The sequence below is a fragment of the Clinocottus analis genome, unplaced genomic scaffold (assembly GCF_023055335.1).
Source record: "Clinocottus analis isolate CAN_PGR_092001 unplaced genomic scaffold, fCliAna1.0.p SCAF_24, whole genome shotgun sequence".
NCBI classification, from domain to species: domain Eukaryota; kingdom Metazoa; phylum Chordata; class Actinopteri; order Perciformes; family Cottidae; genus Clinocottus; species Clinocottus analis.
The window spans coordinates 1,810,255-1,882,343 of record NW_027175976.1 but is presented as its reverse complement, the minus strand read 5'-3'; the positions used below and the strand labels follow the sequence as shown (position 1 = coordinate 1,882,343).

At 47.0% G+C, this 72,089-nt stretch overlaps 1 protein-coding gene across 2 annotated transcripts; it reads left to right on the top strand.

Annotated features, from left to right (window-relative positions):
* The first annotated feature begins 14,194 nt into the window (after positions 1-14,194).
* LOC137794278 (fidgetin-like) lies at positions 14,195-53,693 on the top strand. Of its 2 annotated transcripts, none has more exons than XM_068591008.1 (3): positions 14,195-14,253; positions 24,546-24,576; positions 47,714-53,693. In XM_068591008.1, exons 2-3 carry the CDS (start codon positions 24,552-24,554, stop codon positions 49,981-49,983), a joined length of 2,295 nt encoding a protein of 764 aa, XP_068447109.1. In that variant the 5' UTR covers positions 14,195-14,253; positions 24,546-24,551; the 3' UTR covers positions 49,984-53,693. The 2 variants fall into 2 exon arrangements, with proteins under 2 accessions (XP_068447109.1, XP_068447108.1); XM_068591007.1 differs by lacking the exon at positions 14,195-14,253 and adding an exon at positions 23,387-23,651.
* The last annotated feature ends 18,396 nt before the right edge of the window (positions 53,694-72,089 follow it).

The window sequence follows — 72,089 nt, the reverse complement described above, 5'->3', positions numbered from 1 at the left end:
TGAAAACAACTGCAACTAATGAAAAGTGACTGTATACCAATGCCTGGCTGTATGATCAATATTTTAATTACATCTTTGTGGAAAGCCCCATGATGCTGCTCTTTTACCAATAATGTGTTATCCAAGCACAAGTGGAAGGTAAATAAGTTAGATTTCCTCTTGGACTGGCGTTACTCCAATACAGGAGGCCAAAAAAAGGACAAGTTTCATTGTATACTCAACACAACATTACTTGAAATGTTCTACCTACTCACATGTTACACTTTCTGTATTTAACGTGTGGAATAATAAATGGACAAGCTATAGTTTGGAGGTATTGACCGGCCATTAACAGCTAGCTTAGTCCTGGTGATTAGCTCACAGCTGTTAAGGACATTTAACCTTCTGTAACTTTAGCAAGTCTGCTAATCAAACCTGGTCAGTTAACTTGCTATCGTTAGCAAGTTTGCTAATGCGACACAACACAATAGATCATTTTGACAGGTCGGAAAAACAACACACGTGTCACAAAGAACATGAATGCTGACTTTGTTAGCCATAAAATCGAGTGGGGGGGAGGAGAGGCTGACTAATTCAAGATGAAAAAGGCTTCAAAGACAGCTTTAAATGCAGGATGGCTGGCTTTCTAATGGTTAATCAGCTGTTAAACCAGTTTGCTAACATTAAGCTAGTTTGCTAACATTCAAATAGTTTGCTAACATTCAGCTAGTTTCCTAACATTCAGCTAGTTTGCTAACATTCAGCTAGTTTGCTAACATTCAGCTAGTTTCCTAACATTCAGCTAGTTTCCTAACATTCAGCAAGTTTGCTGACGTTCAGCTAGTTTGCTAACGTTTAGCTGGTTTGCTAACACTTAGCTAGTTTCCTAACATTCAAATAGTTTGCTAACGTTCAGCTACTTTGCTAACATCAAGCCAAATAACTGAGTAATTCATCTGCTGATGAGATGTGTTTTTTGTTAAACAAGTTGTACTTTGAGTTTTATTTTTTATCAAAGGGCTATATTTTAAAGTTTTCTCAGCATCTTTTCATATACATTAGCTTCGTCGTAAGGATTTTAATCCAAAGTGCATACAAAAGGACCTGCCTTGAGACCTTCAGTCATTTGTGACACTCTTTCATATGATTAATGAAAAGATACCAAACTGTAAATTGGGGTGAAATGTTAATGCTGAAATCCTTGCTGAAAGGAATCCACCTGTACATTACTTTAAAAAAATCTTATTTGTATGTCTTTTTTTTGGCTCAAGCTGGTTTCATAACCAATTAAGTGACAACTTTGATGACCCATGATCACCTGAGAAATGTTCATTATTCTGAATAAATGCAAAACTTGGCTTCAACTATTATTTTTAATCACTTTGCAAACAGTTGTGTGGTTTATCAAAAGACAAAAATCTCTTCAGGTAGACGGTATTTATCGCACAAAAAATCCATCTAGCCATGTATATTTTACTTGTTGACGGGCTTTTGTGACCACGGCTGGAAGTATGGGGGGAAAATAGAGAGAGGGATTTATTATCCTGTATTGAAGTTCACCCCAAAAGAGCTAGCATTTCACAGGAGCTGCACGCTGACCTTTCCGACAGCCAAAAATGTCATTGAAGGTTTAAGGCAAAGAAATCCAGTTGTATTTAACCAAGCCTTCAAAATCTTTGACATTTCTTCTGATGTTGCCACAGGATGGCACCCTGAAGACTGGGAGCTGGCCTTCTCATAGAGCGCTATAGCTTTCTACTCATACAGGCTTCACATGGAAGCAAACACCAGTCTTCACTATGAAAAGAAGGGATTTAGAGATATGGCACCGCAGCAGATAATAGATATGATTTGATCCTTGTTTTTCCTCAAAAGGCCCTTTTTTGTCTTCTTTTTTTTGCCTCTCACATGAATGGGTTATTAATTAGAAGAGACGCGCGCAGGTTATGCGGCAACTGATAATTTTAGTTTGACCACAGAGGTGAAATCAAGATATTGTTCAGCTGCTAATGCGCCCTTTTCTGCCTGACACACACATTCCTTATTTACATCTTCATTTTATTTCCCTCTCTCACTCTTTGCAGTTTGTTCCCTCTTCCATTAACCCACACATAATGGCTCACACATCCCCAAACAAACACACACACACACACACACTTCACTGAATCAGTATGGTGTCAGACTGCATCTTCCCTGCCACTCACTAAATTGGAGAGAGAGCAGGGCTGCGCTCAGGCAGAACAAAACTAGGAAGTGCTAAAGCTGGAGGCAGAAACAAGGGACAAGGATTGGGGAGGAAGGGAGGGAGGGATTGTGAAAGAGAACACAAGGGTGGTGTGGGTTGAGGGGGGTCGAGGACACACACACACACTCACACACACCACTGGATACCACCGCGGTGGTCCTCACATTCCCCTAATGCCAGTTGGCAACCTCTCGGACAGGCACACGCTCTCCACGCACACACCGACACGCTCGCTTCCCCCGCTGTGAAGGGAAACGGACACAATGGCGGCGGGTAGGCCGGGCTTTGGACGCCGCCGCGGCCGCAGATCGAAAGCCTCGCGCGGTCGTCTCGGCGGATCGAACGAGGCTACTGGAAGGCTAACCCTCCGTAGCGCTAAGTACAACGGAGGACACGGCTTTCATCACAAAAGCAAGAGCAAATGTTGATGCGTTTTCATTTTCTCAAGACAAGATTATTACAGATTCTCTCTGTTTTTGTCAGATATCTAAAATGGGAGGCTGTGAAAATGAATGTGAGCACGGCCCAGAGACGCTGAAATGGTGTTTTATGGATGACTGACAGCTAATAGAACACAAGTCTCAAGACAAACTGCAACTCTATTCCTCTGAAGTTGTTTAAAGAAGCGAGTCTCTCCAGAGGGAGAGAGCTGTGTGAAGTCTTGATAAATGTCCCAATATGTGGCTCTTAAAGAGTACGTTGACGCACACGAGGGTGGCGCATCTTCCCCTGGATGGCGGTCGCAGTGTTGAACAGGTGGGCAACGCTGGGGATTGAAACAAATACCTGGTGAGGTTTCACACGGGACTCAAACGAAGGTCTCCTGGTTAAATGGACCACTGTGACACATTCCCCAACAGCTCTTTCTTCCCTTTTTTTTCAATACACAAAACGGTACAAGCGTCTTTGCGGTCTATAAATAACTTCACAGGCTGTAATATGAAAGCGGCGCCGCCTATCGCGCCGTTTCAGGTGACCGGCGTTTTGTTTTTTGCTCCGGATCAAAACCGGGAAAACCTGAAAGTCCCGAACCAAAGAAGGCGAAGCCGCTCTGGTGAGCTCCTCACAGATATCGGTGAAGACGCTCATCCAGATGGCTGTTATCGTCTCAAGGTTGATGCGCATGTTCCTGGGAAAACAGGCACTAAGAGGAAAAAAAAATTCTATGCAAAGGCAATTTGTTCAGGCAATGTGACGGCCTGCCTCGTGTTTAAGTATTGACTATTATTTATCTTTCACCACCAAACCAAACCGAAGAAATATATTCATATGTTTCCCGTGAAGCAGGGAAGGCAGAATGAAAACACACAATGCATATGTATGGATATATATATATAGTGGGTGTATGTGGTACTTAAACACTTGTTATGTGAAAGGAATCACTTTCCTCTCTCATCCTGGCTCGCTGCCAGGAGTTGTGACACGCAGACGGACTAAAGTTTAGTCCATCTGGCTGCGTTTCTCCCTCCACAACCTTTACACAAGCGTCTTTATTCACACTGAAGCCGTGCGCTTGTACTCAGGGCCCGCGAGTGCTTACCTTGAATCGTGAACACTCTCTATGTTTGGAAGATTTTTCCTGGTTGGCATGAAAAGAAGAAAACATGATTTGTGTCCTTTCCTGTGTAGTTTCATACGTGTGTTGCACTGTTTTGGTTCGTGTCCGGTGTCCTTTCACAGAAACAATAGCGGTTACCTTTTGGACCGGTCGGAGCCAGTCATTTAGAAAGAAAGAGAGGGGGCGGGGGGGAGATTTTCTATATGAATTAATTACAAATGCTTCGAAATGTCAAGTATAGATAAAGCTTAATACCCTGTCTCCTCCCTTCTGCAACAGAGAAGCTTTTAAATGGCTCTCTGCCAGCCCCTATCTGCCAAACGACACCAAGGTTACTGGGGGAAGCTGAAATATTCATAATATATGCAAAACCACCGCTGTCCATGGACAGTGTTCATTGGAATTCAAGAGCGAGCTTCAAACCTTTGACAACTGCTTAAGTAATTAGTTGCAGGGAGAGCGACGCCCCCCTCCTCCAGCACCTCGGCCCAGCAGCTGAAACTGGCGAGTAAATATTAGAGCATTTTATCTTTTCAGCTTGATGGTGTAATTGAATGTGTTGAGGAACGCTCGTTGGGTTCTGTGCAATCGCATTTCATCTGAAGATCGTTTGATATCAAATAATCCGCTGTTTCCATTCAGACGGCTAAACGTCTCACTCGGAGGATTCGGAGGACTCCAAAACCAGATTCGCTTTTTTAAAAAAAAAAATCTTCCTCTTTTAGTCATTTGAGGAAATTGCACCGAAGGCCTTCACCGCATCCCAAGGCCGCATGCACGAGAAGAAGAAGAAGAAGAAGAAGAAGAAGAAGAAGAAGAAGAAGGTTCATTCCCATCATGCATCTCCAATCAGGAATCTTGAATTCTGCGTGACAGAAAAGTTGTGCGGCGCTCAGAGTTTCAGGCGCCTCGTTCTGCTGCGTGTGACTTACAGATCGTGGCGGATGTATTATTAATATAGGACAACAAAGAACAACATGTTTTGTGTCGGGACAATAGTATTCGGTGTCCGACACGGACTAATATCCCCTCCTCCTCCTCTTCCTCCTCCTCCTCCTCGTCACCGGTCAGTCCATCAAGCCTGGGCGCCGCGGCACAATGAGAATCATGGCCGAGTTGGAGCGGCGCCAAAGCCCATTCAGAGCAACTCCTCGCGCCTCCCGCGTTACCCCGGCCTGTTAATCTGAAGAGAGCGTGTTTTTGTGTTTACTAAGCATGATTCGCTTCTAATTAAAGTGAAATAATTATACTTCAAAGGCGCGGGGAGGCAGGGGAAACTGTTCAAAGGCGGGAGCGCCTCTCTCGTCACGTGGAGCCGCACGCCCCCCCCAAAAAAATTAATCAAATGGATTGCAGAGATATTAAAAGTCTCTTTTTTTTATTGCACAAGAAGTGTGACGTAAATCACAGTCGAGCTCACGGACGCGGCAGCGGCGCACATTAATTACCATTTCTGAACACATCACTAAATGATTTGATTTCCTCGGTGTTCGTTAATTTACAACGTCATGAACGCTTAGATATGAATTCTACTCAGCACTTATGTTTGATAATTTATAGATGCAGTGTTCACATGGAGTGTTGCAGCTAATCGATTCACACAAAGGAAGAAACGTCCGGAAAACAGAAGAGTCGGCGGCGTCTCCGAGCTCACAAATCAGAGCCGTGCAGGCTAAGTGAGTGTAATGTGAACATGTGAGTCTGACTCAAGGCTCCACGCAGCCACGGCTGGTGTGAACAACTGGCCCGCCCCTTTTTACGAGCACAAGTGTCCTTGTCCTTGGTAAGGCGAAGGTCGATGCCCACCTCCCCCCCCCCTTCTCTCTCCCGCTGTGGCGCCTCCACCGGCCGTTCATTTGGGCCCGTGATGGCTCTAATAACATCTCCATCACATTAAAAGTGAACCAGGCTGAGATGTTAATACTCCCCTGCACTCGCTGCGGGGAAATTGGTCATGTATTACAACAAGTGCTTTTTAAGGGCCTCTGCGGCCACGTCGGCGGACACGGCGGGATGTTCACGGCTGCCTGCATGTGAAGCTCTTAACACGGCGGATTTTCAAGTTGTGACAGTTCAAGGGAAGCGGCGCTGTTAACATATTCACAACGGTCCTGGAAGCAAGGCCGTTCCTCCAATTCCTCTTTGCATCTCCGGCGCTCGGCTGACAAGGCTGCCTTTTATTTATTTATTTTTTTAAACATGGAGATTAGAGAGGGGGAACGCCGCAAACACTTGACTCCAAGGCGCCGTCTGCTAAAAGGACGACGGAGGATTCAAACCGGCGTGCGAGAATCAGAACAGTGTGGATGCCGACAATCAGTTTATTTAAAAATGTCTTCATTAAGTGGTTTCTAATAGTCTAGACAGCCGTCTAGACTTCTGGCATCTTCACTCCTTTATCATACCTATAAATTTATGATTTTTGCATCCGGTCTTTCTAAAAATGAAGAAGTGTAAACAGAGAGGACTTCATCGAGCTGATTTTTCTGCTCTTATCTGCCGTGTCTTTAAATTTCCTCAAAGAAACATCCATCCTTGTGTAACTGTTTTCCAATTTGACCTGAAGTGTGCGTGGAAACAAATCGGATCCTTTTCCCGGAGCTCTATTATCTGCTGATATGCGACTAACGTGTTTACATGAGGGATCGATAAAGAGAAGGTGGAGGCGTCGGTCCTCGGCTAACGGCCACGGCGAGGCGGGGATTGATGGCGCCCGTTGGCTAGTGAAGATGTATACATCATGAGGGTCCAGGGCTGCTGCGTCCAGATGGACCCGGGCCATCCATTGTGTGTCAGGGACACAGCTGTCTGAAGCGCCGGCCTCCCCTCTCCTCCTTTCTTTACCCTAACGAGTGTTTGGTAGGATCACGTCGTCCACGCAGGGGGGAGGGGCTCTTTCTGCTTCTTCTTCTTCTTCTTTTTTTCTTCCCAGAGTGGCGTGATGAAGATGTGCATACACGGTTTCCTGACACCGCGTCGGAGCAACAGCGCTCTCGGTGATTTGTCATTCCTGTTTTTTTTTCTGTCTGAGCGGAAGAAGGAGAAGCAAAAAAAAAAGAAAAGAAAGATTTTCATTGTAAGATTTTGAAGTGCGGGGACTTCTCAAGGGAGTCTTGTGAGGAGGTGAAGGATGCGGTTATTAGCGCTGTTTATTTTCAAAGTCAGGGAAAATGGCGAAGCTTGTTTACTTTATTCTTACAAGGACGAGGTGCTGAATCAGTTATCGATCCGGACTAAACGGGTTCCTTCACATGGGGCCTCAAAGAGTACGAGTGCGTTAAGAAATACTCGCTTTCATGAAGAAAAACATCAGTAGGTGTTTCTTTAAAGTCGTTCTGTCGCTGGCAGTTAAACCATCTGAGTATTTTAAAACCTGTTCACGTGCTCATGGTTACGTTATTATAACAACCTCTGAAAGCTTTCAGTCTGACTTGAATTGAGCACAGCTGGCATTAGCATTCCCCTGTTAGCGGTCGTGGCTAGCTCCATACTTATGCTGCAATATGCCAGCTAACGGGATTAGCCACATGCTAGTTTGCTTGCAGGAGTGTGCTGTTGATGTAGCATGTGTAGCATGTGTAGCATGTAGACAGGATATATTTATACACCTCTCGAATCTGCACACTTAATATGAAGCGGCAGCCAGTTAGTTTAGGATGAATAAAGGTGCCATAAAGACGACACTCTGAACATAAACGCATGTTAAACCACAATGTTTGTCTCAAATAGAAAATGTTGGCCTATTAATAAATAAATAAATAAATATATATATATATATATAGGATTTGGATGGGGCAATTGGTTGGGGAAAACAAATACAAAATAAATGTACTTAAATGTATTTACTGTATATAGTGGGTATTTGCTGAAAGAAAACAATGATTAACAAATAATTAGATGTGTTTGCTTTAATTAAACATATTTGGGGGGCATTAGCAGTTTTAATAATGTATAATAAGCAGCTTTGAGCCAGTGTTTGGAAGTTAAACAGGTCATAATTTAATCTCTATTATCTATTTTAACGCCAAGTTTTCTCTCCCAGGGAAAGTGTGAATGTGGAGCGCTGTGAGATATTCCTGAATGAGCTTCACTACTCTTAAACTGTCCGAATAATCCCCAAAAAGCTTGACCTGGACCCCAGTTTGAGTCCATCGTGTGCACCGAACAAGCCTCTGCAGTGTAGGTGAGAACATAGCGAGCGTACCACGGTGGCGTGAAAGAGCCGCGACTCCAGCCAAGAAAGCGTTTAGAAGCATATTTTCCCACCAAACTATTCCTTTTAACTACACCGGAATCAGGTGTGAAACACACACACACACACACACACACACACACACACACACACACATTCCAGCCAGCCAGCCGGCAGGTTCACCCCTCCCCCCCGTGGTGCGAGGTGAGCCCAGAGAGGCATGGAGTTATTCACTGTCTGCCTACTTGGTTCTAATAGTCTGGCACAGCGTGACTGACGCTGCCCCTCTCAGCCGCGATTGAGTGTATTGATCCCGAGCCGCCGCCGCCGCCGGCGCGCTCCCTGGACACCGGGCGGGAGAAGACCAACAATCAGATTCTTCACTGGGGGAAAAAGCCCTCCTCATCTGCCTTAATCATCCGATCGATGATTAGCGCGCCGGCCCACTCATGTCTTTCTCTCGCCGACAAAAACATCTCCTCCATCTCTGCTTGTTTTTGTGTGTTTTTTCTCCACCTCCTCCCCTTTTGTTGCTTCCTTCACTTGCTCTGACGGCTTCTCTATATGTCAGCGCCGCGTCGCATTCGGTGAAATACTCCTCGGCGTGAAAAAAGGCCTTCTGCTGACCGTCCATTTTTATTATTTTTTTTTTGAGCGAGAGAGAGAGAGAAGAAGAAAGGGAAGGAATTTGATTAGGAGGGGAATAGGAGAGGCAGGGTGAGGAGGAGAGAAAAGAAACCCAAAGACGGGGGATGTGATGGAATCTGACAAAGGGATCTGTTGAATCCAGCTGCTTTTTGGGGTTTGGGACGACTCCAGCCCCCGAAGCTCCTCCCCCTTCTGCCTCAGCAGCCAATGGCGCGCCTCCTCCCTCCTTCCTTCCTTCCTTTCCGCGTTGATTGGACGGCAAATTGCTCCCCTCACCTGGCATCGCTCCAAGTCTCACCAGTCGGAGCTTTTAATCTGATCATTACCCCCCCGGCCGCACGCTAAGCGGCGGCGCCGCAGCTTCTGTTTGCCGGAGCGAGATATTGCGGCGGTTCGAGCGAAGGCGGGCGGCGGAGGAAGCGCCAGTTCCTGTCGCTCCTCGACCCGTTTGGATCGTCGGCGCCGGATCACGTGGCCTCCGAGATCGTCTCGCTGTCTCTGTGCTCCGCCCCCTTTTGTTTTCCTCCTCCTCCTCTTCTTCTACTCTTCTTAATGAAGTTGTTTTCGCTCCCGAGGTCGGACGGAGGCAAATAGCTTTCATTCAGCAACACATCCTCCCCGTCAACCTTCAGCTAGGTGGCCATGCCTCGTACGCAACATTGAAAGAGTTGATTTTTGCCTTTGCAGAAGTGAAACAAGGCCTCATTCTGCGTCCACTGAAAGCCGGTCGCACACATCTAAAGTTGGCAAGAGCAGCCGAGGGTCCCAGGAGAAAGACAGAAAGAGACAAAAAGTCCTAATCGATTTTGTATTATTTTTGTGTCACGTTTCAGTAGATTTCGTTTCAGCTTCTCTGCACACCGGCGACAAGAGCTTCAGCGCGAAAGCTGCAAAAAAAGTTGTGCAAGCGAGCACATGATTCTTTCTTCTTCTTTTGTGTGTGTGTGTGTGTGTGTGTGTGTGTGTTTGGCATAGCATCCGCTAATGAGCCCCTCCATTGCGCGTTGAGTACAACAGAGTCTAGCACATGATTGCGGCGGCCCTTCATCGTGCATGAGGAAAATAGCAGCCAGCGCGCTTCTAAGTGCTCATTTTCAATTACCTCCTATTAGGAATCCCAGCATCTCCTGCCCCGCGCAGAGAACCCACTCCTGCTGCCCACCCACTAACCTACGCCCACTCAGCGCGCCGCCCGAACGGGCCCAGAGCCCGCCAAACACGCCGGCCTGGCGGGAAACAATGCATGATGTAAGTTTTGGAGAGGCACTCCACGCCGAGAGCATCAGCGGGCGCCGTCTCTCGAGGTGCGAGGGTGGGCGATGGGGGACGGGGGGGAAGACGCGGGAGCGAAATGACTGTTTTTAGAAGATCCACTTCTTCCTGATGGAGCGCAAATCATGGAAATGGCTCTTGTGGACACAGAGGATAACCAACACTAGAGATGGGTAGTTATCGTTCGAGTGGCGTCCTCTAACTTGCAAATAGCCACTCAAATCTCCGTGGAGGGCTTAGCTTTCATTTAAACGCTGGAGTGTTCCCTCAAGGTAAATGAAATAAAAGAAATTAGAAGCTGCGTTGGACAATCGGAGAGATGGGGAGGGGGGGGGGGGTTGAGCGTGTGAGAAGTTAATCCGACACTTGCGTGAGGCGTCGACAAAGAACTCGTGATTCTTTTTGTTTCAGGATAATTAAACAAGTTTGTCGTCTCAAACCCAAACAAAGGAGAGGAGGCAGAGCAGGCGATGGACGCTTCCCAGTAAGTGACTAATGCGCGACATCAGTCTTCACTAATGCCCGACCGACTGTCAAGTGTATTTGGCGTGACTCGAGACAACCGCCCTGTTGCTTCGCTCTCGGGCTCCAGAGGAGTTGATGGAGGGCGTCGATCGCCGCGTCGTCCGCGTGACAAACAGGAGGCAGGGGAACCAATTAGTTTCCGCCGGCTTTTAACATTCTCCTCCAACCTGGAAGGAGGCGCGGAGGTTTGCGCCATTGCTTTGCTGGAGTCTGCCAGTGGCTTAATTATAAAGAGGGGATGTTTTCCCAAGGCCGGCGCATGCAGACATATTACTAATTCATTCTCCTGGCTTTGCATGCCAAGTGCTTCGGACACATATATATATGGCTTTCTTCCCTTTTTTTTTTACTGGTGACCACGCATTTTGTGCACGCAACCACTCAGGATACGACAACAAGGATTGTTGATCTGATAATCCCCAAAAAGACATGAATGATGGATGTAAAAGCGACATCTTTCTCTTCATAATCCTCTGCAGGGTCACGCTCGGCTGAGCCCGGCAGCAGCAGACTGTGTGCTCAGCTCGCCAACCTGTCACAAGGTCAATGACAGCTCCATTAATTTCAGTGATCTATTTCAATTAAATCCAAAGATATTGAAAGTAATCTAACCATCCCTGGCACTATTTCCAGGTCCGTACGTGATGTTGCCTTGAACGCCGTTATTTATTACAATTCCAAGAAACCACTTTCTTTCCAATGTGCTGTACTTAGTTCTTCCTAGATAGATCTTTCCAAAGAGCCAGCAGAACTGGATTCATTGGAGGTTTAATTGTTGTGGTAAGTGTCCTCGATCAAAACTTAGACGCAGATATATTCATTAACTTCCTATAAAAAGTAGCCAAACCTTTAAAAACTGTAAAAGTGAAAGTGTTGAAAAAGTCATATTCAGTGACCTGTATGCATCACTTTTTGTGCTAGCTAGCAAGCTAACTTGTGGTAAAGTTAGTTAGCATCTCTGGCAGGCAATGTATGCTAATGCTAGCGGTTCCTTGAAGGAAAAATTCAACATATTTAAACAATAAACACGCTCAATCTCCTGTATGAATACCAGCAACAGTGGCAAGAAAAGAGCTGTGTGCAAACACGAGGACGGCAAGCTAACGTGGCTGGAGGCTATTCATGAGTGCAGGATTAAGTCCAGTACACAAAGCTTCAAATACTGTGTTAATGCATTTCTGCTGCTTGTTTTGAGCAAAACTCAGACAGCAAATAGTTTTAAGATGGACCCTCAGAACACTAAGAAAGGCAAACATTTCACTGATGAAATGTGGCTAAATCTCACACACATTTCCGAGATAAAGCTGCATGAAAACATCCGGCGCCAGACTCGACGCTGGCTGAGCTCTTTGGGGTCGGGGCTTCGACGTGACTGCAGAACAACGCTGCCATAATGGTGCTTTCAAGAATCCCACTCGCTCTTTGATTCGCTGCAAAAATGTCTCTCTTTCAATCTCTCCAGCGCCGAAAAAAACCCCACAACAACACGACATGACCTTGTGCGCGTTTTTGGCACACTCTTCCACATCTATAAAAATTCAACACATACCGCCAATCAACAAAAAAAAAAAATGTCCCGGCAATGTGAGCGCCATTAGCTGTCTTTCTGACGCCGTCCAGCCGGATTCTTTGCTTCCTTTTCCTCTCGAAAAACAAACGCCGGGCTGCTGCTGACTTGTTGGACTTCGCTGTGTAAATGGCTCAGCGCATATGGCAGCTGCAAGCTTCGGGGCCGACTTGTTGAACTTGATGGATAGTGAAAAGGCCTTCGGGCATGCATGCGTTGGCCCTCCCTACCCAACGTTGTCTTGCCTTCTCTCCGTCTTTGTTTCCTCCGCTCTCGACTTCCTCTCTGCGCCTATTGATTATCAGAACTTCCTCGGCTACGTTAGCTCGTCTCCTCGGCGTGCCTTTGCTGCTCCGACTGTTGGAGGTTCTCCAGTAGACGCTCTCCAAGCAGGTCTGATCCTTCGCGAGAGGTGAGGGGGGTTTGGAGCTCGTTGTGTTCCAGCACAGCAGAGGTGAACGGAGAGAGGTCGGTGTTCCTGGCACACGATTCCTTCAGCGCGCTGTCACGTCTCTTCAGCTCTCCCCCTCTCTGATGTTACCTGACAGGTGAGGGTGTGTGTGTGTGTGTGTGTTGTTTCATGCGTTTTGCAGCTCGGGTGGAGGGGAGGAAGAGGGTGGGGGCAGACGAGGAGGTGAGAGAGGAGGACAAACAACAGGATACGGATAGGGTCGAATTGGAGGGGGCGCCAGGGAAAGGATGCAAGGAAGAAAAAGAGGTGGGAGGTAAAGTAAGTGGGAGACGAGGGGAGCAGGGTGTATATGTGCATTGTGGATTTATGTGTGTCTGTAAGTATGTGTCTATCGATTTATGTATTTTTGTGTGTGTGTGTGTGTGTGTGTGTGCCATGGACAGGGAGGGTGTGTGATGGCAGTGCCCTCAGGCTCCTCCAGGCGTAAGAATCAGTGAGCAGGTGGAGCGCACCGGCATCGCTGTCTTCTGACGAGTCCCCGCCGTCTCCTGTTTTGTCAGGACCCCTGGAGCGAAGACCGGCGAGAGAGAGCGTGTGTGTGTGTGTGTGTGTGTGTGTGTGTGTGGACCAGTTGCGATGCACTGTGATCATTAGGATTCACAATGGCTTTGACAGCGAGGCTCTGGAGCAGCGGACGCAGCATCTGCCCAGGGAGATAACCGGTCGGATGACTGGTTATCTTACCGGCTAGCCCGGGCGCTAAAACTGCGTCCGCCCTGCTAATAAAAATAATAAAAATAACTTGTCTTTTTAATTCAAACAGACTCGGGATACAAGGCCCCGGTCTGTGTAGCCCACTTGTCTGTGTTGCGTCAGGCAAGACCACGAGTCTGAATTATTTGTTCGCTTGCAAAGTTGTGATTAATTTTGCAGCAGTCTCGCCTCCGTTCAAGTGAATTCGACGCGCCAGAGAGACAGAGAGAGAGAGAGAGAGAGAGAGAGAGAGAGACAGAGAGAGAGACAGAGAGACAGAGAGACAGAGAGAGAGACAGAGAGACAGAGAGACAGAGAGTGTGTTAGTTTTGTTACGTGAATATTTAGGACGGCGTCGACTAAGATGTTGTAATAATGAGGATAAATAACAAGCCCATTCGTTCTCACGTGCGAGCGCTTCTGACCGAAGAGGAGTCGAGTGTGTGTGTGTGTGTGTGTGTGTGTGTGACTCTCCTAAGTGTGTAAGTGGCTCAGGTGGTAAAGAAAGGACGTCCTAATAATAGCCTCCTGTCTCCACGCTGGGTCCACAGGCTGTAGCCGTATCGATTCTGCCTCTCCGTTCTCGGCGTTGCCCGGCATCGTTATAGACCAGATACCGAGGGTTTAGTTTGGAGTCTTGTGCAGCGCACGGCAGCGATTTCCCCGACCCGAGCTGGATAAAGCCGAACGCCCCCCGAGGGTGGTGGAGGAGGTGGGGGGGAAGAGGCAGCAGTGTTTTTTAATTGTTTGTAGTGTTAGTCGGCCACGCCGGAGGCGACCTCTCCGGGGACGGGCCTCCAGCCCGGGTCCTGACCTCGCTCCCTCGCACACAAACACCAGCGACAGAGCCAACGCGCTAATGCACACAGGTGAGCAGCCGTGCACACAAACACCACCGCCACGCGCGTCCACGGGAGGTTTTATAATGAGAAACCCAATCAGAGTTTGTTCTGCCCCCTTCTCAAGGATTCACGCTTCCAGGACGCATCGGAAACACTCGTCTCGCTCACTTGAGGTCCGCCGCTGACTGTCTCACACTTTAGTTGAGGGTCTTTGTTACGCTGAAAACGTTACCTTCTGCCTCGGCACATGCAGCAACACGGTGAGTTATTTTCTTTACATTGAGCATGCATTAACTCCATGCACAAAAAAGTGTCTGGTTTAGAATAAATGTGCTCTGATTTTTTTGCTTTTTTAAGTGCCTTTTTAATCGTTGGCCAGACTATAATCGTTCGTGACGGCGAGAAACCAAATGGACTTCCCATAAAGAAAAATCTAAAATCTTCCCCGCACTTCACATCCCCCTCCCTCGTCTGCACAAGTGGTTGTTTTATCCTTTGATCTGCAGTACATTAAAGTAATACTGTGGGTTTGAAAAACCATTAGGCGGCCTTTTGCGGGGCAGTAGGTCTCCTTTAAAAGCACGACGAACCTCCATGCAGATCGGGTTAGAAACTTAGTTAAAGGCACAATAACACACAGTCTCAAATTAGTCTTAAATGGTGTTAGCCCTCAAATAAGACCGTTGACTCCTGACCCGCGCCGCCGCGCTCCAATTACACCTACGGCTTCTTCCTGTTCTTCGGCTGTTCGCCGCTCAGTCCCGAGTTAAAATATTCGCACGCCGTGTCTTTTGTCTCTCCGCCCGGCTGTCTTGCCGTCCGTCATGCTCCCGCTCGGTCTCTCTGTCCGTCCGTCAGGGTGGCAGGTCTTGTTGAATAGAGAGTGGGTCATCTCCCTGACAGAGCTCAACTGGTAGTTATGGCAGCCTCGCCACGGCTGGCTGGCTCCACACAGTCACCAGGAGACGGGGGATCATCAAGTCTGTCCTCCTGCTGCCACCACACACACACACACACACACACACACACACGCTCTCACACTGTGTTGCACACGATCATGCGCTCCTCTCGTAGACAAACACCAATAATGATAATAATGGCTGCACATTTGTTCATTTCCTGACATTATTCGAAGCCTAAAAATTAAATATATTTGCGTCAACTGATGCTCTTATTTCACCAAAATTGTAATGTTCTTTTTCATTCATGCAAATTCTGCATCACCACATATATAAATGTCCTTTAATTGGTTCAATACATGTCTGTAATGTTACTTCAGGTCCAGCTGGGTCAGAACTGAGAAACTAATTTTCATTTGAACATTTGTGATTGTGCTTCGGGATGTTTTCTTCTACGATACAAGACACATCAGGAAATATCCCTCTTGTGAATTTCAAAGCTTAATTTCGTGTTTTGAAAACAGTTGTTTGCTAACAAGTCTACTAAACATTGTCGCGCCAAACTAATCTGCCTTTACAGCCTCGTTGTAAACTGGCGCTAAAGTTAAGTGGTTTGTTTCTAAACTAACATCTTGTGAGGATTAGTGTGCAAGCAGCATGAACGTATTTGTTGCAGTTATCCAAAGATTGTGGCGGGAACAGCTGTGATGCTAATTTACTGGATTAGCCGCAGCGCTGGCTACTAGCTAGCTTAACCGGCTTCCAGTTTGGGATTGGAATACAATGTTAACAGGCCAATGTTAAAGTTTTTAAACTGTTTATTAATTTGCTGGTGGCTTTTAGTCAATGTTGAGGCTTGTTGAAAAGAAGCAAACGTCCCTTAATCGATGTTCAGGCTAAACGGCGAGGCGTTCCCCCGTTAGCGGCGCACCACTGGACCGGACAGAGCCGGATCCTGCTGACAGACAACCGCTGCCATGGGACGAGTCTGCAAGCCGAGACGTCGCTTCCCCACAAACAAGAATATAACCAGTAGCCGCGGCACGGTCATAATTAATATTCCCTTGCATAAAAATGAGTAAATAGCTAAAATTCCCCTTCTAAATACACATTTTTACTGCTTGGAGCGCACACGGTTATCTGTACCAGTGGACGTCCCAGTCATTCCACAAAGCCAACAGTGTTTTAATCTTCTACGCCACTTAATGTCCCATTTAAATGTTCTGCAGCCTTCACATATGAATCATGAATATGTGCACCCGGGGGCCGGCCGGCGCAGTCTATTAGAATACATCACTCCTGCACCGGGGGACCACTTTGCGCATCCCTCTAAAATGTATCATATCTCTACTATAGAGAGGGAGACATGACTTCATGTGTCTTGTGATGTAAGTATTATTACAATTCATGAAATTCAAACACTTATGGCAGGGCCATTAATTTGAACCATAAGCCGTTGGGGAGAGATTTACAGTTGAGTTAAGGGCGATCACGCCATTAAAGGACTTGGGAGGAAGACAGAGAGAGATAACTGGTTGCAGCTGGAGCTCAGCAGCCGCAACCGCCGTTATAATTTCTCCATGTGTAAGTGCAGCAATTAATATTTCTCATTCACGCTCTCGGGTCAAACGCGCAAACATTTCCGCCAGAATTAGAGAGGGAATAGTGAAGTTCTGAAGGTTCACCGGTTAAAACATAACCCCTCGCCTTCCTGCTCGGCTCCGTCTCGGTCTACATACAAAGTGCTGAATTTTGCATGAGCGCCTGAGCGTATAGCAACAGGAACCCTATAGCGTTGTTTACTGATACTTCCTGGAGGCGTCTCGCAGCCCATCCTGATACGAGCGCGAGCAGCTGAGACCTGTCTCCCGTCGGTGCTGTGTGATGGTCTTGTTATACAGCCGAGCATGAAGCAACCACGGGCAGAGGTCAGGACATGCAGACGCACTTCTCCGGTTCAAAATGACCAATCAGGAAGTCTGCTCCCAGCCAATGTTCACTTCTCAGATAGAACGAGTACAAATTGACGTGTGGCTCACTGCAGAAATAGTCTGGGTAGTCAACAACATTTATTTCCCTTTTCCAAGGAAATCAATATTAGGATTTTACTCTATGGTCTGACATATGGGAACTTTGAATACCCTTAGTCTTACAGTAAATCTCTCTTACTGAATATACATTAAATATGACACTTACAGCTCAGAGTTTGTTAGCATAAATACTGTTAGCAGCTAACCTGCATTCATCCAAAGGTTAAATAATACAATTGTTTTGACACCCAGATATAACATCTTAAAGGGTGAGTAGCATCTCTGCGTCTCTATAAGCAGGAGAATGATATTTATAACTGTGACGTGTTGCATTTTTATGAGCTTTTTGTGAACTTTTGAGGTGCTGGAAGACATATTTATTTTGTAGAGAGCCAGGCTAGCCGTGTGCTAAACTAAGCTAGCGGCTCCAGGCTCGCGGCTTTCAGACATGAGAGTGGTTTCCGTCTTCTCATCTAACTATTCCCTCGAGGTAACGTGACAGCTTGTTGCGGAAATACAAATTGGTTCTTGTCAACTGAAGTGAGCAAACTAATAATCACAAAGGTAACATGAGCGGTAAAAAACCTCTCACCAGAAGAAGAAGAAGAAAAAACCCTGCACCTTCAGTTTGAACTCCGCTGACTGTAATCTTCTCCGAGGGACTCGGGGCTCCATGTTTGCTATCATTTGTCACATGGCCACAGTGTTATGGGTTCAAACAGAAATGTGCGATGGCTCAGTGCACTCCAACAGCACAGTTTTCCATCGCCGCTTCTCCCCCGGCCCAGTTTCATTATCCTCAAGGTATTCAAGGAGTAATGGCTTCTGGGGCCAGGAACCCCGGTCGGCCATTTCAAGTTCTTTGCTCCTCGTTATTGTCCGGGGGAAGTGCATCGCAAGTGTTTGGAGAAACCAAAACGATCCTGAAAAGATGTGCAGGTGGAACTGCAGCCGTCTCCGCTGACGTCCCCCCGATCCTTTTCAAGCTGTACATCTGTTCTAAATCTGATTCCAGGATAAGTACGCGACGTGATCTCTGCACCCGCGTCTCTGATGGTTTCAATACACGCTCCAATCTTTTTGATTCAAAATTGATTTGACAAGTTGAAAAAAGCAAAACAAAAAAGAATTTATTTTAAGTGTATGTGCTCGTGCTCCCGTGCAAGAAATCTTCCACAACCGCTGACAGCCAGCGGCCGCATGAAGTAGAAGGCTGCAAACATTAAACACCTTTCCGGGCCAGCGACAACAATTAAGCAATTTGGCTGGCGCCGCTACGTGTCGGCAAGTCAGAAACGTCTTTGTTTACGCGGCTAAAAAAAAAAGAAAGAACCAGGATCTCTGCGGTTTCCACAGGGGTAAGAAGTGTCTCTGCATGTAAACATCGTCTGAGAACCAGGCCGTCTTTTTTTTTTTTTTTTTTTTTTTGTTCCTCCGAGGAGCTTGCTGCAGTGTAACTTCGGCTCCATTGAACATCACCCTCCACTGGGTTTGAGGTATCTGATTGAGTCCATCCATGTGGAGCGCCATTGAATCAAAAGAGTAAACCTCAAGGACACGGTCCAGCACACACACATTCTCCTGCGCAGGAAAGCCGAGAGGAACGGCACACACACACTTAACAGTCATTGTAATAAAAGAAGAAGAAGAAGAAGAAGAAGAAGAAGAAGAAGAAGAAGAAGGAATAGGTCCGGGGTCGCGTATAAGTACCGGGTTTTAAATGATCACTTACAATCAAGTCAATTCACTTATTTTCCCTCGGCAATGTAAACCTGCAGTGTGAGATTCAACCTGAGGAAACGGACCGGTCGGCACCGCCGACCCGCCCGCCGGAGCCTCGGCTCCGCCTCTCGAGTGGTTAATTAAACGAGTCCGCGCGCACAACGCTCGGTTTACCATAAACAATGTGATTGAAGCGGCCGAGGGCCAGCCGGGTGGAGTAGAGAGAGAGAGGAGAAAAAAATACTCAGATCACCATGGAGATGTGTGAGGGAGAAAGAAGAGGTCTGAATACAGACAGGGATGTCATTATTACTTTTTTTATTCATTATTTTCATAATGACTGTCATTATGCGCGGCCTCTGATTGAATTCCATTTTGTTAGTCAGGTTTGTGGCGGGCAGAATAATTATCACTTAAGCGGTATTAGCGCTCATGCTAAACATTTTCATGGTCGGAGCCTCCACATGTTCCTGCAAATAAAGAAACCTGGGGGGGGGGGGGGGGGGCGTCTTTTGATTATGAAAGAAAAAGAAGAAACAGAAATGTTTTACAGTTCGGACTGATGGGAAGAAAGAGGCGGTAATATTGCAGAAATACTCTTTCACGAGCTTCGCTCCGTCCATTTGTTTTGGCTTGATCACTTTTATTCACAATCAGCAGCTTCATTTGGTCCAAATCCCAAATTCAAACGCAGTCATCAACTGGTATATAAAAGCGGTGATGACATCATGAGTGTAATCGCCAGCGGACTCGTTCACTTACAGCTTGTGAAGTGTGAGAATTGATTAAATCTGTGCGGCCATTAAAACGTGTCTTTTTCTTTTAAAGCAAGATGGAGGATGATGTGGACGTTGAGCGGCGAGGAGACTCGTCTGTGGTGCCGGTGCTTCCTCTCTGGCTCTAATTGAAGGGAAGCTGCAGGCTCCAATGAGGTTTAGAGATATAATCATATCAATCCTTACACGTGTTTCAGTCTGGTGACACCACCTTTCATCACACGCTTCTACAGCGCTCTGCTCGCTCCCTGCGGCTGCTGCTGGACGAAATGTATAGAAATACTTACTGTAAACACATCAGACAATTATAAACATATGTAAAATATGACTGAACAGTATTAAATATTGCATTAAAATTGATTGCATTTTACAATATATATAAAAATATATGAACGACAGGAGACACCCACAATGAACTCTCTCACACTTGAATGCACTCTGACTTGTAATATAGTATTTCTATATCGAGGTATTAATTATTTTACTTATGTATATATATATATACTTTTGTGCACGACCACCATAAACTACAAAGCCTCATATTTGGTCGACCTCTTGTGGATCTAATCGACCCCGGACGCCGGCGCAGTTACTTTTGTACGGGAAACATATTTTAATATTTATATTTCCCGACGTGATCCACCCGGTTGTGATTGTATCTTTGCTATATTTCTCTAGGATTGATCCAGAGTGACTTATTGGTAAACTTGCTGCAGCGTCAATGTGGCGACACGCATGCACTCCCACACGGAAGAACCCTGCTCCTCTCCTCCTCTCCTCGTCTCCTCTCCTCTCTCCTCTCTTCTCATTGGCCGGCCTGCAGCCTACCAATGCGTTCAGCGAGGGGGGATTTGGCCGCGGCTCTAATCAATCACTGACAGATTACCTCCAAAGCCACTTCCACAGCCATTAAAGCAGGACAAATGCAGAATTGCAACTGAACAAGTTGGAGTTTTTAAGCCAACAGCAGGACTTCCTGGTTATTTGTCAAAGTCACTGCCGCTGAGCCGCATGAGTGGCTGTGCGAGTGTGTGTGTGGGGGCTCGGCGACAATGTGTGTGTGTGTGTGTGTGTGTGTGTGTCGGGGAGACGGAGGGAGAGAGCAAGAGACAGTAACAGAGTGAGTGAGTTATTGTTAGTGTGTGTGTTTTTATGCTCTCAGGTGCGTGTGTGTGTGTGTGTGAGCGTACACACACACGCACACACGCACACACACACACACGCGCCGCCGGCTGCGTCGCTCTCGGCCCACTGGAGCTTACAGTAAATCACATTCCCCTTTATTGCCAAATTTAGCAGCTTATGCTCAATAGGCTCGGCTCAAATCTGCGGCGTGTCCCATCGGGGCGTCAGCCCGGGCGTCTTCGTGAAAGTGGATCGGCCACACACACACACACACACACACACACACACACACACACACACACACACACGGCTCACCCTCTCCTCTATTTTCCTACGTTTTCGTCCCCTCTTCTTTATCTCGGGCGGCTGGAAACACTATCTGGGCTTTTCTAATCTCCCGTTCTCCTCCCTCTGGACTCCCCGCCATTGTCCCCGTCCACTGGGGCTTTGTTTATGCCGGGGCACATTTGATAGAAGACACTAAGAAATTGGTTATCATCATTTTAAACGCCTGTATCGCCAAGGGAACATAATCTCTCTCTAAATGCACAGTTTATAAAGATTTTTTGTATTTTTTTTTATCCTATAAGCTTTTCTTCTTCATCCAAATTGATTTTGACACCGTTACGTCGTGGCAGACGCGGCGGGGTTAAGTGCTGATAATTATTTGGGAGAGATGAATCAAAAGTATGAGATGTGTCTCGAGGAGGTGGCATCAAAGCGCCGAGGGGTTGTGTTGCATGTTTTCCCTCTCACACGCCGGTGTGGAGCATTCGCAGTGGAGGTTTGATTAGTGTGACGTTCAGTGGAAGTCCTTTGATTGGGCTGATTGTGGAGAAAAAACACACAAAAAGCCTTTGTTTTTACCTCGTGTTAAAGAGTATATCAATTATAGCCCTGATTTGATAAATAACGCATGAGGAATATTTATTTGATTGAGTGTGTGTGTGTGTGTGTGTGTGTGTGTGTGTGGGGAGGGCTGGAAAAGTGCAGCGGGGAAGGAAGGGGTGAGGGCCGACACTGACGTCCTGCAGGCACCGGAGTTGAAATTCAGCTGGTCATGTGACTACGACCCCCCCTCTCGCACACACACACACACACACACACACACACGCACACACACACACACGACCCCGAAGAGAGAAAGGAGGGAGAAAACACACACACCATACCAACAGAGGAGGCGGGATTGTATTTGTAGGTGTGTGTGTGGATTCTTTGTGCTTTTCTGCTTGTGTGGTGCCGATGTGTAGTGTATGCCCCCCCCCCTCCCCTTTACACACACACACACACTCACACACTCCCATTCAATTAAGAGCTTAAGCTCATTAGTGGCAGACTTACATCATTACCTCTCCAATGGCTAATGAGTTAAAAATCTATTTAGATTTATGTCGCCGTTAAATCTCCCCCACCACACACACACACACACACACACACACACACACACACACACACACACACACACACACACACACACACACACACACATACACACTGTTTGTCACAAATCAGAAAATATGTCTCACACGCATTCAATCTGAGTGTTGAGATTAGCCACATCACCGCGTGGCCTTTTAAGAGCAACGTGCATATTCAACACACTGGAGTTCTACCTTGGGCTCCGGTATGCAAATGAGAGGAGCGCCCGAGCTAATAAACCGCTAAAGCTGCGTTTCCCCTCTCTTGCACATTAAAAGACGATAATTTAAGGCTTTCGTCTAATTACTAACCAATAATTAGCACTGCGTGGCGAAACACAAGCAGAGACTTCTTTACACGGCGATTAGTGGAGTTTTCAATCCATTTCTTCCGTCCCGCTAACGAAACCTTGATTTGCACTGCGGGGCGTGACGCGCTCTTAATGAATTTGACGAAATTGTAAGAAAAGACAATTAATTACAGATGGTGTGCGTGTGTGTGTGTGTGTGTGCGCCTAGTGATGGAGCGCATCAGCATGTGTGGATGATACAAACAACACACCTTTCTACGCGGGATTGACCCTCTAGACGTGTGTGACTTTTACTTTTTACACCCTTTTATTAACCCCTTAAATGTCCTTTGACCACATTAAGGGGTATATTTTTTGGGGGGGGGGGGCACCATGAACTTGTGTGACGAGGAACAACGGACTGGTGGTCTTTGATGTCTTGTTTGAGGCTCTGGTCTCCCCCCGCTGACGCTTTGATAACCGGCTAACTGGGACATTTTCATTCTAATTAGGGCTTCCAATTGCTAATTCCATATTGCTGCTATAATTATCACGGGGAGGCGCGGGCGCGTTTCGCGGTCACATTTCGGGCAGACAGGGAGGCGGCCCCCCCCCCCCCCTCCCCTTACACTTCAGTGGGTTCCCAAACGGCGGCCTGGGGGCTTCAGGGGGCCTCTTGTGAGCTATATATGGGCCCGTTGTCCCACTCTGGGGGCTTTTAGAGGCGAGAGCATGTCATTAGCTGTTAGCATCTTGATAGCATTTGCTAGCAACAGCTTTCTGGGGGGATAAACCTGCTCCAGTTTGGAATTATTATGATTAAGAAAACTGCAGATGCTTTTAAAGAAAAAGAAGCGTTGTGTTAATGATTGTGCAGCAGGACACCGGCTGCTAAACACTTCTCGGCTCATCGTTCCCACCGCTTGGACTCCTTTTTCACCACTTTGCCACACAAACTGGACGCCCATAATAACCTTATGGGCAGTAATTGGAATTTTCTTCTTCTTCTCCCCCCCTTCACCATCACCACCCCTCCTCCTCCTCCTCCTTCTCCTCCTCCTTACCCCGTCGCACGCATGCGCAGTGGGGAGCGTACTGGTCAGTCTGAGCAGCAGCTGTTCGGGGCTGGTGAAATTCCAACATGGCAGTGGCTGTGGTCAGTGTTTCCTGCGTTCACTTGGGATGGTTTCAGCTCGCGCGCAACTCGGCTTAACCCTCGGCTAAAAACAAAACCCAACAACAATTAAAAACGTTCATCATCATCATCATCATCAGCAGCAGCAGACCCTTTCCCGGGGATCGATGCGACCCTAACACCCTCCCACCACCACCAACACCACCACCTCCACCAGCAGCAGCCCCGCGCGAGAGGTCGACCTGTCGCTAAAACAGCAGGTAAGCAGTGCTGCGGTCTGGAGGCGTCCGCGCTGGACACGAGCTGGCGGGCTGCAGAGGAGACGAGAGGAGACGACCGCTGCAGCCCCCGCAGTGCACACGTCCACCTCGCAGTCATTGCGTGCGTGCGTGCGCTGGCGTTGACGTTGAACAAGTTGCCAGAATCGGGGAACGACACCTGCGCGTGAATTGCCTCGGTTGTGTGTGTGTGTGTGTGTCTTTATACGCGGTGAAAAAATACATCTCAAAGCGCGCACGAGAGCAGAGTGTGGGGTCTGCTGCGCGCCGCTCACTATGAAGAAAATGTTAAAAAAAATAAATTAAAAAAAAGTACAAAAAAAAGAGCTAACTTGCATGCACGCGGAGGCTCGTGATCCAGCCTCCAGCAGGCGGCTGCTCACAACAAGTTGGCCCGCGCGTGGCGCGCAGGGAGCGGATACTGACGCGCCGCAGCCGCCGTCCAAACATTTTAGGGCGTTATCGGCACATTGAACTCCAAACAAGCAGAACCGGGAGATTTTTTCTTCTTCTCTCTCTCTCTCTCTCTCTCTCTCTCTCTCTCTCTCGCTCTCTCTCTCTCTCCCCTCCCTCCCTCGCTGCCTGTCATCCCGGGCTCTACTTCTAATGAGATGCATGTAGGTTAGACGCCTCTCTGCTGTGGAGTCTCTCTTGAAGGGCCCACCTTTCACACGGCGCACAGTCCGCGCAGCGCCGCTGGAACCGAAACAGAAACATTACCTGCAGAAAAAAAACTACAGAAAGAAAGAAAAACACACAAGTGTCTGTCATGTTTCTCTTTCTTGGTTGAAGGGGATTTTTTTTCTTGTTCTTCGCAAATTTTAATTCCAATGCTCTCATCTCCTCTTCCTCTCCTTCTTCCTCTCACCGTTCCAGCACGAGATGATCAGCAGCAGCAGCGTCTATGGTGAGTGGATTTTACATTTATTATTACTATTATTAATAATAATATTAACAAAAATACAGCATTAGAAGGTGCACAAATGAGTTGCACTCGCTGGAGTTTTTAATATTTATTTTACTGGAGCTGTCTTGTGTGTGTGTGTGTGTGTGTGTTCATTCTGTCAGCTTTATTAAAAATATACATATTTATTTTGATAGGATAAATCCCCAAAGTGTCATGTTTAGGTTCATCCTGCATGTTCTATGTTTTCACACCAGCACATCCTGCTGATTCATCCACCTGGGCTACATCGAAATTGCACTTGGCTTCATTAGACGTAAATAATCTGTCAAATGAACTTTTTAAAATGCATTTTTGATCATTTTGGAGACAGAAGTGAGGCAGAAGTCATGTTTTTTTTCCCCGACACTCACGCGCACAACTCGTGTGAGATTTCTTTTGACTTCTGACTGCAAAAAAACACGCTCATTATGGGATGGCGACGGCGTAGACGTGAGCCACGGGCCTCAGCCGCTGCAGAGTTATGTTTATAATAAGTGTGGCGCTTTAGTCCACGCTTCATGTTGCACGCTCACTTTATTGCCGCGTGGTTATCACGGCGAACGACGACACACCGGGGAGGACGATGGTTCACAGGAGGAGATCCAGAGCGTCAGAGCAGGAAATGTGTCCTGTCTTCACGTAGAACAATGGTGGATTGTTGGAAAGGAGAAAGGGAAAAAAAACGAGATAGGCGTCCCGCCCTGAGATGTGGCAGCGGATAGTTTTCTGATGAATAATCGGGGCTTTTCTTTCTGTCGGGCCGAGCTTCCACGATCGCACATTCTTGGTTTTTGTAGCAGTTATTAGTGAGGACTCAACCTTTCACCTTTGAACTCTCTCTCTCTCTCACACACACACACACACACCTACACACACACACACGCACACACACACGCACAGTTTCTGGCTGCACGTCATGTGCTGTTTCCTTCTTCCTCCTGCTGATGCACTTGTGTGTGTGTTTGTGATTTCCGGTGTTTGTGTCGTGTCCGCACTGTCAAACTTTCCCTTTAATGAGAACACAAATGTCTCTATTTGCTCCTCAGGTGTTGCGCACACACACACACACACACACACACACACACACACAGGTGTGCACCCACTCACGCGTCAACATGCTTTCCTGCAGCCGCGTTTAGCTCATAAATGGCTGACTTGTGATTCGACGTGTGGACGTGATTCTTTATCGGAGGAATTCAATTGTTGGCCACTGCTGTCATCCTGCAGGAGCGATGTGGTGCATGGGGTTTTTGAAATGTGTGTGTGTGTGTGAGCAAAGAGAAGAGCCAATGCGTGCACCCTTGTGTGTGTGTGTAATGTAAATAATGTCGCTACTCAGCGGCCTGTTTATTCCTCTAAGTCTTATTTGTTTGCTTACAGTCTCCCGGCTTAAGATCCGTCCCTCTGCATCCGCTGTGTGTGCGTGTTGCGGTGACAGCGGCAATAATCCCCCTCATTATACACATAACGTATCGCCCCCCCCCCCTTACAGCTAATAGGGACAGAGAGGAGAGATAATAGGAATGGAAGAGAAATTGCTCTACAAACAGGCAACCCTTTTGCTCTGCCTTTATTTATCTAAATACCCCCCCCCCCCCAAAGAGCCGGGTGCTGCGAGGGTGGCCGAGCGACTCCCTCCGGTGGGACCGCATAAATAAATTATCCTGACACTTCCTATCAAGTCTGTAATGTTTACCATTAAAAGCTGTTTTAAAACCGTCCCGCCGCCTGCACCCGTGGGACTTGGAGCCAGATGTAAAAGGTGTGTGTGTGTGTGTGTGTGTGTGATATTATTTATTTTTTTACACAGAGAGGGAGACATGTGTTGGTCTCCGCCGGGTCTCTCCTGACAAAAGGGGCCGTCCTCAAAACGCCGGCCAGCCAGGGTTGTCATCTTCCAGCAAATATGTTAAGTGTTATCTTTTGTGGCCGCGCTGGAGCCCGGGACACCCGTGGGAGCCCCCCCACCTCAAAACCCCACCCGACCCCCACCTTCCCCCCCTGCACATGCAAATAGAACAAATCCCTCTCGGACCCGTCCGTCTGTTTCTCTCTCTCCCTCCCCTCCTGCTTCTTCTCCTCCACGTTTCGCTCGACAGTGCGTCAGCCCGTCTTGTCTCCTCGCTCTCTCATCCACTTCACTCTTTGTCCACTTATTCCCCCCCCTCTTCCTCCTCCTCCTCTCCTTCTCCTCCTCCTCTCCGTCCCAGAAGGCAGCGCTGCCGGCGTGTCAGCTAACTGTAGCGCAGTGAGTCTTTGTGTCCTCCCTCCTCCCTGATCTCAGTTCCTCTTCCTTGAGACGCTCGCCCCCCGAAACAGGTTGGTCTGAGTAGAAGAGGGGCACAAGTCCTCCTTAACCCCATCTCCTTCTGTGTTGCATCAAATGGGGCGGAGGGAGGGGAGGGACGGGGGTGTGTAGGGATTTAGTGTTGCTGTGACTGACAGTTGTCGGTCCGTGGATTATTTTCTTTTCTCAAACGCTCCCTCGCTCCAAAATTACACTCATTCTGCTCTCCCAGTGCCGACTGGTTATTATCCAGTCAAAATCTGATGTGTGTACTTAAGGGGGGGGATGCACACCACACACTGACTCCGCGCTGGAGTGATACTGCAGCTCGCTCGCTCGATACCCAGCGAAGGCTTCCTCCGGCGGCGCGGCGAGAGATCAGCCGTCTCGCAAGCGGAGTCGACGGCAAGAAGTTCGTCGGCGGCGCCGTTCGAGCGATCTCACGGCGGCGTCAAGTTAAAAAAAAACACAGGAAGTCGTCGTGGAACTAACAGATGAAGCTGCCGATAAACAGCCGGGAAGCTTTTTGAGCAGCAGAAACCGATCTGAGATCGGTGTCGCCCAATCTCCAGACTTTTTTTTACCCTCTTCTCTCTCTCTTTTTTTTTTCTTTCTCCGAGAGAGACACTCAGCTAAATTCATTTCCATGTTAATTCCAGCATTAAAAGCATTATCTCCCTCTCTTTGAACTCCCCCTCTGAAATGTTTGAAGTTTCTCCGGTTTATGTAATTTTTCATAGGTTTTAATCAAATCAAAGCTGCAGATTTTTTTTTAAATTTCTCTTTCTCTCCCTCTCTCTCCCGCCTTCTTTGCAATCCGCTGGCCCCTCTTTTGCATTTTAAGCAGACCCCCGCTCACCTCCCTTTACTCTTTACCAGCAATCTGCACCACCCATGGCCCGGATACCCCGGCACATATTAAAACATCCAGCGTGTGGAAGCGTTAAATATGCTAAGGACTTATTTAAAAAAATTTAAAAAAAGAAAAACTGGAGAAAAAAAAAAAAAGAAGCTAACTTCCACTTTGGAATATTGCGCACCATTAGACCTCAATAGACATGGCGGCGTGCAGCTTATCCTTTACATTGTGCCGTCACATGAGAAGGCGCCGTCTCTAATTAGGTTATTGCCGTGGAAGTCTTAAGTTAAATTGTGCATTGATATGCGGGGGAGCTCGCCGCTCGGCGGTGGAGGACGCCGCCGCCGAGAGGAATCTCTCTCTCCAACGAGGGCCAAAGAGAATGACAGCCAGGAGCAGAGGAAGGACTGACTGTAATCTCTGGCCGCCGCTGCTGGATGATCAGATTTTTTTTGTGTGTGTGTCTGGGCTCGATCGTGGCCGTATGCTGACCCCCCCCCCCCCCCTCTCTTTCCCAGCTCAGCTTGAACGTCTTGATTAGCGAGGCGTCTTGCGCGAGCGGCGAGCAAGTCGGCCACTTTTTTTGTCTGCGAGGCGGCAAAGGTGTGCGTGAGCGTTAATGAACAATGGCTCGTCGGGGGCGAGGAAGAGCTGGCGTGTGTGTGTGTGTGTGTGTGTGTGTGTGTGTGTGTTGAGGCTTGGCAGGCTGCCAGGGGATGGACACAAAGGATGTTGAGTGGCTGGGCGTGTGGCACAGCATCACTGAGCCGCCCGTGGCCTCTGGGAGACGGACACGAACCGGCGAGAGGAAGGAAAAAAACAAAAAAAAACTGCTGTTGCTACGTAGCTTCACCGCGGCTATTGTCGAGCCGCGACGGGCAATTTACAGGCGTTATCGATTAGCCTGCCAATTCGGTCTCTGTCTTTTGGCGTAACGACCAAATAAAATCCCAATCAGAGCTCCCTGAAGCCCCGGATGACGTCTTCAGGTGCCTCATAAGCACCACGAGTGACATTAAGAAGCAAACGATCCCCTTCGAGAGGCCGCGGCCTCAGAGCCCGTCGCCTTACTCCTTGATAAATGGAGTAGCGCGTCGCGAGCGTTTCCAGTCTTAAATTGCACCGTAGTGTTCGCGGCGAGGAGGCGAAGCTTGCAAACATTCATATTTCCGCTTGAGGAACAACTCTCGAGGTTCTTCCACGGTGGAAAACAAAAAGGCTTGTTTCGTCCGACTCGACAGTCTGGAAACCTGAAGAGTTTGTGATCGCATAAAGCAGAGAGAAGCAACAAATCCCCCCCCCCCCCCTCCCCATTAGAGCGAGAACCTTTGGTATTTGTTAAAAAAAAAAAGATCTTTAAAAATTGCATTAAAATGGGTTCTTGTACCGCGAGGCCTGCTGATCGGTGGGAGGTGTATCGGTGTGCTTCCCTGTGATCATGTGTGTGTGCATGCTTGTAACTGTGTGTGTGTGTGTGGGCCAAGTCGCCCCCCCTCCCTCCTACTGGAAGCAGGGTGAGAGCATTAGGATGTTGCTTGTACGACTCCGTTGGCAGGATGGACACATGTGGTAGATAGCTAATGATAGCATGCAGCGTATAATGAGATCTCCTCTCCGTCTGTCTGCTACCTGGCATCATGCATTAACCATACAAGAGGAAGAGGAGGCGCGCATGGTATTGACTTTTGAGTGGGTGTCTGCTTGTCCGTGGTTGGTTTTGTTTAGCACTCAGAGGTCAGCATGGCTGCAAGCGCCGCACATTTATAACAAGTAGGTTTTTTTTGTTGTTTTTGTTTAGGGGGGGGGGCTTGTTTTTGTTTTGCTGTTGTTAAAAAAATATTTCAATTTTTTATTTTTTTTTGGAAAGGCGAGGAATGTCTCCCCGTCCGCACCTCTTGAGCTCTGTTAAATGGTTGTAAATTGATTTTGGAAGTGTTGCGACGTATACGCCTAACAAGCCAAATGGGTTCAGTTTGCCGGGGTTGCTCTGCGCGTTCAGAAGATTATTCCACTAATGTATTCCACACACTCATAATCCACAGTGCGTTGTGAGGAGGAGGGAGGCGTTGGCAGCGCTCCATCTTCGTGCCCGGTAACATATATTTATCCTCTTCACTACACAACCCCTCTAGGCTGCTCAAATCCTCCCAGGGGGTCCCGATGACATGCTTACTAATGTGTGCTTTGGAAACCGAGTGCTATTGTATCCCCTAAATCTCACAAAGCGCTGTATGATTTGCCCATTGTCGTTAAATCGCTTTGCTTGTGCCAAGTACTCCGCATCTCACAGAGGCTTAATGCTTTTGAGGGTTTCGGGGGGGGGGGGGGGGCTTCGAGTTCCTCTTTTGTTGCTTTCGGGGGAAAAGTGCCAAGACTGCTGCGCAGAATATTGTTTTGAGCGCGGAGGAGGGGAGGGGGAAGCAGGGCCGCTGCCAAGCGACTCCATTGAGCCCCCGTGAATGGGCCATTCATATTTCGGAGAATCACCCAGATGCCATATTGTTGGCTCAGCGACGCTAAATATTCTCCAACAAGGATGGGATTGTAGCGGGTTTTTTTGGGGGGGAATTGTGCGAGTTTGGAGAAGGACGTTGGGAAATTAGGGAGGAGGCAGTGTGAAGAGGCCGGACAGAAGAGAGCAATGTGACACGATGGCGTTCCTGCTCCAGGCCTTCAACACAAGTTCTGTCATGTAAAAGTTTAAACCTTTTCATTCATACTTTTTCTATAGCATCAGTTTATTTCAATACAGTTAAATCTGCTTATACATTCTGGTGTTATGGTGCAATATCATGCTTATAAATACTTAATAGTGGCTGTTAAAGTTTCGCGTGAGGCAATATTTAACATATTTCTTCATAATCAGCCTCAAATTGTGTTTCACGCCTCCCCTATTACTAATTCTGAATATGAATGATTCTAAAATATGATCAAAATGACATTTAGAAACACTGTTAAGTAGTAACTTTACTGTACTGCCAGCTTTTAAAAGGTTACAGTCCAAAGGGCAGACGGATGGGAAAAAAAGGCTCAAAATCACTTTTAGTCTGAGCAGTTCTGACGCCGCCGGACAGGAAGAGCGGCGAGCGGCTGGGCGACGTGGACCTCGGTACCACGGGACCCCCTCTGGTCGCACCTCTTGAAGCCCGGCCTCGCTCGACAACCTTGCAGCGGTCGAACCCGTCAGAGGGTCTAAGACGGGACTTAGCAAAATGTCACCGCGCTCTTTTATGTCACGCATGCACTGAGTATTAATCACGGCCGGATCTGCGCCTGAGAGGCTGATCAAATTTATTGTTTGGCTGCGCGGGACAGTAATGGGTGTTTAATTACTCAATAAAAGCCCTTTTATAGATCCCCGGGCCTCCTGTGTGTTGAGCAAATGGTATCGATCCGTCTCCGGGCTGCAACACGATAGCCTGTGAAGGAGAATTAGAGCCGCTAGCCTGCTAGCGCTCTCTCATTCATTAGCCGCATTAGCCAGAGGGTGGTTAAGACGTAGCATCATGGTTAATACCCGAGTCTCAGAGGTGGTTTCTGTGTGTGTGTGTGTGTGAGTGTGTTGTAAAGCTCCGCGCACCTCATTCACACAAATATGGATTAGATGGGCAATGAATAACATCGACCGTGTGGAAAGTGCTTCAATAACAATCTCCGAGAGAGTCGTTTCTATTTTTTTCTCTTTTAAACATTTCCCTCCTGCCACAGTGTAATCCACGGGACTCAGTTTGACAACGCCCTTAGCCGAGCTGCTACGCCGCGCGTTTAATCCCACCTCCTAATCTGACGGCTCCTCCTCCGAGGTCTAATTCTGGAGAATAACTCTCTAAAGGAGGGGAAGCTGAGCGATAAAGACAGCGGGCCTCGCCGTGGTCCCTGTGGTTCTCCGTACGTGTACCTGTGTTCTTGTCCAGGCCGCCGCATCCGTCTTTCTATCTATCTTTTTTGTTTTTTGCATCTGACTTGCGTCCATTGTTCTTTTATGTTCAGAGCATATCGCCGCCTTCTGTGAAGCAGCACCACTTCTCTTGATGCATGGCAAAAAAAAACAAAAAAAACACACACACACACTGCAATATCTCCCTTGATGTGTCCATATCAAATGAATGTGGCCTATTACAGACGTGGAGGAGTCCGTTGGGTGGCTTTGTGGATGGGAAGAGAGAAAAAAAGGGCCTGCGAGGGGGGACCATGAAAGAGACATTGTCCAATATGGACCGGAGAGTTTCTTTGTAGATAAATGGATTTTCATGCTTATCAAGTGGGACACTGACATGAGTGAAAAGTGTGGAGAATGTGGGATTATTCTCACTCCTCGGCCGTACACTCGGACAACTGTAGTTCCAAGTGTGTGTGTGTGGTCTTCCATTGTCCCGCAGCAAGTCTTTTTTTGTTTTGTTGGGTGTAACATTCAATTTAGAACAGTGTGTGCACACAAATGGGCATCGAGCATACGGCCTGCTAGATCCTTCTGGGAAAATGTCACCCACTGAACTCCTTTTGCACTTCAGGTATGGCAAGAAAGCAAAGCTGGAGCATTTAATACAATAATATTAATAAAACTCTTCCAGGCAACTCATCTTTTTCTCATTAGCTTCTAATAAGAACATTTCTTGGAAGCAGTTAATTGCATATATATGTACCATATATATGGATATTAAAGAGTGACATTTTTAAATTGCTGAAATTAGAACTAGTAGATTAATAACTTGTGTGTATAATATAATCAAGAATAATGATTTAAATCGTAACCTCACTTTCTCCTCAAATCAGATCTTTTACCACTTCCTCATTTACATATTTGAGCCGCAGATTTGTCCAACTTTTTCACACGTATGACCCGATATGAGACATTACGGCTCCACCCATCACTTAAACCCACAGAGGAGCGAATATCACCACCGAGAGAAGAAAAAAAACAATAAACGAGGCCTGAAGGCTACAACATGCAAGCTGCGAGACGATGAACCCCCGCGGACATCAAGCGCCCCCCTTAGCTCGTGTGTGCTAATCCGAGGGACACGTGTACATGTATGTGAGCATGCCCACACAGACGCTGAACCCTGTTCACATTCCAGCGCCCGAGGGGGGGGAACGAGGAGCGATGTCTGCTCGATGCAGAGCCAGTGATCTAGGTAATCTGCCTGTGCTGGGGGACAGGTCTATTGGTCCACAAATCAATTGGCTTCGTGTCCGTGCCATTAGGCTAACATGGCGCTGCTGAGGCGCTGAGAGCGGTAAACAGACTGTTTAATTCCCCTGGACGCCGGCCAGGTGGACACTCCTCCTCCTGCTGCTGCTGCTTTCTCCTGATCCCTCCGTTTTTATTTTGTGTGTGTGTGTGTGTGTGTGTGAGTGTGTGTGTTTTTTATTATCGTCCATCCCCTCGTTCTATCGTCCTCTTACATTGACTCCACTTCAGTCAATGCGGTTATTCTCAGTGGACAAGTGCTTACAGGAATATTGCTTGGAGGGATTGTGTGTGTGTGTCTGTGTGTGTTTGTGTGAGGAGAGATTTTGGCCAATGAACCCTTGCTGTGCTCTGTCCTCCAGTACTGTGTCTATACTGAGTAAGTGATCCCTTGGGATGCAGTACACACATCAGCATCCCTCTCTCTCTGTGTCTCTCCATGTGTTTGTTTCAGTCTTTGTTTCTCTCTCAGTGCATCTCTTTCACATTCTGTCTCTCTTTCTCTTCATCCAGCCCTTTTTTTTTTTCCTTTCCATCCCCAGACAGCGGCAGCAAACAAGTACAGTACTATGAGGGGGCCGCATCACAAACAAACACACTCATGATTAGAAGGAAATGCAGATGTGTGCGCGGGCTGGAAGAAGTTTGTCACTTCCTCCATCCTCTAATGACTTTGCTCGTGTTCTGCTAGCGTTCTCGTCGGCGCCGCGCGTCGTGTTTTGGTGCTACGCGTGTCGTCGTGCTACAGAATGCTAATTGAGCACTCGTGTCCTGACGGGTGAGCGTCCGTCGGCTGTATCGCCGCGGCGCGTCTCATTTCCTGCGCGCCGATCGACCGATAAGATTAAAAAAAATAAATAAATAAAGGCCCCCGCGTAGCTTCGGCGGCGGCTAACAACCCGATGAGCGGCGGCGCTAAAGCCGCCGCGAGGCTCGAGCGTGTAGCATGTGCAGAGGCAACGCTCGGGATCAGATTTACATTCGCAGCATTATATTGTGGAGATGAACCGACACAGTGCAGGAGTCCGTGTTGTGGTTTCAGATTTGCACGCCGCGCCGGAGCTGTTGTGCTGTTGCTAGGAGACGCTTTGAAAACCCTTCTTGACACGTCTGGTCAGCTGTTGGTAGCCGACACATTTGTTGACAAGGGTTGGAGCCCCCTGCGACAGAGCGATATTGTTTACAGAATGAAAGCGTCCGTCGACTCGATGTCAAGTGCCGTAGCGCCGCCGCTGCTGCAGCGTACGTCTGCGCCGGGTTCCATTTTGCAGGAAGTGAACGCGACGCGACGACTTCAAAATTAAAATATGGCCTAAAATCCAGGCTGCGCCGCTGGCTCTTCGTTCCCTCGGCCTCGGCTCGTCTCCCTCCTGAAGCCTCGGCTGCAGAATGACATTCCCCCTTCCAAAAGGACAGCCGAGTCACTCCTTATCTTATGTCACAGCTCATCTCCGATAAATACCGCACGCCCTCTTCCCGCCGCCGGATCGCCCACCTCTCTCCCTGATCGTGTTCCCATCTTCTTCCCCAGGCGTCTATCTCCCTCCGCATTTCATCCTTCTCCAATCAACTTAGTATTCGGCGCATAACAGGGAGCCGTCGGTCAATATTGCTTCCTGTTGCTGTCCCGGTTTCCCAAACTGGATCGTCGTTTGTCTTTTTTTGGAGATGCGGCGTTGTGTTTCCCTGCCCGGATGACAAACAGGTAGAGCCCCCTGCCTTCGCCTCGGGGTGTTGGAGCCGCGCCACACAGTAATAAAGCTGTGATTATTTATTTAGTAAGAGCGAGAACAGGAGTTTCCAACCAGTGGCTGCTGGGAGAAATATTGCACTGAAGATATGTGAAAGTACATTAAAGTTGCCAACGTTGCATCACCGCAGTTATCAAGGTCCTTGTGTTGCTCGCTGCAGAACCCGCACAATAGTGACCACAGAGGTATTAAATATCTCTCTTTCTGCCGGTGACTTTGAGCGGGGACGTGATGGCCGCTGCTGATAGCGTTCATGACGTACTCGCGAGTGTGAGGCTATTGCCAAAACATGCAACGGTGTAAGTGCAGAATGCTTCTGCTGAGGGCTTGGCTGAAGATGCAGTGTTGTCAAAGCAAAAGGTTATTGGGGGGTTAAGAGATTTTATTGACAGCTACTTAACATGGACGGGCTCCATGTTAAGTAGCTGTGCAAGAAGCTGCACCCAGGTCACATTTCAAGTTCAACACGGACCGGGAATGTCCAGATCCTTATCAAACGTTTGACATTTTTGTCAGCAGTATTGCAGCGAAGAAGCAGTTGAATTGTTCCAACTACAGTTTGTAGACGTGACGTCCTCTGAGAAGACGTTGATTTAAATGCTGCTTATTAAAGCTGAAATGTTGAGACGCTCACTGGATCAGTCAATCGAGTAAAAATACCCCAAATTCACAGCTCCCAGCCTCCCTTGTGTGGAGTATTAGCTGCTTTTGATTGGTTTTCTATGATTTCTTTTACAGTTTTCTGACCTTTTATTGACCACAAAAATTTATGTGAACCTTTCTCAGCTTTGCTCGGTCTGGATATAGATAACCCCCAAACCAATCTTTTCTGATCGGCTCACTATTTAGCATGTAATGCTAGTTAGCATATAATGCTAAATAGTAATTACTTTAACCAGTGTCTGTATTCAGAATTGTACACAAATGTTGTGGCAGCTAATAATTAAAAATAAGCGAGATCCCTGTAAGAATACAATTCTAACGTATATATGTCATTTGTTTAATTTAAACGAATTAGCAATGCTTAGCTAACGTTATTGTGATGCGATTGCAAATAGCCTCATCCACTTGTATTTGGTTTGCGTTAGCTAAGAGAGCTATATGGTTAGCGGTTAAATGGCTGAAGTGGAGTACGAGACACAGCTTGAGGATTTAAACTCATCATTACAGATCTGATATATTTTTGTTGTATTGATAGTTTGAATATCGAATAAAAAGGGAGAGTCCTTATTAATGAATTAATGTTTGCTAGCTTGAGTTGTGTTTTTAACGGAGCGGGTGTGGTTGGTGTTGTATTCGTCACATACACATTATTATAGGACGGCTTTTGACACCCGACCCACGTCGACAGCAGAGCACTGAGCTTTGTTTACTTCATAAATAAATGATGCACGTGTTTTCTTTCTTTTTTTATTAACTTGCAAGTGCCACTAAAAGGAATCTGCCGGCGTCTCTTGTCGGTTAGCTTGTAAAGTCGGCCGTCTGCGGATAAACTGTGTTCACAGCTCGGAGCTCGCCGCCGTGTTCACCGCCTCTGAATGTGATTACAGCTATTGATCGATCGACAATGACACAGCGCTGGCGGATGTCACCTGAGGAGAGTGTGTGTGTGTGTGTGTGTGAGTGAGTGGGATGGCGTGAATATGTGTGTGTGAGATGGAAGGGAGGGAGGGGTGTAAAAAAAAACAAAAGGAGCCGTGTGCAACCATATGTTGGTGTGCCGGTCCATATGCTGGTACATGCATACTGTAAGCCCCTTCCCGTGTGTGTGTGTTCGTGCACGAGTGTGTGTGTTGCAGCCCAGACCCCGGCGTGGTAATGTGAGATCAGACGTCGGCTGTTAGCCGGAGCCTTACATCTGCTGTCAGCCACTCGCTCTAACTCTGTTAAGGACGTTATTGATTGCTCATTATTACCCCGTTCCCTGAAAGATGAGCGTCCCCTATGATCACATTAAATCTCTCCTCTGTCCAATTCTCCTGAGATGCCTTCTGCTCATCGGTGCCCATCACATTTCTCCTCCAGAGATCTGATATCAAGCAGCCTGACGTGTTTTTTTATTGCCTCTGGTTCTCTTTGCGTCTTGTTTGATTTGCTCCAAATAACTGTCTTCTTTTCCTTTTCTTGTTTCCCCCCTTCTCCCTCCCCTTCCTCCTCTTTTTATTTATTTTTTAACAGTCGCAGTTTAGCTAATTGATGTCTTTAGTCTGTGTAATGGAAATCAGCAAACACGGATGAGCAACATTTGAAATTATGATTTGTTTTCCTTTTATTAGCGCTTCAGGTTCTCATGTTAACTTTGTGATCCGTGTTTATTGACTTGATAGCAAACACGAGGCGCTGACAGGGGAGTCATAATATGTACTTTACTTGTCAGAGTGGGGCCTATTTTAGCTGTGCTCCACTTTATTTAAAAGGCGGCAGGCTCGTCTTCAAACTCACGCTCTCGTTCAAAACCTACAAATCTTCCTTTTGTATTTGCTTACAAACCCTCCCTCCCGCCTTCATCCAGCCTCCCCCCCCTTTTTTTTTTTTTTTTTTAAGTTGCATGCCCTTTGCCGTCCCTCGCGTTGTCATTTTCGCTGACGATAAGCAGTTGTTGAAGGTGTCGCGCGTCCCGCCAGCCCCCGTAAAGTTTGGGACAGGCTGAAATCCAGCCCTCAGTGAGAGGCCATCTCGCCGAGGCCCCTCGGCCGTCCCCCCATGAATAATGCAGCGCTATCGACGGTGTCAGTCCGGCGAGGGGAGACGTGGCGGCGGCGGCGGCGGCAGCCAGCTTGATATTCAGCTGCCGGAGCTGACTGGATGCCCTCACTTTGAGACAAACTGCTGGCAGGCCGCTCCGACTCCGGCTGACAGGACCTGAATCCGCTCATGTGGGATGAGCGCCGGTGCGCCGGAGCGTCTGTCGGAGCGGCGCCGAGGAGAACGCGTGTTCAGAAATCTGTGTCCAGGCGTTTGCAAATATTTGTGTTGTAAACCACAGCAGCTCCTCTGCAGTACCAGCTGTATATATTTATATACATACAAATGTGTGTGTGTGTGTATTGTGTGTGTGCAGAGAGCTCTAGTGAGAATCCGCTGCCCTCCTCGACACGACCAGTTCAGTCTCAATGCCACCGATCGATCGGGCGCATTGATCCGATGTTTGACTGTTTAGACAACCTGTGCGAATTCCAGCATTAGCGCGAGCCGCAGTGGATTTGAAGGCGGCTCCTGTCCCGACGCCCGGAGCGGCGGATGTGCGGGTTTTAAAACAAAAGAGGAAAGGGGGCACCGCGTTTGCCTGTTGGGAGCCGGAGCCGCTATCGGTGGAGTTTGAGTGCGACCTCAACTGCTGCAGTCGCACCTATCTTCACGTTCCTCTGTCACACAAAAGCCAAAAGGTGTGACGTTAAGATGCATATCATTGCAAGCAGAGACAAATTGTGTCACTACATTTTCTTTTCTTTAATGTACACCAAAAACCCATGAACTTTAACCTCACCCTCCTTCCCCGTTCCCTCTTCATTTGTCCTTCTCGCACAAGTTGGCAGATCTTGCAGCAAACCGTATGAAGAGCGCGGGGTCCGACACTTCAAAACATGCACCGCGAAGGCTCCTGCGAGTGCACAGGCTGGGGGTAGAGGTTATCCCAGCCTGGGCCCCTTCAGTAATCCACACAGCCACCGCAGGCGGGACACACACACACACACACACACGAGCGTGCACACACACACCTTCGCGCGTGCGCCGCGCACGGCGAGCGTTAATCTCCACCAACTGCTGGTGAACTCTAATCTTGCTCGCTTGCCAAGGGTTTCACACACTTGGAAAAAAAAAACGAGTCCCCGGCTTTTAAAATTGTCTTTTCAGGAATTTCAATTTCAGTACAGAACATTTATTTGTGTTTTTTTTTTCCCAGCTCCTCAGGACAATGAAAACGAGTATTAACTGAAATCTGGAAAAGTTCTCATCTCGATAAAATGGACCTTTTTTTTTGGCACCGAGTTGCTGTCGGAGCCGTGGTCCAGTCTACTGTCTGACTCCCCATCCACCCACCCACCCACCCACACACACACACACACACACACACACACACACACACCACCACCCCCTCCACACACACACATACATAAATAAACACACACACACAGCCCAGTGCAGACAGACATAAATGCATCCACAGATGGTGACACTCCGGCAGTCACTCCTGGGCTCTGTCTACGTGCCAGCTAACACACACACACACACACACACACACACACGGACATATGCACACACGTACACACCAGCCTGGCGGCAACAAACACGGCGATGCATCATTGAGCATCGGCTGGTTTTTTTCCTCTAACTGCTGAGGGGAAATCAGTGTGGTGTTAAGTAACCATTCATGTGGAGCCGAGACCACACAAACAAACATCACACCCACACTTCTTAAAATACATTTACCTCGGCAGAATAATAGAATATGATTGAATAATACAAAGGTTTCTCTCGCAGACACGACTTCTTTCCGATACTATTGAAGCTTTTTCTTCTTCTTTTCCCCCCACAAGTGGGGGATCATTGATATGTTAATACACTCCAGCGTCACCATTTAATTCTCATGACAAATATCTCTTTTTGCGCTTCTTTTTTCTCCCAACTCTTACTTGGATGGTGATATATTCATTTGTTGACGCACTGTTAATGTTTCCACTCTGGACCGGAGTGTGCTGTGTAGGTAAATCGCCCACTCCGGGCGCCGCGGCGCCGCTTGTTTGTGATGTGGATCTTTTTTTTCCAGAGGATTGTATTTGAATAATGAGGGAGGCTGGAGCGTTCTCTTGTGCCGAGTGTCTCGGCGCCGCCGCGGCAAATGACCTCTGAATAGTTGTTGTGGATTAGCCGTCAAAGTCTTCCCGCGAAGTGGCCAATAGATAGGTACTTCCAGAAATGAGTCACTTGAAAATGATCATTGCCGCCGTTGCCGTATAAGATAATGGATAACCATTACACTCCATTTTCCCCCAGCTCCTCACCCACACAACGCCTGCTCTTGAAATATGATGCATCCACTGTGCTTAGCGAGCACTTAATGTCCGAAAGCGCCGCGTTTGTTGAGATTTACAACTGCGCCGGCGGGCGAGGGGGAGAAGAAAGAGTGCGTCGTCGGCGTGTAATGTTGTTCACTCAATAATTATCTCATTTTATTTATGAAGACAGACAGTTTTGGACGAGGTTAGAGGCTTCCCCTCTATTATCTCCACCTGCCACCTCTCCACTCCTGCACAACGGGCCCCAAATGACGTCCTTCACGTCGAGGACTTTCCAAAGTTTTCCACCGAGGAGGAAAAAGGTGGAGGAGGGAGGAAGGGGGAGGAGGTGGCGTCCTCAACGCGAGAGCGCATGCGGCGAGAGGACGACAAAGTTCCACCGCAGCGTTCCAGCAGCGCCGGGAGATCGATGTCATTTCTGAAAGGATTAGGCCTCCTCTCAGAAATCTATTTTAATTACCGAGCACACAGGTAAACAAAGCGGTGGTCCGCAGGTATGGATCCGGGCGTCAGAGGAGTATTGATAGTGCGTGGCCCCGCGTTAACCTCGGGGGCCTCAGGTAGGAGCGCGGCGGCGGCGGCGGCCTCGGGGGCGGCGGCGGCGGGGAATGTAGATGCGGAGCCGCTGCCGTCACGTGGCGGCAGCGTCCACGGCTTCACGGCGTTCTGCCGCGCTCTAGGAGGCCGCTAGCGTCGCCACGTCCGGCTGCAGTGAGACACACTTTAGGGATTATAGTTTGTAAATTGGATTAAATGGTTTATGACACATTTATATAACAATTTCAAACGTGTAAACCTCTAAGTACGGGTTTATAAATTGCTTTGAGTTAATCCATTGTTGGTCGGTGCTTCTGCAGATCAGTAGTTTGATTTATTTAATTATTTATTACCTTAATAAAGCCTGAGTAACAAGAATGATTCATTGTTCTAATGTCTTCATCAAGTTGATCAATTACTTACCAATATTAAAAGATTAGTAAATGGAATTGATGATTTATTAACGTGGTAAAAGTAACGACTTTATGAAGTAAACTGACGACAAGTTAGTTCAAATCAACTGAAAAAAGTGAATTTACTTAAAGTGGCTTTAATACATATCACTTTATTAAGAGCACCTTATTGAGGGATTGTATGTTTTTCTTTTGATTTGATAAACACATGTTGATTATTAATAGAAGAGTGATATGACTTAGATTAACTTTATTAAACATTGATACGTAATTATGAGGTATTACAAGTATGTTACATGTTTAACTGTTGATTACAAAACATTATTAATCCTTAATAAGACATTTTATTCAGGGTTCATCCGTCACTATGTCTTTATGAAGTAAAATAAATTAAAGGTTATGACTTCTTTGCTAAATTATTAAAGTATTTAAGGCTTCATAGATTAAAAAAAACAGTATTAACTTAATAAATCCATTAGTGACGAACTTGTTTCTAATAGCTTTAAGTGAATACATTGTTTGATCATGTATTAATCAAAAATATAACTTAAAGCCAATAGTAACATAAACCTTACATTAACGATGCATTAAAATACAATATATCTGTATAGCAGTATTAATTTGCCTCGGAGGGCTTTTCAATCTGGATTAATAGTCCAAGTTATCCTTAAGTACATTGTGTATTAATGTCATATAGATTAGTAATAAAGGGGAAAATCTATTTGCCTGTAACTAATCCTCGAGTGTAACTTCAACCCTAAATATGATTTACATTGAGCTCATATCCTTACAGATGTTTCGTCCCCCTGATAATAATAATCTGTTTGCCTCAGCGGGCCTGATGCTTCCACAGTCACATGTGTGTGTGTGCGTGTGTGTGTGTGTGTGTGTGTGTGTGTGTGTGTGTGTGTGTGTGTGTGTGTGTGTGTGTGGGAGTGTGTGTGCAGGCCTGTCTTTGAGGAAGCCGCCCCGCGTGGAGCCGGGTGATTAGACACGCTGCGCTAGTCACAGGAAATGGAGTCGCTGACGGACAGGCCGAGTGCATTATAGATGAATGCCAGGCGTTAGCCGGCCCCGAGCCCCCTGCCGAAGATCTCTCAATTTCCTCTCTGAATGACAAAAGAAGCCACGCACAATTTCCTTGATCCGGAGCATTTGTTTAACGGCGCCCTACCCATTTAACCCGCCCATTCAATCGTCTGTCTAGTAAAAGGAAATTTAGACAGTGTCAATTTATACAGCTGGGAGGAAGATCTGATAGCGGCTGGCGGCGCCGAGCATGATACGCCTCTGGAATTTAGTGGGAGATTTACGGCGAGTTAAGTCTGATTTCTGCCGCCAGCTAAATTTAGAGTCGTCATTAAATACACCCTAATATTTTTTTTTTTACGTAGCAGAAGCCTGTTTCTCAAAGCTGCTCCACAAAGACGCTTCAAACTTTTGATGGTCGTAAAACTTACCACGAGGTCAAAGACCGCACGTTACAATGAATATTAGATTTTTTTTAAATATTTTTTTTTAAGCTGCTGTCATTTGTCAGATGTCCTTATATCGCCGCTCTGAGCTGTCATCTTTACAGCGATCCCCCCCCTCCCCCGTTACTGTCTTTGAGTTAGTGACAGCTCATCTCTCCCCGGTCACTGCTCGCCGTCTAGACTTTGAACTCGCTCTGTTTACTCCCTTATCTGTTGTTGTTGTTGTTGTCGTCGTCGTTGTCGTCGCTCTGCGACAGACTCGAGTTGCTCTAATGGTGAGCTGCGGCGGCTCGGGCTCGGGATCGAACCGCCGGGCTTCAAAGACGCGGACTCTCTCTTGTCGGCTGCGTGGACGGAGGAGGAGTTCAGTTCACACGTTTTGTCTTTTTATAATTATTAATAAAAAAAAATAAAAAAATGTTTTGCCACTTGGCCCAGCTACTGTTGCTCGGAATACGACGTCAAAGCACGCGTGTGTGTGTGTGTGTGTGTGTGTGTGACACCAGCTTATGACTAATTTCCTAATTAATTGCCTTTTGGAGGACCTAATCACATTATTTGACTCTCCACTGCAGGTTGTGTGCCAATACAGCGTCGCCCGTGGCTTAGTCACAGTGTGCTGGACTCATTAACAAGGTGGTCCGTAGGTTGTCAGACACACACACACACACACACACACACACACACACACAAGGCCCTGCGCACACTCGTGGAACAGTAGCTCCATGCAGTGTGTGTGTGTGTGTGTGTGTGTGTGCAGCGATTTAGAGGTTAAAAGATGCCCTCTGGTGTATTTGATAAGGATTTGAATAAGCGGTTAGATTTCCCCGGTGGTGTGTGAAAACAGGTCTCTTTTGATGAAGTTATCGCCTGTCATGCGGCTTCTCCTCCTACACTTTTCTTCTTCTTTTTTATTATATATATATTTATATATATATAAAAAATAAGACATGATAGCTTGTTTCTGAAGGTCTTCAGTGTCTGTATGTGTTTGAAAGACAAAAAAAAGAGCACGTGTGCTTGTACGTCTTGTCTCAGGTTATGTGTGTGTGTGCGCCGGCATCTCTTCTTCCTCACACACACACACACACACACACACACGGCTTAATTATGACGTTACTGAAATGGGCAGTTTGCTCTGACACCCCGCTTGCAGATTCACACAGCGGACAGACTTAAAAGAGCTCATTAGCTCTCTCTAAAGAGCTGTTTACTGCACATACACGCGCGCATGGTAATAGGCAGCTCTGTTGATGCAGATGGACGCCGAGTGTAATGAGAATGATTAGTCTTCTCTGTGTGGAGGCTGGAGGAGGAGAAGAAGAAGGGAGGAAGAAGAGAAAACCCAAGCGCTGGCAGGCTTGACGCTTCAGAAGGTGCTGGAGGTTTCTGTTGGATGTTGTCTCAGCTGAGTGCACGATCTCTCTCTCGCCCTCCCTTCTTTTTTTTCTCCTCTCTGCAACACATTTGCTTCTTCTTCTTCTTCTTTTTTTTTTACCCTCACACTTAAACGTGTCCATCCAGATGCCTCGTGAATTTCCCCCAGGCCTCTGAAACAACACAAAAAGCTCGTGGAGAAAATCAAACGTGGGGCACGCTGCGAGCTCGCAGCTCCGTTATAACCAGAAGAAGAAAAAAATGAATGAATGAGTCGCTGCCAGGATACACTGATTTCACTGTGAGAACAAATTGGGCTCCACTGACTTATTTTAATGTAAAAAACAAACAAAAAGGGCCCTTGGAAGTGAAAGAGTCTTGTTATTAACACAACGAAGGATGTTGATGTTTTTTAGTTTACTTTGTAAGCAAACTCAAGGACTTCTTAATGACTTTTAAGGTCTTATAACAAAAATGAGAATAAAGGAGTCGGGCTACCTTAAATATTTTCCCCGTGGGCGCCGCCCACCCTGCAGCCCGCCGCACCATGTGACTTTGCTGTGCTCGTTGCCCTTGGTTTACATCACATTGAATTAGAGGATACACGCCGATTCCAAAGTCAATCCTCCCTCCGTCCCTTTCATATGTTCTGGAGCAGGAGAGCCGAGTTCAAAGCGCTCGGTTCAAAGTCTCCCTCCTCATTTGAATAACGTAGAGTAATCGCTATTACCTTATTTAAATAGTGCAAGTTATCATTTGGCCTTCATTTGCATTGCCGGGGTAATCACCGCGTCTCCGCATTAACCTCATTATAGAGGAGATGAAAGCCCTGATGGAGCCTGACACACTCTTTTATATATGTTATCTTTATTAATGGCGGAATTAGAAAGATTCATGTTTCTTTAAATGGAGGACCGTCAAACCGTGTGCAGAGGAGCGCGCGCCGTTTGCGAGGCTTGTTTTATTTTTATTTGCTTTCTGATCCCCCGCCTCCTCCTCTTCCTCCCCACCGGTTACTTTTCTGCATCCGCACTTCTTCACATCTCCATTCCTTCTTTCTCTGTTCGCCTCCCTTGCGCCCAGAAGTTCACACAGAACCCGGCGCCGGCAGTGAAGCCGACGCGCGTCCGTCTCAACCGTAATATTGCCGCTTGACACACTGATGGGGGATCCCACACGAGGTCCCACCTGCCCGTCAGGATAACTGACGTCCAGACGCATGCACGCGCCGCCGGCTCAGCATTTGATCTTTGATGCGGACGTCACGGTGGCTCTAGAACTATAACACACATCTATGTACGCAAACCAGACGCACTGTGTCGAGTGTTTTTAGCGAAACGCTAATTTACAATGTTGCATCTCTTTTAGCCATGATTTAAGACCTTTATTAAAAACAGTCAGTCCAAGTGCCTTGCCCATGGGCCCGCTCTACCACCGAGCCACAGCCGCCCCTCTATCAGATGGAGATTGAGTGTCAAATTAGTTTCTTACAGTCCCATAACACCACAGAAGTATTGTTTGTAGACAATGTTTCGTTGACGTCATGGTGGAAAAAGCCTGTTTCAGAAAATCTTTTGAAAACGCAAAACAAGAATCACAATGAAAGATGTTTTTGTACACATTTCATAGTATATTAAGGTGGATTTTCATATTGAAATTGATACATGAATGTCCATCTCCATTGTTGAATGGCAGACGACTGCTGCGGCATTAAATGACACGTAGAGGTGGATATTTCAGAGACGCATAGATTGACCCTGCGGCTCAGTGACGAACCTCTGAAGACGAGGCTGCGTCTGGCCTCGGAGCCTTTTCCCTCTCCTCACTTTCCCTCTGCTACGTATTATCTATTAATGAGCCAATGTTGAAATTACAGACCGCGCGCTCGCAGACCCGCGCTTTTCGCTCCTGGCCACGGATCAAACATGTGGTTGGAGAGTACAATACCGAGAACAACCCCGACTTTAAAAGCTCTTAAACACTGATTTACTCTGTAGCCGCGAGACACCAGTCCTCCAGTGTTTGTTTGCACTGACTGGATTACACGGTGTTAGGGAGGATAAACACCCACATTTACTAGACCGGATGGGATCGCCATATTGACGAAATGACAATTCTTCTGTTTAAAAAACAAACAAAAAACAGTATAATGGTGTCTGCAAAGCAAGCTTCTCTTATTTTGTTCAGTATTCACGATTTGCAATGTTCTCCTTGATCGTGCCGCTACTATATCCTCAATGTTAAAGCAGCCGCCGAGCTAATACAAAACTTTCCTCCGCTCAGCCTTTTGTCTGAGGCGCCCAATGCTTGCTAAACTAAGAGGGGGGAGGGGGGTGAGGAGGGGGGATTGACAGGCTTGCCAGCCCCTGCTAGACTCCCCTCGGCTAAAATGTTGTAAATTAACACAATTAGCAGATCGCCATTCTGCTAATTAGCCAGTGGCGTCTACCGAGAGATGGCTGGAGAGGAGAATCAGAGAGGAAATGGGAGTCGGGGGAAATCCCCCCCCCCCCCTCGTCCCTCCCTCCCTAGTGTTGTTACCAAACAAACACAGGGCCTCGGAAAAGGGAGCAAGAGAGTGTGAACGTGCATGTGTCTGCTTTCTGTGTGTGTTTTCAGTAGCATAAGTGGATGGGAGGAAGGGGGAAGATGTGCTCCTGTATCAATGGGTTTCATTGTGCATGCTCCACTCACACAAACGCACAGTTCTGAGGCGGGGAGTCGCTCAGCAGACCCCCAGCTGTGGACCCCTACATGCATCCGCAGCCAGTCAATAAGTCGGGGGAAGCAGCCTAAATGACACCAATATTATCCTTTATTTGTGTGCACTAAGTCAAATCAAACAGGGGTTCAATCTGCCGCGGCGGCTGTGATTTACGCCCCGTCCAGCCTTTGATGCCGCCGCGGCTTTGATAGCGAGACGACGATGGAGTCGCCGCGCGACTGTCAGTGTTTGCAGATGGCATTGGCTGGGATTAAAGGAAACAGTGGCTCTCCAGCCTCCCGAGGCAATAAAGGGGAGAGAGAGAGCCAGGTGAGTGTGTCTGAGATGAGATGGAGCAAGGCGAGGGGAGGGGAGGAGGCGAAGCAAAGCACACGGGGAGTAAATAAGAGGAGGGGTGGCCACGGAGAGAAAAAAGGGAATGAAAAAGAGATATCGAAATAGATGGAGTCAGAATAAAAAGGGAGGTAAAGAGAAATAAAGGAGGATCTAGCGGGAGGGGTGGAAAATGGACGACACAAAAAAAAGCAAAGAAGAGAGGCGATGGGAGGATGGTGGGAGGGGGGGTAGACAGAGCGGCAGGGAGGCATGAAGAAGAGGGGCAGACAGGAAGGTAAAGAGAGCGGTGGAGAGAGGGAGAGAGAGAGAGAGAGTAAGAGAGAGAGAGAGGAGGTCAAGGTGGAGCCGTGCAGACAGGAACTAAGCTTGAGACACAATGTGTTGTAATTCATTGCTCGCTGCAGCTCCTGCGCGCGCCCTGTGTTTGTCCGTCTGGGTCAGTGGACGTGAGGGGTGTGTGTGTGTGTGTGTGTGTGTGTGTGTGTGTGTGTGTGGGTGTGTGTGTGCGCGCCAGCACGCCTGAGTGCAGGCATAGGTAGTTTTTTTTTTCCTGTGTGTCTAAGCACGGGGGGTGCGTGGTGTGTGTGCGATGAAAGCATCATAAGCAAAGGGTGTGTGTGTGTGTGTGTGTGTGTGTGTGTGTGTGTGTGTGTGTGTGTGTGTGTGTGTGTGTGTGTGTGTGTGTGTGTGTGTGTTGCTTTGTGGTACTCTGCGAGGCGCATTTTCAAACCCATCTCCAGCCACCTCAGATGAGCCGGGGATTATAGAGTGACCCTCAATGCCTCTGTCTTATTGGTCTGGCCAGGGTGCATTAGGGCTGCCGTAACCAGCCATCCCACAATCCCCTCTGTGCCGCACTGTACCTGCCGACACCCACTCTGTCCATCTCAGGATCTGTAGAATTGAACAACTTATGTGCCGATTGAACACAAAACCCTTTTAGAAATAGTTATCGGGAAGGAAAAATAGACGATAAAGAGCGCCACGGCGAACAAGCCTCCTGATGAATATCACCTTTTTAATTGACCGCCCTCCATCCCAGGCAATTTTAAAAGGTGTTGTCATTTTTAATTATTGCTAAAAAACGTTTTAACATGTCGATGTTGTCTTTGTCTGTGTCTCTTAACAGGCTTAAAGATGCAGTGGACCCCCGAGCACAGCCAGTGGGCCGAACAGCACTTCGACATCTCCTCCACCACGCGCTCGCCGGCCCACAAGGCTGAGGCCTACAGGGCGGTGCCTGGCCACCTGCAGCGCTCCGCCGCCTACCAGTACGCCTGGGCCAACGACGACATCTCGGCCCTCACCGCCTCCAACCTGCTCAAGAAGTATGCCGAGAAGTACTCCGGCATCCTGGAGATGCCGGGCTCCTACTCGGAGGCCCCGGGGTTAATGAACGGACGCAAAGGTGAATCGGAGCCCTGGCAGGACGGCGTCTACCCCATGAGCTGCATCCCCGAGGGGGTGTCCATCCGAAAGGGAGGGGTGGCGGCGGCCTCAGAGGTGGTGTCTGGCATGTGCAGCTCCCCGGGCCTGGCCTCCAGCACCCTGAGCGAGCCCAGCTACTCCAGCAGCAGCTGCGGGAGCCACAGCGCCACCGCCCTGCACACTTCCTCCATGCCCTCTCAGGAATACGGCCCCCCGTACGGCAGCTCCTACCTGCACAGTAGTTACAGCTCCCAGTCCGCCCCCGCCCCGGCGCTTCCCTCCCCGCTGCACAGCTCCGGGCTCCTGCAGCCGCCCCCGCCGCCCTCCCACCCCACTCTAGTCCCAGCATACAACGGAGGCTCCCCCAACTTGTCTAGTTATAATTACCCCCCAGCAGGCTACCCAGCGCAGAGCTCAGTCGGACCAGGATACAGCCCTGGGGGAGCTCCCCCTCCATCCTCATACCTCCCCTCAGGCATTGCTGCGCCTACACCCCTTCCCCCCTCTTCTGCTTTACCTGGATACCCATATCAGAGCCACAACTTGACCCCAATCGCCCCCACGCCTCTCAACAGTAGCTCCTCCAACTCACTGAAGAGGAAAGCCTTCTACATGACAGGCCAAGGGGAGATAGACTCCGCTTACGCTAACTTTGGCTACGGCCAGGCCCGGAGCGCCGCTGAGAGCCCCATGTACAGGATAGCTGACAGCAGCAGCGCCAACGGAGGCTCGAACAGTGCCGGGGGTGTTGGATTCGACAGAGGTGCGGAAAAGTCGTCTTTACCTTTTAATCCTCAGAAGCAGTCCACAATGTCCTCAGAGCAACAGCAGAGGAAGTACAGCAGCCAGGCAACAGGTGGTCCGCTGACTCCGCCGGCCTATGTCACCTCCACCCTGGGGGGTTCCCGCTCAACAGACTCCCTTGGCAGCTTCACCTCCCCGTCCCTCAGTGAGCAAGGCGCCGATGACCACCGTCTCCACCTGTCCCACTCGGTGCCAGGGCCTACCTCCTCCTCGTCCACTTCCTCCTCCCGGCCTGCCGAAGAGCAGCTAAAAACCAGTGACCCCCACCTCCTGGACATGGTTACCTCTGAAATCGTCCAGCAGGGGCCCCCAGTGGATTGGAGTGACATTGCAGGACTCGAACTGGCCAAGGCAACCCTGAAGGAGGAGGTCCTGTGGCCCATTCTGCGCCCAGACATGTTCAGCAGTTTAGGACCGGCCCCACGTTGCGTGTTGCTGTTTGGCCCCAGGGGCAGTGGCAGGACGTTGCTGGGTCGCTGCCTGGCCAGCCAGCTGGGGGCTCCGTTCCTCCAGCTCAACGGCTCCACGTTGGCCACCAAGTGGCTGGCGGAGGGGGAGAAAATAATCCGGGCGTCCTTCCTCGTGGCGCGCTGCCGGCAGCCTTCCGTACTGTTCATCAGCGAGGTGGACATGCTGCTGTCGGCACACCTCAGCGAAGAGAGCCCCATCAACCGGCTGAAGGGGGAGCTCCTCGCCCAGTTGGACTCGCTCCTCATGGGCTCAGGCGAGGACGGAGGCAACCAAGTGCTGGTGGTCTGCTCCACGAGCAGACCCCAGGACATGGACGAAGGGCTGCGGCGGTACTTTGCCCGGAGGGTCCTGGTGCCCCTGCCGGATGGCGGAGCCCGGCACCAGATCGTGGGTCAGCTCCTGGTTCAATCTCAGCACAAATACTGCTTGAGCGAGGAGGAGCTGGCGCTGCTGGTCCAGCGTACCGAGGGTTTCTCCGGCCTGGACATGGCCAGACTCTGCCAGGAGGCCCTCGTGGGTCTGCTACACGTCTCTGCACAGGGCATGGACATGTCGGGTATGATGCCCCGGGGACAGGTCAGGCCCCTCACCTACCAGGACTTTGAGAGTGTCTTTTGTAAATTCCAAGCCAGTATATCACAGAAAGAGATTGACACGTACACTGAGTGGAACAAAATGTTCGGCTGCAGCCAGTGAAAAGATAGATTCCGCCCTTGAGAAAAAAGAGGCATCCACAATTCCTCCCCTCAGGGCAGAAGCATTGTGCTGGAGGGAAAGGCACACAGAAGGCCAACACAAGCCCACCGAGTTCTCGCAAGCAGGGTTTTAGACACGCCAGGAGACCTGGTTTGATGAGACGACTGGCAGGTTTGCAGTTAATGAGCAAGAGTTTTAATTTGAATACTTGACACTCCAGAAAGCCAGGCATTGTTTACACATTGCAAGCAAGTTGGCTTCAGAAGAGACGCCCCAGTGTCTGTGTATATATATATCGTTATGTTCTTGTTCTTGAGGTTTAGTTGGCTATCCAAGTGCCTGAAGTGGTGCTTTCTGGTTTTCTTTCTTTGTTTATTTGCCTCACGATCTACATTCATGGCATGAGCTGACGATTATTAAGAGCTTTAAAACTTAAGCGGCTGAGTCTGAGAAACAGAGGATTGACAGTCGCCATTGTCCTTATTGTCCCGCTAGGAGCTGTAATCGGTCGGGGCGGCAGTAGTCTGGGCCCTGACTCGCACTCATCTCTTCTGATCCCACAAACGTAACAAACAAAACTCAGGAAAGCATTTGTGAATTGTACAGTACCTCGAGATAACTAGACGAAAAAAAAGCACTGAGATCTGAGGGGAGAATCCGAGGTGGTTTGGCTTGGTTTATGTTTAACGGAGCAGTGTTAGCTATACCTCGACTGGCTAGGATTAATAGCAAAGAGGTGACAATGAATGTACTAGATATTTTCTGGAAGGACGGGACGTAATCAAAAGCGAGAGTTAAAACATTATTTCTTTTTTTCTTTTCCTCAAAGCAGGTGCTTGAGTTACTTGTTTTTACTTGACCAATCTTGAAGCTTATTTCCATTGCTTTAAAAAAAAAAGTTAAATTTGTTGGGGGGTTTCTGAGAGACGTGCAGGTGTTGGGGATGATGGGAGTTGTATATTTATTGAAACAACCATAATCAGCATTGTTTATATAAGCCACCTCGGCTACGTGGTTAGGCTGCATGGAGGCTCCATCAGTTTGTCGGCTAACTTCTGCACAAATTATCAGCTCATTTGTCTTATTATTAAGTGGGCGGAGATGTATTCTCTGACAGGGATGAACTTGATGCTAAAAACTCCTCCAAAAAATCCAAAAGGACCAGTTTGACATTTTGGGAAATACGCTCATTTGCTTTCTTACTGAGAGTTGAACGAGAAGATCCAGCTAGCTACGTGCCGCTAAGCTAACGGCCGTAGCCTCCTATTGACGGACCAAACATGAGCGTGGTAATCGACATTCTCTGCCAAGGAAGCAAATAAGCATATTTCCCAAAACTATCTCTTCTCTTTTAGATCACAGTGATATCAAAGACAATTTACTGTATCTCTTTGTGCAAATTAAATGTTCGACTTAATGTCATTTCACTGAATTTCCCCGCTGGGGATCGATACAGGTCTATCTCATCTCATCACTCCATCTAGTTTACGCCAGTTGGTTTCATCCAGAAATGCTGTATTGGAAATCAGTAAGCAGCTCATCTGTTGCATTCAAGGAAAATCAGTTTTCTTTTTTTTTTCTAACAAGGATTAGGGAAGCTCATTCCAGATATCCTCCCAGTTTTTAAGTTGGATTTGATAGGTGTCACAACCTAGATATGGAAATATGGATTTTGCAAAGTTGCCTTGTCACTCACGCTGTTCTGCTGCATTTGAACTGGATTATCTGTAGAATGGGATGCCACTCCTGTAATTTAAATTAGACAAGGTCACTCATCCAGCACATATCTTACATGCTTTTTACAAGCATGGAAAGTAGACCGTAAATTACTGTTTCTGCTGGAGGCCAGGGGTAAATTCAAAATAGCATTTCTGATTGATTGACACCTCTGTGACGCAAATAGTATTATTAATATCCAACCAGCGGGTGTATACATAGTCAAAAACTTTAAAGTCATGTTTTAATAAAGTTACAATCAGAACATTTCAACCAAACGACCCAAACTTGCTAATCCAATTCAAACAGTGTTCATTTTTCCTCCTCATCTGTAACTGTATTGCTCAGTTTGAATTTTTCACTATATTTACACCGATAAATGCATTTGGACACGTACTTCTGTTGGCTGAAAAGCATTGTACCTTGAGTGAGGAACTGTGGCACTACTCTTGAAAGTCCTTCGTCTCTGAAGGTTATCTGTTGCCCATTGTGTCGCATTGGAATGCATTATTTTGTCTCTCCCTGTAAGACGCTGTCCTTTAGCTGCACTGTTGTGACTCAGCAGTGCGTAAGGTAGTTTAATGTCCTTGCACTGAAGCATTTTGTGTGTAATATTGTTTTTGTTGAGGTATATTTGCTTCGTCTGTCTGGTATTTATCCTGAAGGAGATCGATGATCAGCTTTTTACACTTTTATTGTACATCCTGCTTAAAAAAAAAGACTATAAAGTATATAGTAGGAGCTAATACCGTATGTTCAGGCCCACTTTGTGTTGCTAAATCTCCGTCAGTGCAGCACCTGATGTGGGCTGCTGCTGGTGGTGGTGGTGGTGGTGGTGGTGGTGGTGGGGATGGGGGGGTCGTTCTGCTGAGCGTCAGCAAAATTGACGGAAAAGGAAAGACAGCCAGGCAGTGTGGCGGCAGCACAAGAGGGGGGGAAGCAAGAGTGGTCCGTCAGAAAACCACCCTCAAAACAATCTGGACCAGAATTCCTTCTGTCAGCAAATCCTCTGGAGGGAGAGTCCCTCCAGAGCAGAAACCCTACTAATGCACTTCAGAGCACACAACAGCAGCACAGGCTCCACAGCAGGCGGACCGAGCGCCTCGGAAACACGCCGTCAACGCTACGCTTGTTTGTTACGTGTTTTGTGGTCCTTTTTTTTGTGTCTTGACCTTTTTTCTACATGGTGTTTAAATCGAGCTTCTTTTTTTTTTTTTTCCTTGAAACCTTTTTCTTCTTCTTCTTCTTCTTCTTCTTTAAAGCATTTCTACCTCATGGCTACAAAAAAACACACACACACGTGGTATTTGATTTATCCAAATGTCAGACATTTGTGGAGAGAGAGAGAAAAAAAATGCATCAAAAAAATTAAAACGACGGGAAAAAAAAAGAATAAAAAAAAAAGAAATGAAGTGGCGAGAATAACACCATGAAGTTTTGCGCAGTCTACCTCAGATGACTGTACTTAAAAACATTTAGCTGATGGTGCAACCGCAGGCTGCAGCGTAGCCTTGCGCGTGCATGTGTGTGTGTGTGTGTGTGTGTGTGTCACCGTGTGTCAGACGGGAGCTATAGGTCTAACACACACACGTCTGATAACACTGACGGTAAAAAAAAACACACTCACAAGCGATTTGTGGGGAGGGAACAGTCGGGGTCGACCTGAAAGGCGACCTGGAAATGTATAATCCGATACATTTGCTTTAATCTTTTGTGAACTACTGTGGTTGTGCGCGTGTGAATGTGTATATACGTGGGCACACTCTTCTGTTTTTTATTTAGTGTGTTGAATTTTATAAATTGTTAGTATATATAACACACTTGCACAACTTTAAAACCAGAGTGTAACGTGTTTTCTGTTGTACATACCTATACATACAATACAAATGCACCACTTGTTTATATGTGTGAATATGTTGCCATACTTGCAGTCAATGTATTTTCATGTAATCTTAGGTACAAGCAGCAACGAACGATTCATTAAAGACATTTTCTTGGGAGATTATATCGTGTACGTCTTTTTTTTTTTATTTGTGTTGCCCTTTCTCTCTCATTTACGTCACTGAAAATAAAACAGATTAATTACAGAATTTATTTATCAGTAGAAGAGGAAAAGGAAAATATATGTATTGTCCTGCCAAAAAATAGCCCAGCTGAAAAATCGTCTTAATGAGCCTTGAGTTAGTCACCCCTGTGTGCAATTATAAAATCATCCGTGTTGCGCAGGAAGCCGGCGCTGTCGCTTCTCTCATTAAAATGTAACAATTCATTTCTCTTGCTGTGGCGAGAGTGGCAAGACCAAAACATTAAAGCATTAATTATCTTCCTCCATCACAAAGAATTTGGATTACGCGAGCGCTCTTAATGAAAATGATGTGCATTAGCCCACTACATTTCCAAGGTATCATTATATAGCTGGCAGAGAGGTGTGGGAAGCGGCTGCATAGGCCTCTATAATTATCCCTGGAAACTCAAAACGCTCCGCCGGAGGTGAGAGTGCAGCGAGGGCTGCTGTTTTCTTTATTTTCCCACTTTGAAACATGCTACAGCCATGATCAGGAATTATCTGTGACACTAGCTTATTTTTTTTTGTCCATCACATGTGAAGCTATTTTTTTCTTACAGACTTTGCAGCAACAAGAAGAAGATGTGATCCTCTCCCGCTCATCTTTTTTTCATGAACACCGAAGCGGCTACGTGAAGCGGCTACGTGAAGCGGCTATGTGAAGCTGCAGTGCGTCTCGGCTCGGCTCGGCAGAGGTGGATACAGGAGGGGAAAAAAAATCACCCAAGTTAGTTTGTTTCCTTGGTTTTATTTGCGATTTTAAAGGTTCCTCGCGTTCACCCGGCGCCATGAGAGGACGGCGTGGACGCGCGTCGAGGCCCCGGGGTCGGCCTCGCACTTTAAAGGGTCCTCGCTTCGCCTCGCACCTCTGCTCGCTCTTTGCGCGACAATTAAAATATGCTAAGTGATCATTTTTTTCCTTAAGTAGTCTTAAATGTGCAAGCCCGTTCGAATATGAGAGGAAATTGCCCGGAGCTCGCGAAAAAAGAGAAGCAAAGCAGAGGTGGTTGAACAGGGGGGGTAAAGCCGGAATACATTATGCAAATAACACAAAGGACTTTACCACTTAAAAGCCTAATTTTCCTATAATCAGCACACTGTCGCCTGATATTCCCCCCACCGCCGCCTCTTATTAAAAGTGACTGTTCTTTTGCCGATCATCAGATGGCTCTGTCTGCCACCGGCCTGTGAGATGACTGCAGCCCGCCAGACTAAATGCTAAAGCGTTTTGCCGGAGCTTTTAGATGATGGTTACATTCCCACACAAGTAATTATGCGTCGGAGAGTCCAGAAATAAGGTTTAATTATACAGTAATCGCCCGTGATGGACACTGGGAAGCGGTGAGTACCGGCAGACTGCAATCCATCAATGACAAACCTCTGGCCACTTTTAATTCCTCCTCATTTGCATCCTAACCTCCACACCAAGTTGCGCAAACGCCGTTAAATGTTAATAGGAGCTGTCTCGCCACTCAAAATGAAAGCTTAAGCCATTTTTTAGTCACTTTCCCCTCTCCCTTCCCCCACACCTCACTCTCATCTCTTGTCCTCTCTTTATCTCGCTACCTCTCTAACCCACTCCCTTTCTTTTATTCCCTTTTCCAAAGCCGCCGTCTTCGTGGTATTCTCTCCTTCGCCGTCAACCGTCCTCCCAATTTCTCACTCCCTCTCTCCCTCCCTTCCTTCCTTCCTCCCTCCGTCCCTCACTTCCTCCTCGCAGGCCTCGCCGTGGAGGAGGCACAGAGCGGTCACTGATGCACTAATTGGGAGCAACACTTACAGTTTTATCTCCCCCCACCACTAATGGCGGTCTGCGCTGAAGCAACTCACCTTAGGAGAGGGATGGATGGAGGGTGGGAGGGGGTGAGGAAGGGAGGAAGGGGGGATGAGACATTCCTCCATGCAGACCGCAGCGCAGACTCAGTGTGAGATTGGGCCCTGAAGCCATCATGGTTAATCCATATCCCGCAGGACCTCGGACTCAATTCCCTGCTTCATTAATTGAAAACGATGGCCTTTTTTTTTTCTACTTCTTTTTTGTGTGTGTGTGTGGCGTGAGTGAATAAAACAAGGAGCCATTTATGAAAAAAAAGAGTGTAAAAAAAAGCATTTTGTCTGGTTTTGTTCCTGAAGTAGCTGCAGTCTCATTACGCCTCTGCGCCGCATTTCAAAATGTGCTATCATCTTTGTCTTGATTGTCTCGCAGCGGCGGCAGAGATAAATACACAACGGCGCTTTGCTTTGCCAGGACTGTTTTTCACCGAATCATTTGAAGTCTTATCAGCCTTTATGGAAATAAAGCCTTTGCCTAATAAACCGTTCCGCCGGCTTTGGGAGAGTAGCGCGTAAACACCTTTTTTCTCCCGACAACGCCATCATTAGCGCATCTTGTTCAATGCTTTACACATAATTGGAATCAACATCTATTGTTCGTGTTCTTGACCTTCCACTTGTTTTCCGGCAGACACTCAGAAACGGTGTATTACTGCTGAGAGGGAATCTTAACTAGGAGAACACATGCTAAGTGCCTTTGCCTTGTTTTATCAGGGGCACAATGCTTCACTTTGAATGCGAATACTTGAGAACCCATACCTTTGTGATTTAATGATGAAAATCACGTTGTGGACTCCAACATACCATTGAAATTAATCACATTGTCCATCCGCCCTCACACGGTGTTGACGTCTGTCCGTGCGGGACAGGATGAACACGCTAGCAGCTCAGCACTGGACCGCTCCAGTGATGGTAAATAAATAGATGTATTTAAAGCCACAAACAATATTTCCCTTTGGGAGCTGGTGGAGACCAAAACGGCGCTAAAAGAAGAGCGACTACTGCGTTTTTATTCCACCAATTGACACCGGACACGACTCCAAATGCTCATCTGTATCTGTAGGCAACTCAGTAGCTGGGTATCAAATACGGGAAAGTATTTCATGCTAAAACTTACATCAAATGGCAGTAAATGAAGTCCCTCTCCCTCTGTGTGTGTCGTCAGAGCTTTCCGGAAGCAGGACGCCGACCTTCAGGCCTCGGGTCAACCCTTCCAGCTCTTACTGCACTGTTCTTGCTGTGAGCACCGTTAGCTTAGCCGCCGGCTCAGCCGTCGCCATGTTGAGAGCCATGTGGAGGCAATCCCTCCATCACAGACGTGCTATGAATTTGGCGTTCTGCAATAAAAGCGTAAAAAACGAAGGGAGCGTCTCAGTGCTTACAGTAATATCTGAGTGCATTTTAGCACCTGGTTTAGCTTTTTTTTCTCACGCGGGCCCTTTATTGGTTTTATATTATATTATTGATTTCTATTAGTAATGCATAACGTGTAAGTAGAATTTTAATGTCGTATAGCCGGGTGCGGTGGCGCTAGTTTCACTACTTTACATACTGCTGGATGTTTAAATCAATAAGGCATGATATTTAATGTATATCTTAAGCAAACTAACGTACGTCTGTCAGAGCGGTGTGGTTGAAACCTGGAGCTTTCCACCTGGATCAGCTGCAAGAACGACGACTCAGCGCCGGCACTCAAGATGAAGACGATGAAGACGTCGTAGACGCTGAATCAGCTTCTGCTTCAGCGCAGAGGTCCTGAGTGGCTTTACAAGAACATCTCCCATGCAAATGGTGGTCTTGATTATGCAAATAAATTAATATGTTAATGGCGTCCCATCTTTAATAATGCATGATGTTGGCATATTGATAATGCATTGCATGTATTGTCATGCAAATGATCCGTTGGAGGCTCATTAATTGACACTTATCAGAGATTCTAAATCACGCCGGGACTGAGCTCTGATTTGCTGGGAAATAATAACTCATAATGTGATTGAATATCACACTCGTTCTTATCTAAAAAGGTGTCGCTCACTATTCCAGATCAGAGATGTTCTTTAGGTTTTAACAGCTGGCGGCTATCAATCCTGCTCTCCTCTTGAGAGGCTCCCGTCATCGAGAATTCAAAAAGGCGGCAAAAAAAAAATAAAGCGGTCCATTTGATGGCGCGGCCCTCTTGGCTTACCGCGGGGAGCCAGACGTGAGTCATCCTCGCCGCCGATGCCCGCCTCCCTCGGCAGGAAACTTAAAACGAGCCCATTCCGGCGTCACAGGAGGGTACCTTCAGAAACGCTCTTGTTTTTTTGTGTGTGTGTTTTTTTTCCCCCCACCGTGTTGTCAGATTGGCGGGCGCTTGCCGAGTGTTCACAGGCACTCGGGGACGGGCTGTCGTGTTAGCGGTGAGTGGCAGACCGACCGACTGACAGCCGCCGAGGTTGTCTCTGGAGGATTCCTGCTGAGGAGGTGTCGCTGAGTGAACTATCGGGAGACTGTGATGTGCATTAAGCCGTGCACGAGACCTCTACAAAGACAAGTCTCTTCTTTTTTTTCAGACTGGATGGGGTGTTTTTTAAAATTTCTTATTATGAGAGATTCATTAGCTGTCTGCGTTCTTTCAGATCATTAATCATCAAAGCCTTTCATCTCTCTCGACAGTGATGGACGGGTTGAAATAACTCAATTCCTGCCTCTCTGATTGATTTTATTACAGCGCATACTGTACCATCATCTGATCCTTTTTTTTTTTTCTTCCTTTATTGCAAGGAAAATCCCTCACTGCTGAACTCCCTCTATCTCCACAGTGCGCTGGAGGTGTAGTTTCTCTCGCCTATAATGCCACATCGTGTATAACTGCCGATGGAGACATCCAATTAGTTGCCAGTCAGGCTGTGTTAGCTTAGTTAAGAACACACACCTACGCACACACACATCACACGTGTAGCAGATGTACAAATACACACACACGCGCGCGGAGAGATGGATGCGCGCGTGGGGAGAAGAAAAAAAAAACTCGCACACAACCACTTGCTGTTTCCACATGAGTACACTCTGCGGGGGTGGGGGGATGGGAGGCCAGAGATGTGAGGGGAGAGAGGGGAGAGAAGGGGATCGTGGCGGCGGCGGCGGCGGCGGTGGTGTGGTGGCAATCTCACCCAATCATGTGCGCCGGGAATGACTTCATTAGCGAGGCCCTGTAGAAGTCCGGTGCCTGGGAATTGCGTTTGCGCCGGGGATTGGAGGGCAGAATGGAGCGTCGGGAGGAACAGGAATGAGTCCTGAATCCCTCTTTTATCCGGCCTGTGATGGAGAGATCCAAATCAACAGCTGTCAGTCAGGGGGCCCTAGGGCGAAGGCCTCCGGCGGGGGGGATGAGGGTGGAGGAGGGGAAGGAAAGGGGAGAGCTGGTGGATGTCTGATGGGGGGGAGGCAAGGACAGGGTCTGACTGATGGGGTGAGTGTCAACACTGGGCTCCTCCACAGGTCCATCACATCGCCTCCTGGATCACACAGGTGGGTGATTTGCATGTCCAGAAATAAAATGTACAAGAAAATATTCCGTGCTTCATGACAGGAATAAAAGCGTACGATTGTTTTACTTTTATCCATTTGCTAATTTAAGAATATTATTGATTCATCATGGGTTTTTTTTACCTGATAATTCTCCAGAGGCCTCAAAACGAGAAAAGAGACACGAGCGATGGTCGTCTCTTAAGCAGTGACATAATGATGAAAAATGATATATGGGTCGACATTTATATCGCGAGTGGTGACGTTAAAAACTTTTTGCGGGGCCGTTTGGAGAGTTTCATCATCAAATACAGCGCAGTCAGCGAGAAGCTGTGGACGGCTGCCTTCATGCAAATCGTGGCTTTGTTCATGTGTTAATTACATTCAGTGAAGATATATTTAAGAGGGATGTTTGTATTTCACAGAAACCCCTCTTCCTTTGGTTTGTTTGTATTTTCGAGGATACCAAACAGCCTATATTCCTCATTACTGTATAAAAGCGAGCCATTATGGAAATTGTATGTGTAGTCGTAGTCAAATCCCTGTAATAAACCAAACCCCCCTGGAGGGGGGGGGGGGGTAGAGCAGATGCAGAGGGAGAGGTGAGTGTGTTTGAGCTGCCCGCGAAGGTCACTCCAGATTGAGAAGTTTGTCCAAATGCGATGACATCAGCAGTCTGTAAACCGCTATTGGCCCTCGCGGAGCGTCGGCCGCGTCCGAACCGTCTGAAATTACGGAGGAAAAAAAAAAAAAAAAAACACACTCTGCCAGAAATGATTGCCTCCGAGGTTTCTTTTTTTTCTCTCCTTCTTCTCCCATCTCCCCTTGTTCACCCATGCCTTTCCTGCGCCTCCCCTCCTCCGCCACCACCACCAACAACAACACAACTCATATCCCCATCCCCCACTGTCTCTCCGCCTCACATGCTCGTACTGTAGGAGGCAAGCTGCCAGATGGGTGCAAGCTTCTGGATAGGAGGGGAGAAGCATGGATCTGGATCTAATGACATTAAACATGCTTTTTATGCTCAATAAGAGGCCCGTATTATGATTGATCCTAGACAGTCAACACTTAATCTGGACACAAATGGAATCGTCCGTCACTGAGTCTATTGAGTCATCAATATCCGCTGTAGTTATTCCTCTCTTCTTTTCCTCCTCCTCCCCTCCCGGATCGTTTACAGTGAGTAATCATCTGTCTGGTCGCCCCGCGTCTCGGGGGTTTGATCGGATAGCGCTTTTGAACACCGGCGGAAACCTGCCTGACAATCCAACAAGCCACTCACTGAAGATTGAGAGGGACCCATTATGTCGGCCGCCTGCGGCCGTATCGGACGGCTTTTTCTTCTCCCTCCTCTCGCCTCTACATAACACACAGCGGTAAATAAATCACAGCTCCGACTCTGCTTATCGATCGGCCCCCGTTGCGAGCTCCTTTTCTTCTTCTTCTTCTTCTTCTTCATCTCTCCATCTCTCTCTCCTCCACGTCTGCTCGTTCTCCTCCGCAGGATGAATTGTTGCTTTGTGTATAGCGGAGGGCGACATTGTCAAAACACAACGAGGTGTCGTGTCAAAACAAAAAAGGAGACGGAGGGAGAGGAGGGGAAGGCGCTGCCGACTGCATGACCCACTGTGACGCCGCATACTTAGCCTCGATTAGGGCTCCATATTAATCGAAATCATTTCAATTAGTGGCAGCGTTTCCGTTTGCCTTCCTGGAGGGGAGGCCCGCGTCCTGCTGGGACCGCGCTATCGGTGCCATTGTTTCAGGCAAGATCAATTAGTTACAGAGAAGTAATTGGAGCCATTTCTGAAGAGTTATTTAACCAAGACATGCGGCTCAATTAAGTAACGCTTGGCCGGTGTACAGAACATTCATCCCAAAAAGTGACTAAGTCGTTGATCTGCTGAAATATGCTAATTGTGCTAAATCAGTTAGATTAAAGAGGCGCTAACACTGAAATAGACCGGATCCTCATGCTCGAGGCTCTGCATTTCCCCCATAATGGCAAACTAATTAGTCTGAGATCACAAGTGACATACAGGAGATGCACTGGCATTGTTCCCATATCATCTTTTACGCTCCAACTGCTCGTCTCATCCCCATGAGCAACAGTCTATCACCATGAACATGGAATAATAGAGTACAAAGACAAATGGCGATTGATGCAAGTTGTTAAGGTGACAACACATGAAGGTGGCGACGTAGCTCGCAGGGAAAAGAGCCGACGCAGCTCCAGAGATGGATTATGGCTAGTTAGCTATGTCCTGGATTAATGATAGTTAGCTATGTCCTGGATTAATGCTAGTTAGCTATGTCCTGGGTTAATGCTAGTTAGCTATGTCCTGGATTAATGCTAGTTAGCTATGTCCTGGATTAATGATAGTTAGCTATGTCCTGGATTGATGTTAGTTAGCTATGTCCTGGATTAATGATAGTTAGCTATGTCCTGGATTGATGTTAGTTAGCTATGTCCTGGATTAATGATAGTTAGCTATGTCCTGGATTGATGTTAGTTAGCTATGTCCTGGATTAATGCTAGTTAGCTATGTCCTGGGTTAATGATAGTTAGCTATGTCCTGGATTGATGTTAGTTAGCTATGTCCTGGATTAATGCTAGTTAGCCATGTCCTGGGTTAATGATAGTTAGCTATGTCCTGGGTTAATGCTAGTTAGCTATGTCCTGGGTTAATGATAGTTAGCTATGTCCTGGATTGATGATAGTTAGCTATGTCCTGGATTAATGCTAGTTAGCTATGTCCTGGGTTAATGATAGTTAGCTAGGCGCAAGATTAATGATAGTTAGCTAAGAGTAGCACTAAAGCAGTTCAACTTTGGGTGTTTTCCATTTAAACTTCGATGCGGTTATGCATTATATAGTTCCCCGTCTTTTTATATGTTTTCAACAACCATTTCTTGACATGTACAATGTGTTCCGAAACAAATCTCAGCTTTGACTTTACCAGACTTAAAGTTTTACAAAAGTAAGTCTGTGAGTTGTGGAATCAGAATTTAATTTACAAGCCAAGGAAAGGTCATTACACTCTTATTTTGAATTTGTTAACTCTTCCAAATATTGGAAGCTGAGCTAATAACCCAGTATGGGTTGACAACCAATGCCAACGCCTGGTGCCAATGAATTTAGTAGTTTGACCTTTATGTTGCGAGGTAGAAAATAGGGGTGTGTAGGTCGGGTTGACGTTAGCCTTTTTATTAACCTTGACCACAGTGCTAGCCTAACCGTAGCCAAGTGTATTAGTTACCCAATCCTAGCCATACCTGAACCATAATATATTCACCATACACTTGTATTGTAGAAAGCAGGGGAAGAATTGTATCCGGTAACAGGGTTGAATACAGTAAATTGGAGGCATTTCAAAAGGACTCAAATTTTATAAGTGGAGTCAATACCAGATTCATATTTGATAAAATGGTATCAAACCCCAATTCCAGTAAAGCTACAATCCCCGCGCATCTGCGAAAGGGTTAAGTAAGGTAGGTTCCCGAGACCGAAGACGTCCTATGACTAGCAATCAGCGCTAATAAGATCCATCTTCTCTTAAAAGACTCGGTGAAAAGCCCTAAATCCATTCCCGAAACACATTCAAAGTGGAGATAGGAGGGAGCCATGTGCTGTGATGTTTTCATGTCCCCCTCTCTCCCTCCCTCCCTGCCTGCCTCCATCTCTTTCTCTCCCCCTCCACTTCATTATCATTCCCAGGTTATCCCGGCAGCCAAGTGAATCTGGAGCACAAATGAATTAAGGGAGAATTAAGGGAGCCTGTGCAAAGTGAAGCCTTTCCAAATCTCGGCACAGATGAAAGGTGGGCCTGCTCATACACGTGCTCACATGCGTCTTCTCCCCACACACACACACACACACACACACACACACACACTAGCATGTGTACTATGTTGCAGGGACGTGTCGGTAGATTTGTGGATGTCAGTGAGTGTTTGTTGGGAGTGTTTGTCCTCACCTTGCTTCTGGGCCTCGTGCCAAGCACAACTTCCTGCAGTCCTCGGCCAAGGCAACACAATGGCGCTTAACAGAGCCCAGCATAATATATCAGCTGGAGGAAAGAAGTTGTTCAAAGCGAGGACAAAAAGTACGCAATCCCTTCTACCGAACCATATACAGGTACAGTACACACACACACACATGCATACTGTTTATGTACTGATGTTGAATATATCAATTGAGCACAGTGCGTTAAAATGCAAATGATGGAGTCTATTAGTGGAAAGTGGGAGGTATAGCGTGTACTTCCCCGGCGCATATGATGTGGAGGACACAGCAGAGAAGTTTGACATTGAAATTGTTCAGCAAAATGTGACTTTCCCTCCTGTGACCTCAGTTACATCCCCAGCTGATACGAGTGGCGCAGGTTTTGATGAGCAAAGCTTTTCCTCAACACATGATGAAACCAACTAGCGTAAATTGTCAACTAGTAACATGATCAGTTTGAGGGTTTTACATTGGAAAAGGACACAAATGACATTTTGGAAACTACATTTATATATATTTTTGAACTTTATATGCATAAAAGTAAATGCATTTCAGGGTTTTTGGTTAGCTTAGCATCTACATACGTATGTGGGGCTCATTAAAGCTAACGAAGCTGCCCAGACGGGACGAAACAGAGCTAAAAGAGACTGAATATTACACTGTGTGTGCTAAAACGTGACTTTCAATGTATGCTAATGTTGCTCTGTATCTGCTCTAAATAATTCCCAGAATACCGAAAAAAAAATCAATGAACGCACATTTTAATGAATACATAAAATGTATATAAAATATATTTATACATAAGTGTTTGGTGGCGAGTTTTATAACCATAAAATACTTTGAAAGGCTTTTTTCTTGAGTTAGTTTAGTAGACGGATACCACTCTCATGCCTGTATGATGAAATATGCAGCAAGAGCCAGCAGGTGATTGGGCGTTAGCTTAGCATAGAGACACTAAACAGCTAGCCTTACTCTTCCCAAAGGGAGCATATGAATAAATACCAAACTATAGACACTCAAACTCACTAATTAAGACACTCTTGTTTCTTTAATCCACAAACCAAAGTGTTAAATAACAAATTGAAATTTGTCATCACAAAATGTTTGTTACTGCAGATAATGACGAGGTTGCCATTGAGACAAAAAGAAGGTATATCCACTTTTCCACACCTGCTTTGCTCTCGATAATTAAGTAACATGTCACATGACCTTTTCCTCGGTGGAGAAACTCAACCCCGTTCCCTCTCTCACCGCTTTTGCTCGGTCAGCGTCTCGCAAACAAAACGCCTCCCTCGCCGTTTAGTCGTTTCAACACGAGAACACATGCGACGCCCCGGTTGTCAGGAGACGGCGCCTGAGCGGCCGCCTGGCACTCGTCTCCACCCTGCACAGTAGGAATCAAAGAGAGGCGGCGAGAACAGAGCCGGGGCTGATGGGAGAACGGGCCTCCGCTGTGGCTTCGTCAGGCTCCACTATTTGGGATTTAAGGAGCCGAATACGAGAAGTCGACTTTCTCATGCTTTCCCTTCACGCTCTGGCCTGCGCCTTGACATGCTGTCGTTTGAAATATATATATTTATTTCCAAACGTTACGCCAGTTACCTTTCAAGCCTCCGGCTTTGCTTTGTTTTGATTTTAATATAATCTGTTGGGATTATGTATTCCTTCGCCTGTTATGGTCTCATCTTGAAAAAAAGAGCTATTTTTCATTGATTCTGCAGGGATGCGGATTGATCCGGATAAATTTGCATGGGAATCTATTCCGTTTGAGCCGAGAGATCGCCATCGATCCGGTGGGATGAAGCCTGTATCCGGCCCGCTCGCCTTGCAAGGTTAAGGTGAAAATTAATTTGCCTGTTTGTTAGTTACATTTCAATCCTGTAATTACGTCTTGCAAATGATTAAAATGTAAAACAATGTTGCAATGAGTGTGACTTTGATTGCTTGTTTGTTTTATTCGATAACATGATCTGTTGGCCTGATGACCGCGATGAATCCTAATGAAGGTGAGTGAGCTGCTGGCTTACAGGAACACAGCCTGCAGAGTCAAGTGAACACACATATTTAATCAGAATAATGGAACAAAGCTCCATATTTTATGACAAATGTCTGACCGAAAAGGTGAATTTCAGGACTTTTTAAATCCTATTTATATTATTAATTGCACAAAAGTAACACTGCAGTTCTTTAGATGTAAAGAGAGTGTTAATGCAGCGTTCCTGCTAATTCCTTATATGTTTTAACATGGTTAAATATTGAAAGGGCAGAAGTGTTTTACATGCATCTGTATCATCTATAGATCCACTTAGATCTCATCCATTAAATATTTTAAATATGCATTTAGAGCCAGCAGGCTCTTAGCTTAAACTAAAGGCTGGAAGCAGCTCGGGGGGAAGTAGCTTGAGTTAAAAGGAAAATGATAAGACATTACAGAAATAATACAAGGATATCGATTAACTAACAAGATCTCACGGAGTTACATTAAAGGCCATGACCTCTTCACAGCTCATTCCTGCAACAACAAAGCGGCTCAGTTAGGTTTGGGAAGAGAAGATCACGGTGACCCTCCCACCCGGACCTCCCATCGCCAACTGGGATTCAAACATATTTCCATTAAACGTGGGAATTCCTGTGTCCACCGCGACAGAGGACTGCAACGGCCATTGCTTGATTCTGTGAAGCCAGCACCTCATTTCCAGCAATGGCTTCTTGTTTTCCAGGCATCAGCCTTCAATACAACACACATTATCAGACACAATACATCGGCTATCGGCCGTACGAGGATGAGCCTCTGGAAGCAAGGGGCTCCATTCCTGAGGCCGTATTCGGAAATTATCCGGGGGTAAGACCCCCTTTTTCCCTGCGCTGCTCCTCACTGTTCACAGTATAATTTGCGACTTGAGATGGGGAGACTGCAGTTGAGAGCCACGTAACCGGATTGTTTCCCAAACAGCCAGTTTACAAGGTAATTTTAAATCATCGCTAGACGTTTGGCCGAGCTCGCCGAGAGTTTTCCGAGCGGGCCGCGATGTTTCATCAGCGTCTCAAAACCTGGGGGTGAACGCGAGCAGGCCGGGGAGGTGTTGGTGGTATCGACTGCTGGACAAACGCCACACTTTAACGAGGAAGTTCTCTATTGTGAATGTGCATCTGTGCATGTCCGCGTGTGTGTGTGTGTGTGTATCTGTGTGTGTGTGCGTGTGTGTGTGTGTAGCGCACACAAGCTCGAAGCCTTCTGGACAGGGCCGAGGGTGAAGGGGAATGCTAACACACTCTCCTTGTCAGCGGCAAGGGTAATTACTCCTGGCTGAAATTACTCAACATTTGTTTATAAGCTCCCCTGAGCACACTGTAAATAGATTGTCTGCTCAAACCCAATGCCATTGAAGCCCCGCTGTTCCCAGCAAACATGCGCACACACACACAGCTTTCACTTCAATGCCATCTTTACCTTTTTCGCACGCATTAAGCTGGTGCCGTTTTATGCGTTTTGCTTTAACGAGCTGGTTTTGTTCGGGGCCTTGGCACGGCTAAATGTTGCGGCGCTCCTGTCGCGTCGAGTGACTTCATTCATCCTCTCCTTGGAGCGTTTCAGCGCGCTACTCGGCTGGAGCTCTTAATATGTTTCACTCCTCGTATAAGCTTGCATGTGGATGAGTTGAATCTATTATTCCAGTATTGAGCTGTGCTTTGCCGCCCTTTCCTCGGCTCTCCACTTTTCCCATCCCTCCCATCTCTCCCTCTCTCTCTCTCTGTACCAACAAAGCCGAGATCTTTTTAGCATGCATATGAAGAGAGGAGGGAGGGAGGGAGAAAACGAAAGCACTTCAAGTCAAGGTCTATCCATGTAGTTATTGTATGAGATGGTTCCTGTCAAAGATGACAGTTTGAAACACTTGACCCACAAAAATGAATTCTTGGCCAGGGCCAAGTGACAGCCCGAAGTAATTCATTCTTTTGAAATGTTTAGGGAGATAGAGAGAGAAGTGAGGAGAAAGGCGGTGACAGGAAGAGCGATAGAGCAAGACAGAGAGATGGAGAAGGGAAGAAGATGATAGAAACCAAGAGAGAAGAATTAAAGACAGTGGGAAACAAAAAAAACAAGATGAGGGACGAGTGTGGTGGGTAGATTAAAAGAAATAATGGTTCACAGTTAGCGTTAGCGTACATCCGGTAGATGCTACTTTGTTTGCGTTTGGGATTTCAGCCAACAAAACTCCACAACTGTCGGAAAATGTTGATGGTTAATCCGTTATTGGAAACTGCATTTCTGTGCTGAGCCAGAACGAACTGCCTGACACTGACAGTGATGGAGGAAGACAGAGAGATGGAGAGGAAGAAGAAAGCAGCAGCGGCAAAAAAAGAGTGATGAGGAGAAAAGAATAAGATTCAAAATTAAAAGAAAGTAAGGCATCTTATTTATTTAATTGCTATCCTTAAAATATGTGTATAATTAGTCTATGTGTGAATACAACAACCTTTTACTAGGTTTCAATTGCAGTTTCATTAGCATTAGCTTACGTTGGCTAGCTACAGCTATTAGATTACAATGACGGCGTTTGTCATCTCAGCTGACAAAACCCACAACTGTCGACCAAAAATGAGGCTGAGTGTGTTTTTACTTAACTAAAAAATGACAATAAAGGCATCTTATTTAATTAATTACAAGGTGGAAAATAGGCCTACGCTAGCTCACTGGATTAGTGCTGTACAGAGGAAAGGCAGGGACATGGATGAGAGAAACAAATAGCACCTTATTGTTTATTGTATGTGGAAATATTAGCATTACATGACATATATATCATGTATCACACATATTTAACTTTATAAGGTTATTGATTTATAGCATGCCAGCTAAAAACATGAAATAATCAACCAGTTTTAGCATTAGCTTAACATTGCTAGCTTGAGTTAAAAGAATTGACTTGCTGTCTTTTGTCATTTCATTCAAATAAAATGTATTGGATGGCGATCTTTCCACTGCTATCATTGTCTGCACCTGTGCTGTTGGATGAATGAATAGCTGGACAATGACAGTCATAAGAGCAAGGCAGAGGAAATGGAAATCAAAAGAAAGAAGACGAGAGAAACAAAGAGAGCAAACGTTAGAGGAAGTGGCATCAGCAAAAAAAAAAACAAAGCAGTGACAAAAGGAGAAAGATAAATAAATGAAAAGAGATCAAGGCATCTTATTAATCTACAAGAGCTCCAAGGTGGAAAATGTGATTCTGTTTACGATAAGTGATTTGCTAATGATGATTTTGATTGTATTCTTCTGTACACAAACCTCCCAACATATGTTGTTGTTATCGCGGGCTGCCATCCGGGCTAATTTGTCTTAATTACACTGAGTGTGTTTGCTGCCTACCACCGCCGTCCGCCGAGAGAGACAGACACGTTAGATAGAGTGGAGGGCGGGAAGCGCAACATCTGTCTGCTAAAGAGTCGCGGCACACACACACACACACACACACAAATATGGACGCACTCGCACAGAGTATATCCAGTGCGACACACACACACACACACCTCTCTAATAGAACCTTGGTCCAGGCACCTCACCGCCATCCCTTAGCCCGAACCTCCCATGTCCTGCTAATGGCGGCCACCACAGAGGTGACTGTGTGCAAATAGGGCTGCAGCGCCGACGGCCATCCATCACAAGGCCCCGGAGCAACATTACACCGCTCTAATGGCCCACTCTGGCCTTCCTTATGATATTAATCCACCGCCTCACAGCACTGATTTCATTTGTAAAGTGGAGGGGGGAGACAAACTGTTTTTTTTGTGTGTTTTTTTTGTTCCTACAGGGTGCTAACGGGAGTAGCCGCTGCGATGCAGACACAAACACGCCGGCGTAGACGTTGCCCTGACCAGCGTGTGCAGGTAGGTTCACGTACACAACGGCATGAGAAATACATCAGCGGATGCACACACACACACACACACACTGACTTTGACCACGGTCTCTTCCTCTTCTTTTTTTCCCTCCGCAGCCCCTCAACCTGCCATTACAGGGAGTCTAATTATATAATGCAACTACAACAGGCTGCATACATCTCAAACTCAGCAAGCAAGCAAAAAGAAAATGATTACTATGTGAGAGTTTTCTTCGCAGGCTGAAAGTATCAAGAAAACAACAATTAAATTGCTCGCTGTACCTTAGAGATTTGCAGGATGCATCAATCCTCAAACACGTTTTTTCACTTTGAACATCTTAGAGATGTTTGCCGGTCGGCCCCGCGCAGGCAAGTCGCTCGTAACCTGCAATTAACACTTTACATTTCGTCTGCTTCTGCTTCCTCTGCAGCAAAAATATGGAAGAGCATTGGACACAAGATAGTGTATCCTCTTCTGTCTGCACATCTATCACCTGAGCAACACAGTAACTGACCTGAAATCCAGCAGCGAGTGTTTTTTTCCCTTTATTTACTCTCTTGTCGGCTCTTTTATTAAAGAATCCCTTTGAATTCTCCCACAAATCTGGGGTTTAGTGAGCTGTATTATGTAACCTGGCTCCACGGAGAGGCTTTTTGTGTGTTTTTATGTATGTTGGTGTGGAATATGAAACGTCAAATGCCCCGTCTTCGAGGTTTCGAGAGGTGTTTTCTGGACATGTGAGGAAACAGGCAGACGGTCGAGCTTCCTGCACTAAGAGATGTGTTTAAAAAAAATGGCTGTCGGGTGGGGAAGTTGCAGTAGACAGAAAACCAGAGCTCAGTCTCTTCACACATCAGTGCATATTGAAACCAGTTACTAGGCTCGCAGGCAGCATGTGGAGGGGGGGCTGGTGACCTGGGGAGCAGATGGTGGGCTGAGAGGAAGGTCTGCTGGCTGGACGTCAGAGCTCAAGACACTCTTTGTAGCTTTTCTTTATTTATTATTTCTTTAACAGACCACCGCTGGCACAGGGAAAACATACATGGATGCTGGTGTACACACACACACACACACACACACACACACACACACACACACACACACACACACACACAGGCCGTATGAATGTCAAAAGCTAAAAGTGTCAACCTCAAAGGACACGGAGAGGCACGTTTTCCTTAAATACCATCGTACATCTCGCAAAGGGAACATTTTATGATTCCACCCTGACACATGAACCCGGATATCGTCCCGTCCCTCGCGCGCATGCACACAAACACACACACACACACAGAGAGAGAGACACACACACTCTCATGCTAACCCCTCACCGCAACCCGAAGGCTTTTAAAACCACAATGAAGCGTCCTGCAGGAAAGCAGCATGCCTCTTTTTTTTTTTTTCTTATTTCTTTTTTTATGAAACATTAAATACATCGCCACACAATAGCACCAGCGATCCGGCTTCCCGCTCACCCTCCACGCTGTGTTGAATTATGAAAAAAGGCAGTCGGCCCTATGTAAAAATTTCATCGCTTGCTGCGGATGAACAGAGCGGTTGCAGACAAGCGGAGGAGTGGAAATGAGGAGAGCAGAGGAGCGGTGATGTCTGGCGCTGAACGTGTCGAGCCAGAGGTCAGCCAAACTCCGGCGAAACCCAGAAACAATAACACACACACACACACACACACACAAACATATTCACATTGTGTGCTTGTAAATTGTTCTATTCACTTACTGAAAAACACTGGAATTTGAATAACCCCCCGGTCATGAAAACAAACCTTGTGAATACTGAAAGATTTTGACGCCTTTATTAAGGATTGACTACGCTTTGAGTTCATCTGAATCGTCTTTATGATGTCCATGAAACTTCTAATATGTTGTGAATACTAATGGCTCAGTGGGCAGTGTGTGATAAGTGATGAAACATCTTTGAATGCCGCGCTGTCCTTGGCTGACTGGTGGGCGCTGTTTCATTATGGATATTCTCACTGTACTTTGAAAATTAGCAAAAACCTGGCAGGTATCAACGGCGTCAAAAAGCAGCGTCTTTAAGCGCTCCTCTGTGTTCCCCGCAGCCCTTGAACTTAAAAAAAAGAAGAAAAAAATCAAAAAAATCCAACGTATTGAAGACGCTTAAGAGACTGGAGTGATATTGGTGAGCAAAGAAAATTAATATAAAAGTAAAAACACTTAAAATACAAAACTCTGTAGCTCAGAGGTAAAATTGCTGTCAGGGATGGCCTTCTAGCCCTGATGACAGACTCGGCTCATCATGAGAGAGACAAAGACAAACACAGGTGGGGATGTGATATTTCTATAGATACACTCTAATGAAAGGATGAAAGGAGGTAATAAATAAAGACGGGAACAAGGGGAGGAGCTGGCACTTTACCGTAAGGCGCCAGATGAAAGACGCGCTATACAACCACGCGGCGGAGAGGAAGAAGACGACGAAGAAGAAAGAGATATAAAAATAAAAAAAAGAGATTAGGGTAGAAATAGTGAAGGGAATTAAAAGTTGGACTGAACTATTGAAATCACAGAAACCCTCTGCGGGAAGAGGCCAGGAGGGCAAACCAAATATTCCTTGACTTAACGTCTCATTCTGAATCTGAATAGAAACCGGCGAGGTTTTAAATGTAAATATGCCATTATGCTGTCATTACAGTGTTCACATCCGCGGGCCTCCGGGTCAACCCAGCCACTGTTAATTTTGCAGGCAAAAGCTTTTTTCTCCCCCCTCCGTCCCCCTTCCCTCCTCCATCCCCACGCTCTTGAAATGTTAATAACTTTCTATTAGTTAATGTAGCGTGACTAAAATTGCGATTAGATATAATTCATTTTAATATCTGCGACTGGCCGGCCTGATCATTTTCCGCCGCGTTCTCTCGGCCGCGTTACACGACTCCAAATTGGACTCATTTACATTGGCTGGTTAAATCAAGGCCTTCTCGTGCAATTTAGCTGTCATCGAATCAATTTTGTAATTTTCTTTGCTCTTTGAGGTACGACTGTTTCCGAATTGAATAATAACAGCCGTCACAATTAATTAGCCGTTACGGCGCGTGTCAGAACAGGAGGGGGATGCGGG

Bases quoted from the DNA above. Each gene is read 5' to 3' on its own strand.
- LOC137794278 (XM_068591008.1), top strand. From the start codon at position 24,552: ATGATCAGCAGCAGCAGCGTCTATG. The intron at 24,577-47,713 runs GTGAGTGGATTT...GTCTCTTAACAG, and splicing joins CAGCAGCAGCAGCGTCTATG to GCTTAAAGATGCAGTGGACC.